The sequence below is a fragment of the Trichoplusia ni genome, chromosome 28 (assembly GCF_003590095.1).
Source record: "Trichoplusia ni isolate ovarian cell line Hi5 chromosome 28, tn1, whole genome shotgun sequence".
In the NCBI taxonomy this organism is placed as follows: domain Eukaryota; kingdom Metazoa; phylum Arthropoda; class Insecta; order Lepidoptera; family Noctuidae; genus Trichoplusia; species Trichoplusia ni.
In genome coordinates, this window is record NC_039505.1 from 907,469 (window position 1) to 979,557 (window position 72,089).

General features: G+C 40.6%; 1 protein-coding gene across 1 annotated transcript; it reads left to right on the forward strand.

The window, feature by feature from the left end:
* The first annotated feature begins 28,321 nt into the window (after positions 1 to 28,321).
* Positions 28,322 to 28,828, forward strand: LOC113506003 (alpha carbonic anhydrase 8-like). Its single transcript, XM_026888867.1, has one exon. The coding sequence runs from the start codon at positions 28,322 to 28,324 to the stop codon at positions 28,826 to 28,828; it is 507 nt and encodes a 168-aa protein (XP_026744668.1).
* Positions 28,829 to 72,089: the final 43,261 nt, after the last annotated feature.

Sequence of the window (72,089 nt, forward strand, 5' to 3'; positions counted from 1 at the left end):
GCAAGACCTGTATATATACCAGATGGACGCAGTTTCTGCATTCCTACAAGGATCTATAGACACAGATATTTACATGGTACAGCCCGAAATGTATAAAAAGGGTGATTAGGTATGTCATTTAAATAAATCAATATATGGTTTGAAACAGGCGAGTAGATTGTGGAATACAAAGTTAAGCACAGTCTTAAAGGAAATGGGCATTCAACAATCTAAAACTGACCCTTGCATTTACATTAACATCAACATTGGAGTTTACATTGCCATCTGGGTTGATGATATTTTATTATTCTGTTCACAAAGAAGTACGATTAATAATATAAAGGAAAAACTACAGCAGAAATTAAATATGAAGGATCTAGGAGAGGTGAGCCAATGTTTGGGTCTCAATATTACCCGATCAAAGGATTCCATAATGCTGGATCAAGAAAAATATATCAAAGAAATATTAATAAAATTTAATATGTCTGAATGCAAATCTATCAAGACACCTGTAGAAGTTGGACAAAAATTTAATGAAAATACTGAAGTTGAAATGGACTGCCCGTACCAACAGGCTATTGGAAGTCTTCTTTACGTTGCTCAAGGAACCAGACCTGACATATCATATGTTGTCAATGCTCTAAGCAGATTCAATAAAGAACCGAGGTCTGAGCACTGGAGTGCAATAAAAAGAGTCATGAGGTACCTGCAAGGGACTAAAGACTACAAACTTACATATACCAAGAGTGGTAACAGAAAAATCACGAGCTACTGTGACGCAGACTGGGCAAGTGATGCTCGAGACCGGAAATCGTGCACCGGTTATATTTTTCTGTTTCAGGGAAGCGCTATATCGTGGTGTTCCCCCAAACAGCAGACTATCGCCTTGTCCACAGCAGAAGCGGAATACATGGCCATGGGGAGCGCGGCGCAGGAAGCTCTCTGGCTACGGCAGCTGCAGGCTGAAGTTGGTCGCGGCTCCGACACCCTGCTCATATACTGCGACAACCAGAGCGCCATCAAGTTATCGGCGAATGATTGTTACTTACCTCGCTCAAAGCATATAGATATTCGTTACCACTTTATTAAAGATCATGTAATAAATAATAACTTAAAGTTTTGTTATGTTAAGGGTTGTGAAAATGTATCAGATATCTTAACCAAGGGAACTACTGTAGAAAAGCATATGTATTGTGTCACTAATATGGGATTGCGTTCCAGGGAGGATGTAAGAAATATAGGTAGAATTGGAACGCAATCGGAGTAGTTCCAATTATTGCCGCTTCACGGCGCCACTTCTGCTTCTCGTGTGTAATGACTAATGACTGAGATGTTTAGTAATTAACTTCTTGTACAATTATTATTTTTCAATACAGTAACTTAAGTACTAATATCAGTGCCTTTTTCCAAAACCTCCTACAGTTTCAAACCAGGGGATTGAGGTCTGTCTGCAGAAGGTTTATAATTCTGAAATGCTGCTTTAATATTGCTATATTTCACCTTCATCTGTTCGTACTGATCAGTAATGAAATACGCATGAGATCGATCACCAAGTTCATGTGGTTGTTGTGAAAGTCCGTAAAATATTTTTCTAGGCTTTCTAATCGTCGACGTATGTAGTCGGGGGTCTTCCTCTCTGCTTCATCTTTCTTGAAGTTGGAGTAAAGTCTATCTAAGCCTTCAATGATTTGCTGCTGAGTAGCTAAAATGTCTTCCATTGTAGCCATCGTAAAAGAAAGATACCTTAGTTGTAGGGCTTCTTCGGGGTCGAACGGGTTCGCAAGATGAGATGAGTGGCGACTTCCTGGGCACCAGTATTGACTAGGGTTACGAGATGAGGTAGAGTGGCGCCTTCCTAGACACCGAGATTGAGATAAAGTGGCGCCTTCCTAGGCACCGAGATCACGAGATGAGGTATAGTGGCGCCCGCCTAGGCACCGAGATTGATCAGGATCACGAGATAACACCCAATGTATCTTCCAAGGTTTCTGATTGCGTGTAACGAAACCGGCAAACGCGCACACCAGGAACAAAGTACGATATTTGCACACGCGTTTCGGTCCCGCAAACTTGCTCGAAGGACCAATGGTTATTTTTATTTATTTATTTAACAATTCATGTACACGGAAAATTCACATAAATATGGGATATGAAAATACATGTACAAAGGTACTGCTTATTTCTATAAGAAATCTCTTCCAGCAGACCTGCGAAAGGAGAAGAAAATTAGAAATATAGACATAGGTGCACAAATTTGCAAGAGAGAATAATATATACTATGTATGGTTAAAGGAAAAGAAATAGGAGAGCAAAGATAAAAATATAGATAATACATACTAGATAGTGACACGAGAAAAACAATATGAAAAAAAAAAGAAACAAGACAACATAAATTAAGAGGACAGGTAATGTTCCTTCACTCGTCTCTTAAATATTGAAATAGAAGGAGAATTTCATATGTCAGGCGGCAGTGAGTTCCAGAGTCGGACTGCATGCACAGAAAAGGAATAGGAGTAAAAGTCCGTGCTGTGAGGATGGAACTTAAGGAGGGTTTTGAGGTGGGATCGACAGGGAGAGTCAGGAGGCTTAACATAAGAGAAACGCTCTCGCAGATAGGATGGATATTGAGGATTATGTAGGATGTTGAATAGGAGACATAATATCCGAGTGTTCCGGCGAAGTCGGATCGGGAGCCACTTGAGATCCTTGCGGAAGTTGGAGACGTGGTCGTACTTACGTAACCCGAAAACAAAACGTATGCACAAGTTTTGCAAGCGCTCAAGTTTGTTTAATAGCTCCTCGGTAGCATCTAAATAGCAGGCATCGGCATAATCAATTATCGGCTGGATCAAAGCTTGTGCCAGCGAAATTTTAGTTTTTATTGGGAGAAAAAACTGCAAGCTTTTGAGGGAATGAAAAGCATGATGAACTTTGCGACTAATATCATTAATGTGCGTACGCCATGATAAGTTGGAGTCGATTGTTACACCTAGATTTTTGGCTGTATCGGAGTAAGGAATAGGGACACCATCAAGATATAACTTTTGGAGGCTGTTTATATTGAGAGCATTGCGCTGATGTCGGCTGCCGATGATCAACGCCTGCGACTTTACAGGGTTTAATCTTAGACCATGACTTAGCCCATGAACTAATGTTTGCCAAGTCATGGTTCATGGCGGAGATGGCAGCATCAGCATCAGATGGTAGGAAACGTCGATATACTTGCAAGTCGTCTGCGTAAAGATGGAAACTAGAAGTAATTACTCGCGTGATGGAGTTTATGAAGATGCTAAATAATAAAGGAGAGAGGACGCCACCCTGAGGTACGCCCGCAGCGAGGTCACACCATTCAGATAATGTATCTTCATAGCGGACGCACTGCGAACGGCCCCGAAGATAGGAAGAGAACCAGGCTGTAGAAGAAGAAGAGAAGTTAATGGATTTGAGAACCCCTAAAAGTACTTCATAGTCAACTGAATTAAATGCACTGCTGAAGTCCAGAAGAACAAGTACCGTTAGGCACTTGTCCTCCATAGCTAGGCGGATGTCATCAGTGACATTAATCAGGGCAGTGACAGTACTGTGGCCCGGGCGGAACCCAGACTGAAAAAGGGAAAGAAGAGAGTTAATTGTTAAGAAAGTAGAAACTTGGCTATGTACAATATGCTCGAGGACTTTGGAAAGGAAAGGAAGAATAGAAATAGGTCTAAATTGTGAAACTGTAGAAGCGTTGGAAGACTTGGGCAATGGAATTATGAACGCTTGTTAGCATACGGAAGGAAAGGTACAGCAAGAGATGGATAAATTAAAAATGTAGGTGAGGATGGGCAGTATTTGCGGTAGAATAGGTGTAATCATCCTCGAGCAGAGACCGTCAACGCCGATAGCAGAGGAAGATATGGCTAAGACTGATTTTTTCACATCAGATTGAGTGACAGTATTGAGTTCGAAAAGTGGGCAGTTCGGTACCGGTAAAGAAGACAGTTCAAGCAGAGTGCTCGTTTTCTCAAGTGGCCCCAATGTAACCGGAGACAGAGAGAAATGACGATTAAGGTCATTGAGGTCAATGTCTTTGCAAACTTGAGCAGCGGGAGATTTACCGATACCGACTGACTTAAGGAATTTCCAGGAGTCAGAAGGACTAAGTTTATTGAGAGAATCGTGGAAATAGTGCCTCTTTGCATCTTGACACAGACGATTGCAGCGATTTCTTAAAGATTTGTAGACGGCCAGGTTGTGATCGGATGGTCTCCGCTTGTATCTGCCCTCTGCTAGCCATGACCTCCTTAATGCTCGCATTAACCCAGGGAGCAGGATCATGCTTGATTTTAATACGACGCTTAGGAGCGTGTCTGTCGATTAAATGAATGACCTTGGTATTAAAACACGATACAGTGCTGTCAATGCTTTCCGATAAGAATAGTGATGACCAGTCCATCGTCTCAGCATCGCGTCTCAACGCCTGGAGGTCTAAGCTACTATAATTCCGTAGATTTAGATATCGAGGTTTAATTTTTTGACGGCGGATACGGTACAACATAAAAATGAGGTCGTGGTAGGAAAAAGGAGCAGAGAATTGTCCGTGAGCAGAAACATTATTAGGGGAAGAAACTATCATAAGATCAAGAAGAGAAGGGGTGCAGTTAGGAGCAAAGTGTGTAGGAGAAGAAGGTAGAATGTCGAGATTAAAGGAAGAAAGAAGCGATTGCAACTTAAGGCAACGATTGTCACGTTTTAAAAGGCAGGTATTAAAGTCGCCCATTATGACTAAGTGGTCGTAAAGGGAACAGTAATCGTGCAGGAGGGATTCGAGATTGTTAAAGTAATTTATATGAAGATTAGGACAGTAAACTACGCCTAACAGCATTTTGGTGTGGTGGACTATAATCTCAACAAAGAGATACTCGGCTGACTCTGAGTACAAATTAGGAGAAGAAATTATTATTTTATAAGGTATATCAGCACGGAGATACATAGCCACACCGCCACCACCTTTGCCAGTCCGGTCATTGCGGATCAGCACAAAGCCTGGGAGAGCATATTGGGTGGAAAGGAGTGAAGGTTTGAGAAAGGTTTCACTGCTAATAGATGCTAGAAGGTCATTATAATGTCCGGGAACACTCTGGGCATTAATGTGGACTAGGTGCAGGTTATTAGGAGTGCAGGAGAAAGCAGAAACGATTCTGTCACGCAGAGGGACCGGTGGAGAATCACTACCAGCACTGACGTAACTACCTAAAGAAGAGCACGAGACGAAACTATCATCTAGATCCAAGGAGTGTTCAACCATCTAGACTATAATGTTAAACAAATACGTCACTAATAAAAATAACTAAACAAAAAATAAAAAAAATAATGAGATGAAAGAATACTAAACCGGATAACTGGCAGAGATTAGCGTCAAAAACACCAAAGACTGCCAACCACCCTAAGCTCAGGAAATTCTAAATTTATCAATATAATTTTTATATTAAAGAAAAGAAACAAAAAGCCCGAAAAGTTGGAAATACAAACAGAGACAAATAGTAATAGTGCGAGCATTTGCAATCACCAACACTTTATGTATGAACTAAACGCAAAACGTCAAACAAATTTATTATTGACAACTAAACTAATGTCAGGTGACAAGTGAGGTTAGAAATAGAGTAAAAATAAAATGTACCTGCTTGTGAGAAACGAAAAAAAATAACCAAATATTAACAAGCAAAATGTCGGTGATTCGAAAATCTAACTATAACGGGAATAACGGATACATACTTTATGGCGAACAAGATGAAAACACAAGCCGAAATCCGATCAATTACGCCGCAGTGCCTTCCTCAAGCCCTTAGCGGGGGCATCCAGCTTCTTCGGCGATCCTGTCTCCTTCGGGGATCCTGGCTCCTCCGGTGGTACAGCTTCTTCGCCAGCTGTTGACGGGAAATGCGCCAGTAGTTGGCGAAGTTCGTCCATCGTCTCAAACTTATGTCGCGACTTGTCAGGGGTGACTCCAACAATCCTGCCGTCGACTGTCCAGCAACTGTTGATGCCGAAGTGCTTGCGAGCTGCAGTGAACGCTAGATGGCGAGTACAAGTCAGGAACTCCGACACTGTCACACCAGTGCCCTTCAACAACTTTATGTTGTGTCACACAAGTTGCCGCTGCTCCATATTGAAGAACCGCACCAGGATGGGTCTGGGCTTAAGCTGCGATGTTCGGGGTTGGATCGAGATAGAGTTAAAGGAGATAAGAGATTAAAGTCAGTTTAGATAAAATCACTGTATTGTCTGTTTTCACAAATGTAAGATTAAGATTAAATTATACTAGGATGAAAGGTGAACGATATAGGATTATGATGAGTCACGCGCACGGTATGTGTCCGAATTACGTACTAAGTTATTGCCGTGTGAGTGCAATATATAAATGATGGAAACATACAGAGCGGGTGGCGCAATAATGCTGACCCAGGTAAACTTACTGTACGGTGGTTGACCCGTACACTTTTCTACCTAAGCCACGGACTTTGCTTACAATATTGTTAAATTTGTGCTTTATGTTCTCCCCATCATTAAAGCGAAAAGAATTGCAAGTGTGTGCGTGGACAACGAGTTATTGTGAAGTGAACACTACTAAATAGACGGTGTGATACACTCGTTTCTTTTATGCACACCGACATGTATGTTAGTGTGCCCTGTTCAGCAGATAATTTTGCCGTGTGTACATAACAATACTTAGGCACATACTTATCACACTACACAATCATAACACATTATTTAGTTACTTTACACAATCTATATTCACAATATTAACAACACAATCACCAATTACGTCTCAACAATTACTAACTTTAATATTACGCAATAATCAATTAGTAACACGACCGCGACGTCTTAAATCTTATAACCCACTCTTCTAAATTCAAATATACCCGCGCTTCTATTTTACAACCAGCCAGTATTGGTGCGAATAGTAACTAAATAAGTTTTATGATTGAGTTTGCGAACTATTTATCACCAATGGGGTTGTAGGAAGTCCTTTGCCTATGTAGTGTATGCAATATCGAAAACGATAAGAAGGACTATATATGTATGTGATTTCTTATACACTGTCTCGGGTGTTCATGTGATGGACTGGCATGTCAGTATAACGAGAGCCGTGAGCAAGAGTGGACGTGTCAGTGTCTGTGTGACGGGGAGTCATTACAAGTGGCGACGAGGAAAAAGGTTCGTAATTTCAGTGAGTAATTACTACGTATAGAGACGCTAAGCCAAACAAAAAATATGTCGCACCCATAGTCGCACCGTACGCAATTCGGTGAAAAACATGCTTGTGTGTGTGGACATGCGCTCTTTCTCGCCCACAGCACGATCTCCCTCGAACACACGCATACAAAGAAAGCGGCGCCATCGGGATAACTTAAGATTAGAAAATTTTCTCGCGTCTAATACGTCGTAAGCGCCGTGTTTTTCATGGCGGTTACGCGTTTTAATGAAACGCAGTTAAACTGAATCTAAGATTAACACCCCAGAAGTGACTCAGTTCAGGATAGCTTTGTGCCTACTCAAATAGGTAATCTATTGAAATGCAAACTTACTTTTAATAGTTTACTTGGTTAAAAATTGTAATTTATAAAAAATAAATAGTTATGCATTGAAACCGAATATGTAGGTAATGAATTAATGTAAGATTCATTATTTATTTAATTATTGCATGTATGATTAATTAATTCAATATTTTTATAACAAAATGAAATCCTTAGTATTACAATATGCATTAGGTATTTTTTACGTTGAATCAATTTTATTTTGATACTATACCCTATTCATCGGGGCTTCAGCCAAAGTGTAAACAAAGAAATCAATGTTCCCCAAACTTTTATTTTAGTTTTTATTTTCATTTAACTATCTCTATATGATTTTATTTATGTTTCAGTTTATCTTACATAGTTCACATGTTCAAATAAATGCTCAAGTTTTGTTAGGAGGTACTCAACTATGAAGATAATAAAAAATAAGAAAAAAAATCTAAGAAAAAGTACAAACATTGCTTAGCCCAGGTTCAGGTACACTTATGTTATTACACGAAAACGTCAATATAACTAAAACAAAACAATTAACAAATAACTTTAAACGTAACAAAATAATAAACCTAATGAAAACAATAAAAGTAACAACGGAATGACATGAATTTAACGAAAATGTCTGCAGTGGGATTTCTCACATCAACAAGTTGTTCGATCGTAAAGATGGCGGGTATGACCCGACCGATGAAAAAACGTCACATTTTTATGTAAAATGTTCGCAGTATCTGTGGTCTTCATTTAGTCGTATTAAAATGCGTTCCAAGTTTGAGAATAGTTTCTTTTTTAGGTTCTTTTACATGTAAACTATTTAATTCATAATTAATTAAAATTAAGAAAATAATTTAAGGCATTTATGATATTTGATTTCAAATAAGTCTGAACGGATTACCAACGTTTTATAGACTTCGTACTAAAATATAATTTCTTATGTTGTCTGTGTATGCTTCCGTAGTTATTTTTATAAATTAAGTGCAGTACATCAATCGTGACATATAAAGAACCCTTTTTATGGTTTGTTTACCTTTTGGCTCATGGCTCGTTGAATAGGGTATAGGTGTTGTCCGCATCTTCGTCCGCGTGGTTAGAAGTGTTATAGTTATGATTTATAGATGCCTTGTTTTTTCCACATTTTCCGTTGTATCTTTTCGCTCCTATTAGTCGCAGCGTGATGGTTTATAGCCTAAAGCCTTCCTCGATGAATGTTCTATTCAACACAAAAATAATTTTTCAATTTGGACCAGTAGTTCCTGAGATTAGCGCGTTCAAACAAACAAACAAACTCTTCAGCTTTATATTAGTATTAGTATAGATATAGATTTAAATAGTAGGTATGCATCCCTCCTCAATCACATCATGGGACCCAACTGCATCGCTAACAAGTTTGAACATTGTTCTACGTATTGTATCTACATGCAATTTTAGAACGGTAAATTTTTTATAATCTTTGATTTTCATACAAAATGGAGGCCTCTATTTCGTTCATTTAAAAATAACATAAAAAAGTAGTTAAGGTTAATTTTGGTGAATAATTTGATACTTAGCGATGATAGGTCACACCAGAATCTTTTTTCTTCGCAGTTGATTCATTTTTACACGTTTTTAGCACGCATGAAGGCATTTTTGCTTTCTTGTTCGTAACTTAACAAGCAGGCAATCGCTGAGCGCGTAGGCGAGTGACTAAACAAGTTGTTGCCGATTGGCAACAAGTCGTGGCGCAAAGAAAAAAAATGGTTTGCTGCGGCGATTCTATACGCTAGTATTATACTTCAATGCGTTATTTAAAATAATTATAATATATTTATAATAATTGTGGTATTTTTTAAAGGAGGGTGAGGGTGCAAGCTTAAAAGAGGGTGTAAAAAAATAAAAATAAATAAACAGTCCGTTACGATCATTCAATACCTTTAAAGTGAATTAATTAGTTATTGTAGTAGTATAGTTGCCGACCTCCGTGGTCGAGTGTCGTGCGCACCGGTTTCAAGGTGTCGCTAGCTCTGAGGTCCCGGGTTCGATCCCCGGTCGGGTCAATGTAAAAATTCACATTTTCTACATTGTCTCGGGTCTGGGTGTTTGTGGTACCTTCGTTGTATCTGAATTCCCTAACACAAGTTCTTCAACTGCAACTTACTTTGGATTCAGAACAATGTATGTGATGTTGTCCACATTTATTTTAATTTGATAATTTCGAAGTCGTTATTTATGAATGTAAACAATGTTTCAAGCTTCAAGTTAACTGTTCTGTATGATTCAGTGCATTCCAGTTTTTCAGTCAATTCAATTACGTTACCTGCAATCGGAGGAGCGAAAGAAAAACCAAAATGATCCTTAAATTAAATATTAAATATAAAAAAATACTTTTACAATTAACTATATTCTAATTAGCCTAAATGCCTATTCGAAGTATGAATATGGAATGATAGTTTAATAATTTTAATTAATTAAGAAAACATAGATCGTGTCATAAACTGCATAGTAAGCACGGCGGATTTCAGCGTCGCATGATGTTCTGATCTTGCAATCTACAGCATGTAAATTTGAACGACGGACTTATTGAAGGAGGGTGGTCAGTATTCGATTCTCGTCCCAAATATGTAAAAAAGTATGACCTGAACTTTTCATATAATTATCCGATAAAATTCAGTATTTATGGACACAAATACTGAATCGGCGCAAATCGGCGCACAGCGAACTCGGAAATAGTAAAATGCCTACATAATCACGCGCCAAACACGTGTCGCTCCAGTCGCTAAGGAAGCGAGCGCGCAAGCCCCGCCTCTTTCTTTTGTGATGTCGCCGACGAGTGCCGAAGATGCACATCGGCTCGTGCGCACCCTGCCGCGCGCCCCCGCTCTGCTGACCGCCAGTCTATGAGAACGCGCCGCCGCATCCGCATTGCGTAATCATCCCCGTTTACCAAATTCGCGTAAAGTGCATTTCCTAGTGTTAGGTACCTAGTGTGTAGTGTAATAATGTCGTACCAGTATTCAAATGAAGAATATTGGGATATGTTTCGTGTTTACGCGCTATCAGATAATCATGTGCGAGCTGCAATCAATTTGCACAGAGAAATGTACAAATACCATCGTACAGTTTGATGCTAGGTGTCAACCAGCGTCTACGCACATTTGGGCAGTTTACCGTGCCGACGCATGCTCAAGGACGAGGTGCAGCACCATATCCAGTACACCTACAACATGCTATCCTCAAGTACTTCGAAGAAAACAAACAAGAAAGTACTCGAAATGCTGCAAGGCGTTTTGGTGTTACACACATGACTGTGTGGAAGCTGCTGCACGACGAAGGGATGCCCTTACTGTCCCTTACCATTTTAGACCCGTGCAGGAACTTATGGTTGACGACCATGAACATGGAGTGAATTTTTGTAGGTGGATATTGTCTAATTAAGACAAAAACATTTTATTTACCGATGAAGCTACATTCACAAGAATGGGTATTTAATGTGCTTAACGAGCATTGGTAAAGCAACGAAAATCCCTACGTGACGCGACAGGACGTTTATCAACATCGCTTTAGTGTGAATGTGTGGGTATTTTAAATAACAATTTAATAGGCCCTTATTTAATTGATGGACGACTTGACAGTGTATCATATTAACACATTTTAAATAATGTAATGAGTGAGATGCTGAAAGAAGTGCCTTTAAATATCTACCGGGATTTATACTACAGCACGATGGAGCGCCCGCGGACTATCAAGTTCGCGTACGTGAGTACCTAAACATTCATTTTGGTGACAAGTGGATAGGTCGTGGCCCGCACGCTCGCCAGATCTCACTCCGCTAGAATTTTATTTGTGGGGTGAGGTAAAAAGACTTGTTTACTGTACGGAGTATTCCAATCGCAACAAATTGAAGGAACGAATAACAAACGCATTTAACAGTGTGAGGAGTGATCCGTTCGTCCTTAACCGCTTTAAAGACAATATGCGAAAGCGTGCCTAACTATGCTTAACGCGGGGAGGTGCACATTTCGAACAATTTTTAAGATTAGTCTGATTACTTAAGTTTACAATCGTTGTTAATACTGAAATTATTAATCGTTGTAAATAGGTGTGATTCCATTGCTTAAATACGCCAAAAATACGATGGTGCTTCACGTGTTATGAAAATTTGCATTGTAGAATGTTTATTGTTTGATGTACCTAGATATTTTTGACTGTCCTAGGCCAGATTTAAAGTATGAAGGGAAAATGCATTCATACCTACGTCGGCGTCGTCAGTCATTGACTGCGCATATGTTCTGCGATAAGCGCAAGGGTGTTGTAACGTTGCGAACTTTTTACGACTTTTTTGGAACGGTTTTGTTCTTCATGTATCAGGGTTTTTTTAATGTTTATATGTTTATTGGTGAAGTCTATGCATATAATATTGGTGGTTTGAATAAGTCCGTCGTTCAAATATACATACTGTATAGTGTCGTCGATAACTATTGGGTGCTGTGTCGGCTATTCTCCTTAAGCGGCAGCGCGTAACATGCACGATGCCTGAGCGGTTAACAATAAAAATGTAAATACCCTACCAAAATAAAAATAATGCAACATTTACGTTAGCATTCGGAAACTATTTGATTATAAAAGGGATCAAGAATTTACTATAATTATAATTATAATTGCAAAACTGACATACCTACATATTAGCATATTCTATAGCGTTGTATATCTCGAGACTGCAGTTGCAATTCATATCTCGTAGCGTACGGTTGACTTTACCGATCTGCTGCTGTGTTTATTAGTCTCGCGAATAGTTTACTGTACAATCAATACTTAAAAACTAAAATGGAGAGTGGAGAAGACGCAGAGAGAAGTCATATGGACATTTTATTTAATTGAGAAAGGGACCGAGGCAAATCCTTGGAACCTAAAATTAAGCGAGTTGAGATACAAAAAGACAGTGGAAATAAATTACCTGAGAAGAAAAAGGAGAGGGAAGATGATTTTAATGATGATGATGACTTTATTACTGTAAGCAGGAGAAAGCCTAAAAGAGTAATAAGAAGTAATTCGACTGGGGCACAAAATCAATTGAGGGTAGATTTGGAAAAAAAAAGATGATGAAATAAGTAACATGGAAAATAACGAAGTATGTGTTACTTCATTAGAAAGCATACCTAAACAAATGGCATTTGCACGCTTATTGAGAAGTGAAGGTATTAAGAATGTAACAAGAATAATATAAAAATAAATAATATAAAAGCCATAACAAAGTTTTAATTCAATTTCAAGAAGATGCCACAAAATTGATGGAATGACAAAAATTTTAAGATATGGGTTGGAGATGCCAACTAATACATGAGTTGTCCCTATCCTACGGTGTGGTGAAAGGGGTCGATCTAGATTTAAAAGAAAAGGATATTATGAACATTTTGGAATGCACTACATAGATAGTATCCGTTAAAAGACTGAGGCACGTCAATTCGGAAAACAAATGGGTTGATTGTGAATCCATAAGAGTTTGTTTTAAAAGTAGTACCCTTCCATCGCATATTTATGCATATGATTGCCGTTTTGAAATTGTACCGTATGTGTTCCCTATGACTCAATGCTCTGGATGTTGGCAATTCGGACACGTATTAAAATACTGTCCAACAAAGAAGAAAATATGTCCCAATGTAACCTCCACCCGTTTATTCCCACCTAGGTATGTGATTAATAATAAAAAATAAAAAAAAACGGGTGTGTACCTTTGAAAATTTATATTATATAAAAAAAAACACAGCCGGAGGCATACGAAGATTTGTGGGACGTGGATTACAAATTTGTCTGTTACCTCTGCAGGGATAGGTACCCCCCTGTAGTTGTTGCGAGATTCCGCCGCTGGCCGGAGGCTGTACGGTGACTTCACCGGTGATGGAGATGGCGCGGACGTGCGACTGGTGTTGCCGGAAGCGGGCTCCTCAGATGACCTCGGTTCGTAGGCAGGCCCGAACGCGAGGATGCTGCTGGCTCCTTAAAGCAAGATGGAAAAACCTGGAAATCACCGTTCGAGCTAATCAGAATTCGGCCTAATAAATTCCGTGCTGGAGTACCACCGTCGACAACGAGGAAGCAATACCTATCTAAATGTAGTAGTATTGACGTTGCGGTATTAACCAGAACGGAGTTTACACATAAGGCAGTTTAGCAGGAAAAAATACAAACATAAAATTATGGTTATCGCCGTTGAGATATTTAAAATTTGAATAAAAAATATTATTTTACTTGCAGGTAGAAAGAAGAAATAATTTTATTTGAAATTACTGAGGCTTTACATAAATAGTGTTTGCTCATTAGCTTGGTGAATTAAGCAACATAAAGCGAGTAACACAGCACAGTAACAAATGAGTGGCAAAGCAAGACAAAGGTACAGTGGCACACAGAAAATAATAAGCTGCAAATAAAATAAACATATAACAAACAACTACATGATCAAGATGGGTGAATGGTGTGCTATTTAAAATTTACCCTAATTCGGGATCTTCACAAAAATATTAAGTACAAGTACTAAACTTGAACACTCTCTTACACTTTTTTTTTTTAATAAATTTTAGTTAAACGGGCGTGTCTGCTAGTTATGCATTGAAACCGAATATGTAGGTAATGAATTAATGTAAGATTCATTATTTATTTAATTATTGCATGTATGATTAATTAATTCAATATTTTTATAACAAAATGAAATCCTTAGTATTACAATATGCATTAGGTATTTTTTACGTTGAATCAATTTTATTTTGATACTATACCCTATTCATCGGGGCTTCAGCCAAAGTGTAAACAAAGAAATCAATGTTCCCCAAACTTTTATTTTAGTTTTTATTTTCATTTAACTATCTCTATATGATTTTATTTATGTTTCAGTTTATCTTACATAGTTCACATGTTCAAATAAATGCTCAAGTTTTGTTAGGAGGTACTCAACTATGAAGATAATAAAAAATAAGAAAAAAAATCTAAGAAAAAGTACAAACATTGCTTAGCCCAGGTTCAGGTACACTTATGTTATTACACGAAAACGTCAATATAACTAAAACAAAACAATTAACAAATAACTTTAAACGTAACAAAATAATAAACCTAATGAAAACAATAAAAGTAACAACGGAATGACATGAATTTAACGAAAATGTCTGCAGTGGGATTTCTCACATCAACAAGTTGTTCGATCGTAAAGATGGCGGGTATGACCCGACCGATGAAAAAACGTCACATTTTTATGTAAAATGTTCGCAGTATCTGTGGTCTTCATTTAGTCGTATTAAAATGCGTTCCAAGTTTGAGAATAGTTTCTTTTTTAGGTTCTTTTACATGTAAACTATTTAATTCATAATTAATTAAAATTAAGAAAATAATTTAAGGCATTTATGATATTTGATTTCAAATAAGTCTGAACGGATTACCAACGTTTTATAGACTTCGTACTAAAATATAATTTCTTATGTTGTCTGTGTATGCTTCCGTAGTTATTTTTATAAATTAAGTGCAGTACATCAATCGTGACATATAAAGAACCCTTTTTATGGTTTGTTTACCTTTTGGCTCATGGCTCGTTGAATAGGGTATAGGTGTTGTCCGCATCTTCGTCCGCGTGGTTAGAAGTGTTATAGTTATGATTTATAGATGCCTTGTTTTTTCCACATTTTCCGTTGTATCTTTTCGCTCCTATTAGTCGCAGCGTGATGGTTTATAGCCTAAAGCCTTCCTCGATGAATGTTCTATTCAACACAAAAATAATTTTTCAATTTGGACCAGTAGTTCCTGAGATTAGCGCGTTCAAACAAACAAACAAACTCTTCAGCTTTATATTAGTATTAGTATAGATATAGATTTAAATAGTAGGTATGCATCCCTCCTCAATCACATCATGGGACCCAACTGCATCGCTAACAAGTTTGAACATTGTTCTACGTATTGTATCTACATGCAATTTTAGAACGGTAAATTTTTTATAATCTTTGATTTTCATACAAAATGGAGGCCTCTATTTCGTTCATTTAAAAATAACATAAAAAAGTAGTTAAGGTTAATTTTGGTGAATAATTTGATACTTAGCGATGATAGGTCACACCAGAATCTTTTTTCTTCGCAGTTGATTCATTTTTACACGTTTTTAGCACGCATGAAGGCATTTTTGCTTTCTTGTTCGTAACTTAACAAGCAGGCAATCGCTGAGCGCGTAGGCGAGTGACTAAACAAGTTGTTGCCGATTGGCAACAAGTCGTGGCGCAAAGAAAAAAATGGTTTGCTGCGGCGATTCTATACGCTAGTATTATACTTCAATGCGTTATTTAAAATAATTATAATATATTTATAATAATTGTGGTATTTTTTAAAGGAGGGTGAGGGTGCAAGCTTAAAAGAGGGTGTAAAAAAATAAAAATAAATAAACAGTCCGTTACGATCATTCAATACCTTTAAAGTGAATTAATTAGTTATTGTAGTAGTATAGTTGCCGACCTCCGTGGTCGAGTGTCGTGCGCACCGGTTTCAAGGTGTCGCTAGCTCTGAGGTCCCGGGTTCGATCCCCGGTCGGGTCAATGTAAAAATTCACATTTTCTACATTGTCTCGGGTCTGGGTGTTTGTGGTACCTTCGTTGTATCTGAATTCCCTAACACAAGTTCTTCAACTGCAACTTACTTTGGATTCAGAACAATGTATGTGATGTTGTCCACATTTATTTTAATTTGATAATTTCGAAGTCGTTATTTATGAATGTAAACAATGTTTCAAGCTTCAAGTTAACTGTTCTGTATGATTCAGTGCATTCCAGTTTTTCAGTCAATTCAATTACGTTACCTGCAATCGGAGGAGCGAAAGAAAAACCAAAATGATCCTTAAATTAAATATTAAATATAAAAAATACTTTTACAATTAACTATATTCTAATTAGCCTAAATGCCTATTCGAAGTATGAATATGGAATGATAGTTTAATAATTTTAATTAATTAAGAAAACATAGATCGTGTCATAAACTGCATAGTAAGCACGGCGGATTTCAGCGTCGCATGATGTTCTGATCTTGCAATCTACAGCATGTAAATTTGAACGACGGACTTATTGAAGGAGGGTGGTCAGTATTCGATTCTCGTCCCAAATATGTAAAAAAGTATGACCTGAACTTTTCATATAATTATCCGATAAAATTCAGTATTTATGGACACAAATACTGAATCGGCGCAAATCGGCGCACAGCGAACTCGGAAATAGTAAAATGCCTACATAATCACGCGCCAAACACGTGTCGCTCCAGTCGCTAAGGAAGCGAGCGCGCAAGCCCCGCCTCTTTCTTTTGTGATGTCGCCGACGAGTGCCGAAGATGCACATCGGCTCGTGCGCACCCTGCCGCGCGCCCCCGCTCTGCTGACCGCCAGTCTATGAGAACGCGCCGCCGCATCCGCATTGCGTAATCATCCCCGTTTACCAAATTCGCGTAAAGTGCATTTCCTAGTGTTAGGTACCTAGTGTGTAGTGTAATAATGTCGTACCAGTATTCAAATGAAGAATATTGGGATATGTTTCGTGTTTACGCGCTATCAGATAATCATGTGCGAGCTGCAATCAATTTGCACAGAGAAATGTACAAATACCATCGTACAGTTTGATGCTAGGTGTCAACCAGCGTCTACGCACATTTGGGCAGTTTACCGTGCCGACGCATGCTCAAGGACGAGGTGCAGCACCATATCCAGTACACCTACAACATGCTATCCTCAAGTACTTCGAAGAAAACAAACAAGAAAGTACTCGAAATGCTGCAAGGCGTTTTGGTGTTACACACATGACTGTGTGGAAGCTGCTGCACGACGAAGGGATGCCCTTACTGTCCCTTACCATTTTAGACCCGTGCAGGAACTTATGGTTGACGACCATGAACATGGAGTGAATTTTTGTAGGTGGATATTGTCTAATTAAGACAAAAACATTTTATTTACCGATGAAGCTACATTCACAAGAATGGGTATTTAATGTGCTTAACGAGCATTGGTAAAGCAACGAAAATCCCTACGTGACGCGACAGGACGTTTATCAACATCGCTTTAGTGTGAATGTGTGGGTATTTTTAAATAACAATTTAATAGGCCCTTATTTAATTGATGGACGACTTGACAGTGTATCATATTAACACATTTTAAATAATGTAATGAGTGAGATGCTGAAAGAAGTGCCTTTAAATATCTACCGGGATTTATACTACAGCACGATGGAGCGCCCGCGGACTATCAAGTTCGCGTACGTGAGTACCTAAACATTCATTTTGGTGACAAGTGGATAGGTCGTGGCCCGCACGCTCGCCAGATCTCACTCCGCTAGAATTTTATTTGTGGGGTGAGGTAAAAAGACTTGTTTACTGTACGGAGTATTCCAATCGCAACAAATTGAAGGAACGAATAACAAACGCATTTAACAGTGTGAGGAGTGATCCGTTCGTCCTTAACCGCTTTAAAGACAATATGCGAAAGCGTGCCTAACTATGCTTAACGCGGGGAGGTGCACATTTCGAACAATTTTTAAGATTAGTCTGATTACTTAAGTTTACAATCGTTGTTAATACTGAAATTATTAATCGTTGTAAATAGGTGTGATTCCATTGCTTAAATACGCCAAAAATACGATGGTGCTTCACGTGTTATGAAAATTTGCATTGTAGAATGTTTATTGTTTGATGTACCTAGATATTTTTGACTGTCCTAGGCCAGATTTAAAGTATGAAGGGAAAATGCATTCATACCTACGTCGGCGTCGTCAGTCATTGACTGCGCATATGTTCTGCGATAAGCGCAAGGGTGTTGTAACGTTGCGAACTTTTTACGACTTTTTTGGAACGGTTTTGTTCTTCATGTATCAGGGTTTTTTTAATGTTTATATGTTTATTGGTGAAGTCTATGCATATAATATTGGTGGTTTGAATAAGTCCGTCGTTCAAATATACATACTGTATAGTGTCGTCGATAACTATTGGGTGCTGTGTCGGCTATTCTCCTTAAGCGGCAGCGCGTAACATGCACGATGCCTGAGCGGTTAACAATAAAAATGTAAATACCCTACCAAAATAAAAATAATGCAACATTTACGTTAGCATTCGGAAACTATTTGATTATAAAAGGGATCAAGAATTTACTATAATTATAATTATAATTGCAAAACTGACATACCTACATATTAGCATATTCTATAGCGTTGTATATCTCGAGACTGCAGTTGCAATTCATATCTCGTAGCGTACGGTTGACTTTACCGATCTGCTGCTGTGTTTATTAGTCTCGCGAATAGTTTACTGTACAATCAATACTTAAAAACTAAAATGGAGAGTGGAGAAGACGCAGAGAGAAGTCATATGGACATTTTATTTAATTGAGAAAGGGACCGAGGCAAATCCTTGGAACCTAAAATTAAGCGAGTTGAGATACAAAAAGACAGTGGAAATAAATTACCTGAGAAGAAAAAGGAGAGGGAAGATGATTTTAATGATGATGATGACTTTATTACTGTAAGCAGGAGAAAGCCTAAAAGAGTAATAAGAAGTAATTCGACTGGGGCACAAAATCAATTGAGGGTAGATTTGGAAAAAAAAAGATGATGAAATAAGTAACATGGAAAATAACGAAGTATGTGTTACTTCATTAGAAAGCATACCTAAACAAATGGCATTTGCACGCTTATTGAGAAGTGAAGGTATTAAGAATGTAACAAGAATAATATAAAAATAAATAATATAAAAGCCATAACAAAGTTTTAATTCAATTTCAAGAAGATGCCACAAAATTGATGGAATGACAAAAATTTTAAGATATGGGTTGGAGATGCCAACTAATACATGAGTTGTCCCTATCCTACGGTGTGGTGAAAGGGGTCGATCTAGATTTAAAAGAAAAGGATATTATGAACATTTTGGAATGCACTACATAGATAGTATCCGTTAAAAGACTGAGGCACGTCAATTCGGAAAACAAATGGGTTGATTGTGAATCCATAAGAGTTTGTTTTAAAAGTAGTACCCTTCCATCGCATATTTATGCATATGATTGCCGTTTTGAAATTGTACCGTATGTGTTCCCTATGACTCAATGCTCTGGATGTTGGCAATTCGGACACGTATTAAAATACTGTCCAACAAAGAAGAAAATATGTCCCAATGTAACCTCCACCCGTTTATTCCCACCTAGGTATGTGATTAATAATAAAAAATAAAAAAAACGGGTGTGTACCTTTGAAAATTTATATTATATAAAAAAAAACACAGCCGGAGGCATACGAAGATTTGTGGGACGTGGATTACAAATTTGTCTGTTACCTCTGCAGGGATAGGTACCCCCCTGTAGTTGTTGCGAGATTCCGCCGCTGGCCGGAGGCTGTACGGTGACTTCACCGGTGATGGAGATGGCGCGGACGTGCGACTGGTGTTGCCGGAAGCGGGCTCCTCAGATGACCTCGGTTCGTAGGCAGGCCCGAACGCGAGGATGCTGCTGGCTCCTTAAAGCAAGATGGAAAAACCTGGAAATCACCGTTCGAGCTAATCAGAATTCGGCCTAATAAATTCCGTGCTGGAGTACCACCGTCGACAACGAGGAAGCAATACCTATCTAAATGTAGTAGTATTGACGTTGCGGTATTAACCAGAACGGAGTTTACACATAAGGCAGTTTAGCAGGAAAAAATACAAACATAAAATTATGGTTATCGCCGTTGAGATATTTAAAATTTGAATAAAAAATATTATTTTACTTGCAGGTAGAAAGAAGAAATAATTTTATTTGAAATTACTGAGGCTTTACATAAATAGTGTTTGCTCATTAGCTTGGTGAATTAAGCAACATAAAGCGAGTAACACAGCACAGTAACAAATGAGTGGCAAAGCAAGACAAAGGTACAGTGGCACACAGAAAATAATAAGCTGCAAATAAAATAAACATATAACAAACAACTACATGATCAAGATGGGTGAATGGTGTGCTATTTAAAATTTACCCTAATTCGGGATCTTCACAAAAATATTAAGTACAAGTACTAAACTTGAACACTCTCTTACACTTTTTTTTTTAATAAATTTTAGTTAAACGGGCGTGTCTGCTAGTTATGCATTGAAACCGAATATGTAGGTAATGAATTAATGTAAGATTCATTATTTATTTAATTATTGCATGTATGATTAATTAATTCAATATTTTTATAACAAAATGAAATCCTTAGTATTACAATATGCATTAGGTATTTTTTACGTTGAATCAATTTTATTTTGATACTATACCCTATTCATCGGGGCTTCAGCCAAAGTGTAAACAAAGAAATCAATGTTCCCCAAACTTTTATTTTAGTTTTTTATTTTCATTTAACTATCTCTATATGATTTTATTTATGTTTCAGTTTATCTTACATAGTTCACATGTTCAAATAAATGCTCAAGTTTTGTTAGGAGGTACTCAACTATGAAGATAATAAAAATAAGAAAAAAAATCTAAGAAAAAGTACAAACATTGCTTAGCCCAGGTTCAGGTACACTTATGTTATTACACGAAAACGTCAATATAACTAAAACAAAACAATTAACAAATAACTTTAAACGTAACAAAATAATAAACCTAATGAAAACAATAAAAGTAACAACGGAATGACATGAATTTAACGAAAATGTCTGCAGTGGGATTTCTCACATCAACAAGTTGTTCGATCGTAAAGATGGCGGGTATGACCCGACCGATGAAAAAACGTCACATTTTTATGTAAAATGTTCGCAGTATCTGTGGTCTTCATTTAGTCGTATTAAAATGCGTTCCAAGTTTGAGAATAGTTTCTTTTTTAGGTTCTTTTACATGTAAACTATTTAATTCATAATTAATTAAAATTAAGAAAATAATTTAAGGCATTTATGATATTTGATTTCAAATAAGTCTGAACGGATTACCAACGTTTTATAGACTTCGTACTAAAATATAATTTCTTATGTTGTCTGTGTATGCTTCCGTAGTTATTTTTATAAATTAAGTGCAGTACATCAATCGTGACATATAAAGAACCCTTTTTATGGTTTGTTTACCTTTTGGCTCATGGCTCGTTGAATAGGGTATAGGTGTTGTCCGCATCTTCGTCCGCGTGGTTAGAAGTGTTATAGTTATGATTTATAGATGCCTTGTTTTTTCCACATTTTCCGTTGTATCTTTTCGCTCCTATTAGTCGCAGCGTGATGGTTTATAGCCTAAAGCCTTCCTCGATGAATGTTCTATTCAACACAAAAATAATTTTTCAATTTGGACCAGTAGTTCCTGAGATTAGCGCGTTCAAACAAACAAACAAACTCTTCAGCTTTATATTAGTATTAGTATAGATATAGATTTAAATAGTAGGTATGCATCCCTCCTCAATCACATCATGGGACCCAACTGCATCGCTAACAAGTTTGAACATTGTTCTACGTATTGTATCTACATGCAATTTTAGAACGGTAAATTTTTTATAATCTTTGATTTTCATACAAAATGGAGGCCTCTATTTCGTTCATTTAAAAATAACATAAAAAAGTAGTTAAGGTTAATTTTGGTGAATAATTTGATACTTAGCGATGATAGGTCACACCAGAATCTTTTTTCTTCGCAGTTGATTCATTTTTACACGTTTTTAGCACGCATGAAGGCATTTTTGCTTTCTTGTTCGTAACTTAACAAGCAGGCAATCGCTGAGCGCGTAGGCGAGTGACTAAACAAGTTGTTGCCGATTGGCAACAAGTCGTGGCGCAAAGAAAAAAAATGGTTTGCTGCGGCGATTCTATACGCTAGTATTATACTTCAATGCGTTATTTAAAATAATTATAATATATTTATAATAATTGTGGTATTTTTTAAAGGAGGGTGAGGGTGCAAGCTTAAAAGAGGGTGTAAAAAAATAAAAATAAATAAACAGTCCGTTACGATCATTCAATACCTTTAAAGTGAATTAATTAGTTATTGTAGTAGTATAGTTGCCGACCTCCGTGGTCGAGTGTCGTGCGCACCGGTTTCAAGGTGTCGCTAGCTCTGAGGTCCCGGGTTCGATCCCCGGTCGGGTCAATGTAAAATTCACATTTTCTACATTGTCTCGGGTCTGGGTGTTTGTGGTACCTTCGTTGTATCTGAATTCCCTAACACAAGTTCTTCAACTGCAACTTACTTTGGATTCAGAACAATGTATGTGATGTTGTCCACATTTATTTTAATTTGATAATTTCGAAGTCGTTATTTATGAATGTAAACAATGTTTCAAGCTTCAAGTTAACTGTTCTGTATGATTCAGTGCATTCCAGTTTTTTCAGTCAATTCAATTACGTTACCTGCAATCGGAGGAGCGAAAGAAAAACCAAAATGATCCTTAAATTAAATATTAAATATAAAAAAATACTTTTACAATTAACTATATTCTAATTAGCCTAAATGCCTATTCGAAGTATGAATATGGAATGATAGTTTAATAATTTTAATTAATTAAGAAAACATAGATCGTGTCATAAACTGCATAGTAAGCACGGCGGATTTCAGCGTCGCATGATGTTCTGATCTTGCAATCTACAGCATGTAAATTTGAACGACGGACTTATTGAAGGAGGGTGGTCAGTATTCGATTCTCGTCCCAAATATGTAAAAAAGTATGACCTGAACTTTTCATATAATTATCCGATAAAATTCAGTATTTATGGACACAAATACTGAATCGGCGCAAATCGGCGCACAGCGAACTCGGAAATAGTAAAATGCCTACATAATCACGCGCCAAACACGTGTCGCTCCAGTCGCTAAGGAAGCGAGCGCGCAAGCCCCGCCTCTTTCTTTTGTGATGTCGCCGACGAGTGCCGAAGATGCACATCGGCTCGTGCGCACCCTGCCGCGCGCCCCCGCTCTGCTGACCGCCAGTCTATGAGAACGCGCCGCCGCATCCGCATTGGCGTAATCATCCCCGTTTACCAAATTCGCGTAAAGTGCATTTCCTAGTGTTAGGTACCTAGTGTGTAGTGTAATAATGTCGTACCAGTATTCAAATGAAGAATATTGGGATATGTTTCGTGTTTACGCGCTATCAGATAATCATGTGCGAGCTGCAATCAATTTGCACAGAGAAATGTACAAATACCATCGTACAGTTTTGATGCTAGGTGTCAACCAGCGTCTACGCACATTTGGGCAGTTTACCGTGCCGACGCATGCTCAAGGACGAGGTGCAGCACCATATCCAGTACACCTACAACATGCTATCCTCAAGTACTTCGAAGAAAACAAACAAGAAAGTACTCGAAATGCTGCAAGGCGTTTTGGTGTTACACACATGACTGTGTGGAAGCTGCTGCACGACGAAGGGATGCCCTTACTGTCCCTTACCATTTTAGACCCGTGCAGGAACTTATGGTTGACGACCATGAACATGGAGTGAATTTTTGTAGGTGGATATTGTCTAATTAAGACAAAAACATTTTATTTACCGATGAAGCTACATTCACAAGAATGGGTATTTAATGTGCTTAACGAGCATTGGTAAAGCAACGAAAATCCCTACGTGACGCGACAGGACGTTTATCAACATCGCTTTAGTGTGAATGTGTGGGTATTTTAAATAACAATTTAATAGGCCCTTATTTAATTGATGGACGACTTGACAGTGTATCATATTAACACATTTTAAATAATGTAATGAGTGAGATGCTGAAAGAAGTGCCTTTAAATATCTACCGGGATTTATACTACAGCACGATGGAGCGCCCGCGGACTATCAAGTTCGCGTACGTGAGTACCTAAACATTCATTTTGGTGACAAGTGGATAGGTCGTGGCCCGCACGCTCGCCAGATCTCACTCCGCTAGAATTTTATTTGTGGGGTGAGGTAAAAAGACTTGTTTACTGTACGGAGTATTCCAATCGCAACAAATTGAAGGAACGAATAACAAACGCATTTAACAGTGTGAGGAGTGATCCGTTCGTCCTTAACCGCTTTAAAGACAATATGCGAAAGCGTGCCTAACTATGCTTAACGCGGGGAGGTGCACATTTCGAACAATTTTTAAGATTAGTCTGATTACTTAAGTTTACAATCGTTGTTAATACTGAAATTATTAATCGTTGTAAATAGGTGTGATTCCATTGCTTAAATACGCCAAAAATACGATGGTGCTTCACGTGTTATGAAAATTTGCATTGTAGAATGTTTATTGTTTGATGTACCTAGATATTTTTGACTGTCCTAGGCCAGATTTAAAGTATGAAGGGAAAATGCATTCATACCTACGTCGGCGTCGTCAGTCATTGACTGCGCATATGTTCTGCGATAAGCGCAAGGGTGTTGTAACGTTGCGAACTTTTTACGACTTTTTTGGAACGGTTTTGTTCTTCATGTATCAGGGTTTTTTAATGTTTATATGTTTATTGGTGAAGTCTATGCATATAATATTGGTGGTTTGAATAAGTCCGTCGTTCAAATATACATACTGTATAGTGTCGTCGATAACTATTGGGTGCTGTGTCGGCTATTCTCCTTAAGCGGCAGCGCGTAACATGCACGATGCCTGAGCGGTTAACAATAAAAATGTAAATACCCTACCAAAATAAAAATAATGCAACATTTACGTTAGCATTCGGAAACTATTTGATTATAAAAGGGATCAAGAATTTACTATAATTATAATTATAATTGCAAAACTGACATACCTACATATTAGCATATTCTATAGCGTTGTATATCTCGAGACTGCAGTTGCAATTCATATCTCGTAGCGTACGGTTGACTTTACCGATCTGCTGCTGTGTTTATTAGTCTCGCGAATAGTTTACTGTACAATCAATACTTAAAAACTAAAATGGAGAGTGGAGAAGACGCAGAGAGAAGTCATATGGACATTTTATTTAATTGAGAAAGGGACCGAGGCAAATCCTTGGAACCTAAAATTAAGCGAGTTGAGATACAAAAAGACAGTGGAAATAAATTACCTGAGAAGAAAAAGGAGAGGGAAGATGATTTTAATGATGATGATGACTTTATTACTGTAAGCAGGAGAAAGCCTAAAAGAGTAATAAGAAGTAATTCGACTGGGGCACAAAATCAATTGAGGGTAGATTTGGAAAAAAAAAGATGATGAAATAAGTAACATGGAAAATAACGAAGTATGTGTTACTTCATTAGAAAGCATACCTAAACAAATGGCATTTGCACGCTTATTGAGAAGTGAAGGTATTAAGAATGTAACAAGAATAATATAAAAATAAATAATATAAAAGCCATAACAAAGTTTTAATTCAATTTCAAGAAGATGCCACAAAATTGATGGAATGACAAAAATTTTAAGATATGGGTTGGAGATGCCAACTAATACATGAGTTGTCCCTATCCTACGGTGTGGTGAAAGGGGTCGATCTAGATTTAAAAGAAAAGGATATTATGAACATTTTGGAATGCACTACATAGATAGTATCCGTTAAAAGACTGAGGCACGTCAATTCGGAAAACAAATGGGTTGATTGTGAATCCATAAGAGTTTGTTTTAAAAGTAGTACCCTTCCATCGCATATTTATGCATATGATTGCCGTTTTGAAATTGTACCGTATGTGTTCCCTATGACTCAATGCTCTGGATGTTGGCAATTCGGACACGTATTAAAATACTGTCCAACAAAGAAGAAAATATGTCCCAATGTAACCTCCACCCGTTTATTCCCACCTAGGTATGTGATTAATAATAAAAAATAAAAAAAACGGGTGTGTACCTTTGAAAATTTATATTATATAAAAAAAAACACAGCCGGAGGCATACGAAGATTTGTGGGACGTGGATTACAAATTTGTCTGTTACCTCTGCAGGGATAGGTACCCCCCTGTAGTTGTTGCGAGATTCCGCCGCTGGCCGGAGGCTGTACGGTGACTTCACCGGTGATGGAGATGGCGCGGACGTGCGACTGGTGTTGCCGGAAGCGGGCTCCTCAGATGACCTCGGTTCGTAGGCAGGCCCGAACGCGAGGATGCTGCTGGCTCCTTAAAGCAAGATGGAAAAACCTGGAAATCACCGTTCGAGCTAATCAGAATTCGGCCTAATAAATTCCGTGCTGGAGTACCACCGTCGACAACGAGGAAGCAATACCTATCTAAATGTAGTAGTATTGACGTTGCGGTATTAACCAGAACGGAGTTTACACATAAGGCAGTTTAGCAGGAAAAAATACAAACATAAAATTATGGTTATCGCCGTTGAGATATTTAAAATTTGAATAAAAAATATTATTTTACTTGCAGGTAGAAAGAAGAAATAATTTTATTTGAAATTACTGAGGCTTTACATAAATAGTGTTTGCTCATTAGCTTGGTGAATTAAGCAACATAAAGCGAGTAACACAGCACAGTAACAAATGAGTGGCAAAGCAAGACAAAGGTACAGTGGCACACAGAAAATAATAAGCTGCAAATAAAATAAACATATAACAAACAACTACATGATCAAGATGGGTGAATGGTGTGCTATTTAAAATTTACCCTAATTCGGGATCTTCACAAAAATATTAAGTACAAGTACTAAACTTGAACACTCTCTTACACTTTTTTTTTTAATAAATTTTAGTTAAACGGGCGTGTCTGCTAGGACGCTTGACAGGACGGAAAGTGGTCAGAGGTGACACGCTCGCATCAGCCTAGGAGCGACTGGCCAGGGGTGCCAGGCAGAAAACCTCCTCGTATGCCTGGTGGCTGCTGGTCCCTTACGGATACGTCCGGGGGGAAGAGCAGTCGCTGGGCCGGTGCACCCTGGGCACGCACAATAATCGTCTCGCGACTTGGGGCAATTGTTTTGCGTGGCGAATTTCTGCCGCGGGGTCCGGCCAGTGTCAACTGCTGGCCGGACACGCTCGCTCTCACCCTCCTCAAGCGAGGAGCGGCTTGAAGAGCTGGAGCGACGACGACTTCGGCCATTGTTTGTTGGCCGAAGGTCGGAAAGAGGGCGAGTCAAGTGAGTGTCAACTGCTTGCTGGACTCCGGAGCCCGCCGGCGTCCTGGACTCATTCCGGGTAGCGGCGGCGGGTGGGGGTGTCTTCCCACAGCCTGTGGGATAGACTGGCGGGGGTCGTTTTTGTCCCGGCCTTCGCGTGGTGGGCGTTCGCTGGCGTCTCGGACGTACTCCGAGTAGCGGCAGCGGGCGCGGTGTAGGGCGAGTCCAGTAAGTGTTCACAGCTTGCTGGATGTTGCAGCCCGTCGGCGTCCTGGGCCTTTTCCGGGTAGCGGCGGCGGGCGGGGAGTCGGAGATGGGCGACGGGTCCGGTGTGCACTTGCACTGCCTCCGGACGCGGTCTTGTGAAGACCACCGTCGGCCAGACCGTAAACCTGCAGCTATTGGATAACGCCAGTCACTAGCGTTAACCCCCGACGGGGTACATGTCGCACCTCGGAGGGTTACTCCTAGACCTTCCTCGGCTACAGGGGGCACTGGCCGGGGACGACGCACCTTTCCCGCATACTCGTGGGAATCACATGGAAAATTCAAATTCTAAAAACGACGTTATAGTTATAGGGTGGAAGAGGTCGAAAGACGGAGGTCGACTCGGTCTTCAATAAGACAGAGGGTGGAGCAGGATTTGGTGGCGAGGTCGCTTCGGGTGATGCTTGAGCGCATCGCCTCGCCCCACCAACGGCAGGAGGATATGGAGGTCGCGGAGCAGACTTACTCGTCTTGTCTCTCACGCGATAGCTCCACAGGTTGGTCGGACCGAAAGCGTCAGCGGCTGCTTCATCAAGAAGTTAAAGGACTCGGTGGAGCATATTCAGGGCGGTGTTCGCGCCCTCACAAGTGACGATAGGATGGAGAGGTTGCTTGCTGAGAACGCGCGACTCAGCAAGGCACTGGAGGAGATGCAAAGCAAAATACAGTCTGTGGAAAGGCGGACTCGCCCAGCATCCCTTGACGACGAGGCAATGCAGCGCGTCATGGTCTCCGTGGGCACTATGCTTGATGCGAGACTGGCGGGGGTCATGAGCCGACTCCCGCCAGAGCCGATCATGCGTTCGCCACTTGCGGCGGACAGACGACGCGCGGAGGCGGAGGCTGCAAGCCGTGGGCCCAAGCCTGGGTACAACCAGGTTTTGAAGGCGGCCCCGGCCTCGAAGATAGCACCGAAACCGGCGCCAAGACTGGCGCCGAAGCCGACCCCAAAGCCGGCTCCAAAACCGGCCAAGGGAAGGCGAAAAAGGCGACTGGCACCAGCGCCAGAAGAGGCGCCAACACCGGCACCGGCGCCACAAGAGGCGCCGGTAGCGGGTACGTCGGAGACTGTGGACGATGGTTGGACCACAGTCTCCAACAAGTAGAAGAAGGCGCCTAAAGCAAAGGCGCTGGAGCGCCCGGCGGCGAAGCCGGCAAAAACCCCTCCCACAAAGAAACAGAAGGGGCGAAAGCCGACGACGAAGGGACCCAAGAAAGAGTCGGGGAGGACGCGGCGGAGAAGGGGGCAACGACAGAGGCGTCTTGCCCGCACCTCTGCTGTCGTCCTCACCATAAGCGAGGAGGAGGCACAAAAGGCCCTCACATACGAGACCGTTTTGAGGGAGGCGCGGGAAACCATCGACCTAAAAAAGATGGGGGTCGACATGGAAGTCGACCCAATCCGCATCCGGAGGACACAGACAGGGGCTCGGGTTCTTGAGCTCCCGCAGAACGTCGGTCGGGAGGCGGCTGACGGCATGGCAGAAGAACTGCGTGCCAGGTACGGCGGTGACGTCAGAGTCACTAGGCCTGTCAGGTGCGCGGAGCTCCGGGAGTCGAACCTGGATGACTCCGTCACCCAGCAGGAGATCCTCGACATCGCCACGCGTTAGTCGCACCAGATCAAGGTGGGAGACTTGAGGCCCAGCTACGGCGGCAAATTCAGCGCGGTGCGGAAGTGCCCAATGGAGGCGGCATCAAAGTTAGTAACCACCAAGACGCAAAAGTTCCTGTTGGGATGGAGCTCGGCGCGGGTCGTGCAGCTGGAGGCACGGCCAATGAATTGCTACCGCTGCCTGGCACTAGGTCACACCAGACCAGTGTGCATGTGCCCCGCGGACCACAGTAGTTTATGTTACCGCTATTTGTGAAGCAATCCGCACACACCTTCAACCGTGGGCGGAGAGGCGGTATGGTGTCCTGATCTACCGCCTCACGCAGGTGCTAACTGGGCACAGGGCCTTCGGGAATTACCTGTGCCGCGTCGTCAGGAGGGAGGAGTCGACTGCGTGCCATGAGTGCGGTGACGTCGACGACACCGCACTCCATACTCCGGCCTTTGCCGAGCAACGCTCCGACCTTCTGGCGGCGCTCAATTTGGTTACTCTTTCCGCGCTGCCGGCTGTTGTCGCTTCAGCTATCAGCAGTCGCGCAGCGTGGAACGCACTGGCCTCCTTCTGCGAGACGGTCATGTCCCAGAAGGAGGCGGCGGAGCGCGCACGGGAAGAAGATCCCAGCGCGCCCGCCATACGCCGACGTCGTATGGAGCGGAGACGTGCCGCGCACGAGCGCAACTTGCCGCCCTAGCTAGGGTCTGGGCGATAGGCACGGGGGTGCATATCGCCCGTCAAAACAGACCCGCGACGGGGGGTCGCATTTCAAACAAACGCGAAAGCGAGCCGCCGGCCCTACTCAACGGCCGGCGGATCCCCGCGGCCGTCACAGTGTAGTGATATTATGTAACTCCACCGGCCGGCATCAAACGCGGCTGACGTCACCCGGCGGTTAGGATTAGTCAGTAAGAGTCTGACACTACCCGTCCTCCCCCCCGGGAGGGCGGGTGTCCATGAGGATTCCCCCGCCTAAAAAAAAAAAAGGAGCGACTGGCCAGTATGTCCCCCCGCGGCACCGCGCTCGCGCCGTCGCATCTCCCTCAATCGAAATCATTCTTGGTTCGTTCGGCGCGTTCCAAAACACGCGTAAACAAAGAACAATGCATTCATTTTGATGTTTTTATTTTATTTTTATTAATTAAGTTTTGCTCAGTTATAATTGATTTTATTTATTTTAATATTATTATTATTATATTTTTACTATGTTTCCTTTTATGTATTAGTTAGAATTTAAGTCTGTAAATATACCTACCGCTACTAATTATAATATGAACAATATGTAGGTAGTTCAATTTATAATTTGTAGAAACAAAACATGATTATTCATGTAACGTTCCGTTACACCAAATGTAGTGGGGATCACGAAAACTGCGATATGAGTAACATTTCATGCTTAAATTCTAGAGGAAATCACTTTATACTGGACTAAAAATGTCCCTTATATTTAAAAGAAAAAGATATAAGAAATATCATGAGCACAGAGCTGGTACCCTACAGGAAAGCGCTACAGATGCTCATTGGAAAACAACGAGAAGACACTATTTCTCAAGAGATGCAACAAAATTCGTCTTCTACTACAGATACACTAAAAGAATCTCAAACATATAGTAGTGTGCTTATTCATATCCTAAAAAACGCCGGCCGGAGACATATACGCAAATTGTTCAGGAGAAGGAAATAGATCAACGGAAACAAGACACCACAAAGAAGACATCTCAGGAGAAAGTAATCAAACATATGCAAGGGAAGAAAAACCAAATAATTTCTGAAAAGGGGAATTATGAAAATATTCCATCACAAACTGAAGAGAAAGACTGCCAAGAAAATGAACAATTACTTGAAAAAATTGAATTCGAGAAATTTCTATTTGAAATGAAGAGAATATTCACATCAGAAGATACATTTGAAAAAAAGATATTGTTGGTGTTTAAAAATATATATGAAGAATAAAAGAAGACTGTACTAAGTTGTTTATTAAAAGGAAACTGGCTAGAAAAAGTAATTAACATTATAAATGGATAATAGAAATAAAAATATAGGAATCAACAATATTCTGTGCAACGCACAATCTCTGCGACCCAGATGATTTCATTTACAAAACACTTAAATAAAGAAAAGATCCATATAGCGATCCTAAGTGAAACATGGTTAGATAATGAAGTGGACTTAAATGGCTATAACATTTATCGAAAAGACAGGTATGACTCCTACGGTGGGGTTGCTATTTTCGTTCATAAATCCATCCGGTCACATTTAAATTTTATTCAGGTTTTAAATCCGGGTATAGAAGTAGTAAGTGCAAAATTAATTAATTGAAAAAAAATAGAAAATGTCGTCGTACTTTATTGTCCATCTTCAGAGGTTACACAACCTTCAGATTGGGACCAAATCTTTTCTCATTTTTCGAAGAAAACTTTAATAGCCGGTAACTTCAATGGCCATCACCCTGACTGGTCTATCAAAACCGATGCAAGGGGTACTCAAATAATGGATTCTTCGCTTGAAAATGCCGTATTCTCGCTTAATTATTGTGCGCCAACAAGAATTAAACTAGTTAATAGGACTTTACAAAAAACTTCGCCGGACATTTGCTACATCTGCTATCGCAATCAAATTCGACTGGAAAGTTCGGACTGAAAATCTTGGTAGTGATCACCTAATAATAAAAATGATAATCACAATACCAGATAATTTCACAATAAATGAAAAAAGAAATTACAAAAAGGCCAGTTGGAAAGAATATACGGATTTCCTCTCTAAAAGCTTTGATGTGCAGTGCGGTGACTCAGATGTTCAAGAAATGTATGACTTTTTTATAAAGCAAATAAATCTAGCGGCTAATAAATATATACCTTTCATTAAATTTAGTTCTAAGCCCGCAAATAAATTCAAACCAAAAAAATATTGGACACCTGAGTTATCCCACATTGTTGCGCAGCGATAACTTGTCCAAATTGGAAATAAAATTAAAGAATTTCATGAAGCAAGCCAAAAAGCGAAATTGGGTTGGCAGAGATTTTGTGATTCCATTGACCATGTAGTATCAGATTATGACATGTGGCGACGTATGCGGTGGATAAAGGATTATAAACATTCTACCAGCTATTCTCCTATCGATAAACAAAATGAGTTACTAAAGTCACTGACCCCTGACTATGTAACTAACAAAACACCCTTGTTTTTATCTAAAAATGAAACTTTAGAATGCGATTTTAGTATCCAGGAACTGGATTTTTTTTTTTAAAAGAAGGATTCTGCGCCGGGTGAGGATGGAACTTCATATTCCATGATTTATAATCTTCCCAATTCTGTAAAAGCTTATTTACTATTTATGTACAATAAAATCTTTAGTTCAGGTACTGTGCTTTTCAGTGGCATTATATCCAAATAATACCAATCCCTTAAGCAAATAACACTGCTGTTGATCCTAAATTAAGACACATCACTAATTTCATGTGTATGTAAAGAATTTCATTTAATGATAGCACGACGACTAGACTGAGAGGGGGAAAATATTATCACCACTCAACATTGGATTTCGAAAATCCCTGTCCTGTTTAGATTCATTGAGTCGCCTAGTCACTTATGTCCAGACTGGATTTTCTAGAAATTTACCCACGCTAGCGTGTTTCCTGGATATTAAAAATGCATACAATAATGCATGTGTTGATGGAGTTGTTAAAATTTTGGATGAACTTAAAATTGGATCAAAATTATGTACGTATATATGGTCATTCTTGAATGAGAGACACCTTAAAATTAACACAGGTAAAGTGATATAATAACGAGTCGATGGAGTAGTCAAGGGTTAACTCAAGGTGGCCCTTTATCCCTGCTATTATTTATTTTAATCACTAAATATTATAAAACAGAAGCGCTTTTTCTGTCCCTATTTTCCCTTGACTACTTAAATCTTTGAAACTACTTGACGGATTTTAATGCGGTTTTCTTTATTAGATAAAGTGATTCATGAGAAAGGTTTTTAACCCTTATGTGAGTGACAAATAAAACACCTTTATGAGAGTGACGAGGTACCCGGGTACCTCGTTCATACAGTTTAGACGTAATATAAAGAATGACGGTCTGTTTTAAGGTTACCCACATTTAGAAAATTATTATTTTAGTTAATGTAAACAGTTGACGATCTGAGACGATTAAAGCGGGATTGGAGTGGAGTGCGGTACATGGTTATCGGCGCGCAAGAAACACTTGAATGCATTCAATGCATCGTGCTTGATATTGACACTTGACTGTATGCTGTATTCGTATTGTACGAGTTTACTTCTATTTTGTGAGATTATAATTATTTCATTATGAATATTGGAGCGAGTACTTCTAAACAAAGATCACGTGTTCGAAGATATAATTCAACAGAATTACAAGCGATATTAGCAGAATCTTCCAGTGACGAAGGTGAGTTTGTTCCTTCTGATAATGAACACAATTATATTCCTTTTGTTGAAGAGGGTGGATTGGAAATTTCTGATGTTGAGCCAGAAGCTGAAGTCGAAAGTGAGATCGACTCTTACGATTCCGATGCAAGTTTAGAAGGTGAATCGTTTGAAAACATTTTTATTGCAAAAGATGGAACGCGGTGGCAGTCTGACCCACTTCCCAGAACAAAAACTAGTAGCCGAAACATTATTCGTCAACGGGGCGGAGCTGCATCTTTCAGTAAACTTTATAATGAAATGGAAATATTCGAAAATATATTGTCCAATGAGATGTGTGACATAATCTTGAGGGAAACAAATCGGAAAGGGACTAAGATTACTGAAATGTACAATAATAAACTGACAGAAAATTACCCTGATATTAGAGGACGATCAAAACAAAAAATATTCAAACCATTCACAGAACAAGAATTGGATGTATTTTTTGGCATTCTAATCTTTAGTGGAGTGCATAGATCTAATAAAGAGCATTTGACAGAATTGTGGAAATCCAGTCACTTACCATTATTTCGGGCTGCGATGTCCCATGACAGATTCAAAATGCTGTTACGGTTCATAAGGTTTGATAATGATGTAACACGGCTTGAACGTTTGTTAGCTGATAAAGTTGCCGCTATACGAGATATTTGGACTATGTTCATTTCAAATTTGAATAAAATGTACAAGCCTCGTGAATGTATTACCGTTGACGAACAGCTATATGGATATCGTGGGCGTACTCGCTTTACTCAATACATGCCATCAAAACCTGAAAAGTATGGCATAAAAATATTTTGGGCTTGTGATGCAAATAATTCCTACCCCCTAAATGGTCAAATATATACAGGAAAGTCAAGTGACGGCAATCGTCAAGCAAATGTTGGAGAATGCACTGTATTAGATCTCGTGGCTAAATATAAAAATTCAGGACTGAATGTAACTACGGATAATTTTTTTACGTCTCTTCAACTGGCGCATTCCTTGAATTCGTGGAACATGACTCTAGTTGGAACGGTAAGAAAAAATAAACGGTTTCTTCCTCCAAATATGCAAGCACACAAGGAGAGGGCGATTTATTCTTCTAACTTCGCATTTAGCAAAGAAGCAACTGTGTGCTCCTATGTACCCAAAAAGAATAAAGCAGTAATAATGTTGTCATCTATGCACATGTCACCAGTTATTGGAAGTGATAAGGAGACTGCCAAGCCAGAAATAATTTTATATTATAACAAAACTAAAAGTGGAGTGGACAATATGGATAAGCTGTTAGCTGAATACACTGTAAAACGCAGAACGAATCGGTGGCCTTTAGCACTTTTTTACAATATTATTGACATTACAGCTTTGGCAGCATATATCATTTACATGGAGCATAACCCACAATTAGTGTCGAGTGATAGACGTAGAAAATTTTTGAAATCGTTGAGTACAACTGTGTAGTAAAAATATAGAAGAAAGATAAAAAAATTCAATTGTGATATCAAAATTACATGTGAGATCTGCAATGCAGGACGTGCTTGGCCAAGAACTAAGGCTTTCGATTCCTTCTGGACCTTCAACTTATATAAGTCAGACTAGACGAGATTCTACAGGGCGTGTTGCAGTCGTCGGAAGCTGCTACATATGCAGAGAACTCAAACGCAAGCAAAGAAAAACACGAAAAGCTTGCACTAACTGTAAAAAACCAGTTTGTGATGAACATGCAGTAACTCGTCCAACATGTAACACCTGCTTCGAGAGCTGCACGAATTCTGCATAAACAAAGAATTTGTAATTTTTATAGAAATAAAACATCATAACATGTCATGATTTTTTGAAATATATTTCTATAATTTTATTTCAAACTAGCTTGTGCCCGCGACTTCGTCCGCGTGGAATAGTGACTTCCGGCAGAAAAGTATAGATAGCTGTGTCCGCGACTCCGTCAGCGTGTAACTCCTTGTATATTAAGTTAATGTATTGGTAATATTTATTATTATTATTTATATTGGTAATATTGTTTAGATCACGTTCACATAAGGCTTAACCCTTTATAAGACACAGAACTTAAAAATATTTATAGCTTTTAAACTTTATAATAATGTGTTAAGGTTCAAATTCTGGTGGCAATATAAGTACCACTGCCTTATAAAGGTAAGGTAAAGGTACCTATAAAACGAAAATACTTTAGTGCAAAGCTTCCGGGTAAACTATATTGAAAGTTGACCCGTCCGGCACGTGAACATAAAGACTTTTAGAACTGCTAACACGGGAAAGAGCAACATACAACTGACCATGTGAGAAACAACTGACACTGAGATCTACTCCAGCAACACGAAAAGTCTGCCCTTGAGCCTTGTTAATTGTCATTGCATAACACACCGATACTGGGAATTGCGTCCTTTTAAATTGGAATGGAAAATTATTTGGTATTAAGGGTATTCTGGGAATAAAGACGGTTTCTCCTGCACCGCAACCTGTTAAAATTTGAGCCTCGATTATATTTTATTGCAACTGGGTTACTTTTAGTCGAGTTCCATTGCAAAGTTGTGGTGGTTTTAAATTTCGGAGCATAATAATCGGTATCCCAATTTTTAAACAAATTTCATGAGAGGGAAGTCCGGGCATATTTAAAGAATTTAAAAATTCTATCGGGTAATTAGTGGCTTCTTGTTCATCGACCATTCTATTTATTGATCTATAAACTTTGCTTTCCCCCTGTATATTCGACAGTATTTTGTTATTGATCTCAGATGCCTGGTCATTGCGAGGAGTTAAAATAGATCTTTCGCATAGCCAAGAATTGTCCCTATTTAATATATTTGTTACGTCACCGTAAACCGACGATATAAGATGTGGTTGAGATTGCACCATACAACATAATTCAGGCGTCAGTATAAGTTTTCCTTGGTGTAGTTGTGGATAGGTACCTTCACCAATCTTTAATAATGTGTCAGAAAATTGACTATCATCCGGGTTATCTCCAGTTCTCACTCGCATATTTATAGTCAAATGCACCGATTGTATATCTCGCCATAAATAAGAGCTTTTCAGGCAAGCCCTAACCTCATCAGCTCGGGTTCCCCGTGGTATTACCGGTAAGGTTTGTCGGAAATCACCACAAAATAAAACCGTGATACCGCCCATTGGTCGATCATTTTGTCTTATATCCCTTAAAGTTCTGTCTACCGCTTCTACTCCTTTTCGATGGGCCATCGTACATTCATCCCATATGATTAAACTACACTCGCGTAATACCTTAGCTTTGTCGCTATTTCTTGAAATACTACAGGTTGGATTTTCCGTGCGATCTAAATCAATTGGTATTTTAAACATACTGTGAGCAGTTTTACCTCCTGGTAGCAATGTTGCAGCTATCCCTGATGAAGCTACGGCAAGCGCAATTTTACGCTGATTTCGAACATAAGCCAATATTAATTTAGTCAAAAAGGTTTTTCCAGTTCCTCCAGGTGCATCTAAAAACCATATTGTTCCCAAATTATTTTGAACACTATTGCACACGCGGTCATAAACTGAACGTTGTTCTGCAGTCATCATTGGGACACCGTTTTCTAATGTTGTCAGCAGTTCCGTTAAATTGTAACCAATCTCTGCGGAATATTCCCTATTAGTTACCTCTCCGACTGAGGTTGGTGTTGGCAAACCATATTCACAGAGTGATTTACCGCCTACTGCTGTTAAGTCATCCTGAAGAGCTAATAAGCACTGATTTATGGCAAGATCACGGAAATTATCATTAGTTGTGCCTTCATCATTGTTAGGTATATTTCTAAGAAAGTCTTCTGAAAATTTTTCTTTATATTTTTCCCATAATGTTACAGCATCTGACAAATTACAAAATGTGAGTAATGTTACAAATAAATGGCGTAACCGTCGTGGATTATCACTAACACAGGATTCTGCTAAAGCGTCATCCCAATGCTGATCATTTTTCAAGCAAATGACGCGCTTGGCAAGCTGCTTGATAAGTGGGATAAACAACATCGTCTACTTTTCTCAAATCTATAAATGAGGTTGGTCCTCGCACGGTATGTAATAATAATCGCAAATAGAAACACTCAGCGTTGTTAGGATGAACGGTGTACACTCTACCAAGAACATGTTCTTTAAAAATACCTGACTCGCCATCTACAGGCCTGCCACGGCGTCTTCGATTAAAGACACCCCGTTGCTTATCGTAGGTATAATACGATGGAACTTCCTCATACAAAAGAGATTTTGCAAAATCATCAGTTTGGCAAAGTCGAAAGAATGCTAATAAACTTGTTTGTCTAGGGTTCTCTAACCGTTCTGTGACATTTTCGGCGTCGAAATATATACGTTGGCCGCCTTCAAGATGAACATCCAGATGAGTCACAGGTGGATAATCTTTCGTGAATGTTGAAACTTAAGATCCGCCACACAGCTTCTGAAGAACTTATATATCTGCCTGACTGAAATCTTGTAACTTCATCATGTTCATTTCTCAAAGCAAATGTAGCTTGGTCACTGCCCTTATTAATATACTTACAAATATATTTTATTGACTCTACACTATTACACATTTCAACATTTATGTGAGCTTGAAATGCTCTGGACAACACAGGAGAATACGGAACGACCCACCTATTATCTAAAGTAACTTGTTGTCCAGACACTCGCTTTTCAACAGTAAAACCATCATTATCTCTTGAACGGCGACGATATAATGGGTATCCATCATGTCCTGTTACAGTGCCATCCACTAAGGCTTTTGGATATCTTTTAGTGCAACGACCGTCTTGCATGCAAGGAGAATTCCCGTTAAACGAACCACATGGACCATGTATCATATGAGTTTTAACAATGTCGTATAACACGGGATCTGCAATCGGACTTGGAATTTCAGCACTGATTAAACTGTCTACATCATTAGGTCGAACCTTATCTTTTAACCAAAGCAGGATATGTGCGTGAGGTAAGCCGCGTTTTTGCCATTCAATACTATACATATAACACAATACTTCTCCAAAAATTTTATCTTTGGTAAGTAGATCTATCATTGATTTCAATTTTAAATGAAAAACTCTTGCGATGATATCATGGCGGTCATGCGGTGCTTGACCCTCAAGAAGCTCCCGAGTAATTTCATCCCACTTAGGATTGGTAGTTACAGTAATAAATAAGTCGGGACGTCCATATTTTCTTACGTAACAAAAAGCATCTTGAGTACTTTCGTGCATGTATCGTGGACCACCAGTAAAAGAAGAGGGCAAAATAACTAAACGACCCATATTCACCGTATCGTTATCTTGCTGCATGGCGTCGCGAAGGTGCACGTATTCTTCAACGCGCAGCTGCCTTTGATTAGATCGTATATAAACTAATCTTTCGGTTTCAATTTTTGCGTACATGTCTACAATAAACTGATTGAATAAGCCACGAAAACGTTGAAAGTATACAAACCTATTCCGTCTTACTTGCAAGTGGTAACAGTAAAATTGAAGGCATGAAATCTTTTTATTATAATTAGGTGCGCCTGTACGCGGATCAGTTTGGTATAAAGCAAAATTATAACCATCTTCCCCTCGACAGTATATCAAAGGATATTGCAAACTGTCGTAAGCCCTGTGGGTTTCATAAATACGTTGCAAACGATTATCTCTGGAACGGATAACGATATCACGCCTATCGGCATTTATAACAATTTTATAATTGTTATCATCATCTCGAGGAAGAGCTTCTAATGCCGATTTAAAACTGCATACATACGAATTAACCTGATGCAACATGTTCTGAAGTTGTGATATGAGTTCAGTATTTAAATTCGTGAAATATTGATTTCTTATATTCGACTGTTCGTTGTAGTCGGATACAAAATATATTTGAAGAAACTTAGGTTGGTTTTCAGGCAAAAGGGATCCTATCAAATGGTAAACCTGACCTTGTATCTTAAAAGTAGGCATGAAATGACCTTCTGAGATTTGTTGAGCGCCAAAGGATGTCATTTGAAATGCACTATTATAAGTGCGAATATTATCTAAAAACTGTTTAGATTGTATATGTTCCCCTAAAAGTAGTGATTTCAAAGGTTCCGGTGGGTCTTCGAATGAAGGCAAATTTATTTTACCTGTAGAACAACAGAAACCAGCTGACTCCTTACTCCACTTTGAAGCATTACAAAAACGACATACCACGTTCATATCGCCTATTACAGAAGATGATCCATAATCAATTGTGAGGTTATAAGCAAACCCACTTTTATATTTGTCGGACCAAGCCACCGAATTTCTAGATTGATCTTCTATGTGTACATCTAAGTTATTAAGGCTATGTCGAAATCTGTCTGCAGTAAGACGGGCCTCTCGCTGTTCGTCCGTTTCAAGAGACCGAATATTTTCGATTCTTAATCTTTCATTAGACAAACTTACTGATCGTTCTTGTCTCAAAGAATTATAATATTCGCGTACCGACTCTAGTCGTTGTTCATGCTCATGTGCGTCTTCGAGAGATCGAATAACATTATGGTGCACCCTATCATTTGTCAAACGGTCTTCATATTGAGTTAAAGTTTCAGATTCTCGAGATAAAATATGACGTTCGCGGTCAGCTGTGAGACGCAATTCCCTCTCAGTGTAGGTTTCTGACTCGCGAGACAATATATGACGTTCGCGGTCAGCTGTGAGACGCAATTCCCTCTCAGTGTAGGTTTCTGACTCGCGAGACAATATATGACGTTCGCGGTCAGCTGTGAGACGCAATTCCCTCTCAGTGTAGGTTTCTGACTCGCGAGACAATATATGACGTTCGCGGTCAGCTGTGAGACGCAATTCTCTGTCAGTGAAGGTTTCTGACTCGCGAGACAATATATGACGTTCGCGGTCAGCTGTGAGACGCAATTCCCTCTCAGTGTAGGTTTCTGACTCGCGAGACAATGTATGCCGTTCGCGGTCAGCAGTGAGACGCAATTCTCGTTGTGACGCAGTTTCAGCATCTCGGGATAACACATGTTGTTCTCGGTCAATGGTAAGCCTCAGCTCTCGTTGAGAAGAGCTTTGAGACGCCCGTGATGTAGCTCGTCTCGCTCTGTCAGCTGCTAATCGCATCTCTCTCTCTGGAGAGCTTTCATTGGCTCGAGAGGTTGAGGCACTAACTCTCATAGAGTTTAACCGATGTGCTCTTTCCTCTGCCGATTCTTGAGAACGCGCATTTCTCATCCTTTTAGCATCTCTCGAATTTCGAGATAAAGATGGTCGTTTTTTAGGTGGCATTGTGTATTTTTAATCGACGGTAACTGAAGCTACCTTACACTTACAATTATATATAGTTATTATGTAATAATTACGAAAATAAACTATTAATATAATAAAACACTACCAATTACGAAAATAAACTATTAATACAATTAAACACTACCAAAATAACTAATATAATAATAACGAAAATAAACTATTAATATAATTAAACACTACCAATTACGAAAATAAAATAATCCTTATAGCATGACTCTGTATTCACGCGCGATTTCTTATTATTTCATGTATAACTTTGGTGTTTCTACACCGATTTACATGATTCTTTTTTTATTGAATAGGTAATAATGTTAACTTTTTTAATTGGGGATGAGTCATAGTGTTGTAAACGTTAGAGTAGACAAATACAATCAGAAATCTCCGAATTGCTAAGCTATCGGGAGTTTCACGTGTTATTGTGAGTCAACCATAAAAGTTAGACATATGCTGTCGAGGAATATTTTTTATATAATTTTAGGGAGAATATTTCCGTCATACATGATTTCTATGTAGCTTTAACCTATAAGCCTGCACACGTGACGGAAGCTTAAAAAATGGAGTAACTTACCCCGTTTTCCCAATATTTCCCTTCACTGCTCTGCTCCTATTGGTCGTAGCGTAATGAAAAGTATACTATAACCTGCCCAAGAGTATGAAGAATAATTGTGCCAAATTTCGTTAAAATCCGTCGAGTAGTTTTTGTTTCTATAACGAATATACAGACAGACAGACAGACAGACAGACAGACAGACAGACAGACAAAAATTTTACTGATTGCATTTTTGGCATCAGTAGCGATCCCTAACCACCCCTTGATAGTTATTTTTTAAATATATTTTATGTACAGAATTGACCTCTCTACAGATTTATTATAAGTATAGATAGATATAGAAGATATAGATAGATATAGATAGAAGATAATAATAGGTATTAAAACTTTGATTTTTAAATACTTTTTTTTTTTAATAAAATAACTTTTATGTTTAATCTATTCGGTTATCGATATCCTGCTGCCGCACGCCCGCCATTTTTTTTGGTTGGACAACACTTAGCGTGGCGGGAAGCTAGTACTTGCCGGCGCGGGAAAACTTGGTTAATTTTTAAAAACGAAAAGGAGACGGATGGTTGAACTGAAGAGGAAGTAATATTTTCTGTTATGTTATAAGTAATACATATGTATAAAAGTATTCACTAATATATGAAAAACTAAATTGAAGTGAGTTGCTGTTTTATTTCACTTCAGAAGTGACACGGACCAGATAAAAAGGTATGTTCAATCAAATATTATAATATATCTTCATCAAGAGCTTTTTGTCTGTTGGGATGTTGTTTTTACGCCCACCATGGTAATTATATACCTGTACCTAGTTAGCAGACAAATAATCTCGACTTATAACCTTTTTCTTTCTTTATGTGTTTGGCCGGGGATAGGCTCCGATATCATTTATTTTACAGTCATAAAATACGTTTGACCCCGCAATTCTAGTTGTGTTTTCTTCGTGTAGTTGCTCACATCCACGATAAATAATACGTTACGATCACTGATTATAACACATGAAATATTAGGAACTATATTTTTATGATTTTCTTATAAATAAATTACCAACCTATTTACATAATTATTAACTCGGTTAATAAATTGTCGAGCAGATTTTTAAATTTATAACTGATGATAAATTATCTTTTTAATTTTAAATAATTTATCTTTAATATGTATGTATTTTGAAATATATAACCTTAAGATGATCCACTGACCTAAGTATGTTTATCAGTTGTCTGGTTACCATAACACAGGCTCTGCTTAGCTTGGGATCAGGTGACCCGCGACCGTGTGTGAGTTGTCCCGGAATATTGTTATTATTATTTATACCAGATTTTTAATATTTAAATGCGAATAGAACATAAATAAATATATATATAGAACGAGATGTAATATGGGTGGACTATGTTTGTTCATCGGATTACGTTAGGGGGTGGACTATATTTGTTCATCGGATTATGTTAGGGGGTGAACTATGTTTGTTCATCGGATTATGTTAGGGGGTGAACTATGTTTGTTCATAGGATTATGTTAAGGGGTGAACTATGTTTGTTCATCGGATTATGTTAGGGGGTGGACTATGCTTTGTTCACCGCTGTATGCGTAAGATTCTACTAGCTAGTATGCTTCTCGCTGGTTATGCTATACGCTGGGTATGAGTATCATTGTCGTTTAATACTGAGCTATGTATGCTTTTTGAATTCTTTACTTGTATTTATGCCTTTAAATGTGGAAAATTACAGTTCAGATAACTCTTAAATCCGGTAGATAATAAGTAAATATATTATCATTAAAAAAAATAATGTTATTTCTTTTTTTTAAAGTAGTACGAACTACAATGTTTTCCTGATTACTTATTGTTCTGTTTTAGTGTTAATAAATTAATTTAACTTACACTGTCAGCCTATTGGTATGTAAGTATGGTACATATATGATAAATTGCTTACGTCTCAGATGATGTCAAAACGTTTCAGAATTTATTGGCAATGCCGTCTGATCATGAAGCGGATACGCCGCCTGATACGCCTCTAAAGCGACGGCGGTCAAAGAAGGCGGAAAAACGAAGAAGGCGAAGGAGCTCATCTTCCACGTCTTCATCTACTGATGAACCAGCGCCGCGAAAGACGCGTAAGGTTTCAAGCAGGTTATCCACCAGAGATGTGCTGAAACTTCTGTCGAAATTGAAGGGAGAGTCAAGTAAGAATTATTTTGGTGGAAACAATAATTTTAACAATGTTATTCCTGAATTCGACCCGTCTAACAGGACTCAAACTATCGATTGCTGGTTGCGAAAAGTGAACGAATGTGCCACTATATACGGTTGGGAGGATAAACAAACAATTCACTACTCTTTACAAAAATTAATTGGTCTGGCAAGTGGTTTGAGTCTTTGCAGACAGTCAAATACACTTGGGACGAGTGGCAAAGGAAATTACGTAAGGCATTTCCCAGTGAGGAAAATTACGGACGTCTTTTAGAAGAAATGTTAACTCGCACATCACGTAACGATGAGAGCCTACGAGAATATTTCTATGACAAGTTGGGATTGTTAAGTAGGTGTGAAATTCATGGTAAAAAGGCTGTTGATTGTATTGTGTACGGGATTAGCGACCGATCTGTTAGGAATGGGGCACAGGCTCTCAATAGTATGGAACCAGAAGATTTGCTCAATTACCTTTCTTCCCAGAAACCACAACCGGTTATGAGTAACAACAATAAAGCACGTGAACGCACATTTCAAAAACCTAACAACTCTGGCAACCCCACCACGGGTGGCAATAATTCAAACTCAAGTTCTGTAATTTGTTACAATTGTCGCGCTAAAGGCCACCCCTATTTTAAATGCCCTAATCCGATAATAAAATGCAAACAATGTAACCGGATAGGACATAACAGCGACCGATGCAAGTTAGACCCGTTAACATCCACAAATCTTAATTCAAACAATAACGTAGAGGGTGCCGAGAAGAAAACTCTAAAAATTGATGCGACTAATGACACTAATAGTAAATTTTTCAAAACCGTCGCAATCAATGACCATTTTCTAGAAGCGTATATAGACTTCGGGAGTGAATGTACTCTATTACGTAAAACAGATGCAAATCTATGGAAACTCGCGCAAAACTATGACAATGTTCCAATCGTAAGAGGATTTGGTCAGTCTTCTGTAGTACCTTTGTATAAAGCATTCGCTTCTGTGAGGGTTGATGACATCGAGTCGACTGTCGAAGTATTAGTGGTTGATGACGCGCACATGCAGACGTCTATGATTATTGGACAAAACTTCACAGAGCAGTCATTCGTTTCAGTTTTAAAAGATAGTGACAGTCTGACGTTCTACCGAAGTCCTAATAAGAATCCTTTTGATAACAACGGGGGTGCACTTAAACTTTACGTTACCGAGACCACTAACATTTCGACAACCGACATTGTCCCTGTACACGTCGATCATGATTTTACCGGAGATATTTTTATTCAGGGCTATAGCGCAGTAGAACCACGGAGAGAATACCGATTGTTTCAGGGCGCTTACCATATTTCTAGCGGCAAAGGCGAGGTCGTTATATCAAATTTGTCCGATAGCTCTATAACCTTTGAAAAGAACGCCTTGATAGCTAGAGCGATTCCTTTTGTTGAACGAGACATTTACCGGATCAATAAGATTGCAGAGGATTCCTCTACGTTAGAACCCCTCGACAAAGCTGACATTAAGATTGGACCAGGGCTTGACAATAGTCAAGCAAATGCGCTTTATTCGTTGCTTCAGAAATACCGGGACTGCTTCGCTACCAACTTGGGTGAGATAGGTTGTGCGGTTGACGTGGAAATGAAAATTGATCTCGTGGATAACAAACCGATTGTCTACCGACCCTACCGCCTATCGCATTCCGAACGTGAAAAGGTCAGAGAAACCGTTGATGAATTATTGCAAAACAATATCATCCGAGAGTCAACATCTGATTATGCTAGTCCAATTTTAATGGTAAAAAAGAAAACCGGTGAGCAGAGATTATGTGTAGATTTTAGAGCCTTAAATAATAAAACAATCAAGGACCGGTTTCCTCTTCCCCTCATAGATGATCAATTATCTAATCTTAGCGGCAATAATTTCTTTACTACCCTTGATCTCGCATCTGGCTATTATCAGATCCCAATGGCTCCGAGTAGTCGACATCTTACCGCCTTTGTTACGCCTGATGGGCATTATGAGTTTTTAAGAATGCCCTTCGGACTCGCTAACGCGCCAGCCGTCTTCCAGAGGATGATCAACAAAATTCTCGGAAACAGGCGATTCGAATATGCGTTAGCTTATTTGGATGACGTGCTGATACCATCAAAGGATGTGGCAGAGATGTTTCGGCGGCTAGAGGAGGTGCTTAAAATTTTTAGAGAATACGGATTAACTTTGAAGCTTTCTAAGTGCCGTTTTTTCGATGCCACAGTCAGTTACTTGGGATATGAAATTTCCTCACATGGCATGCAACCCGGCGAGGCTAAGGTAACAGCGGTCAAGGGATTTCCCACACCTCGAAATATTCACGAAGTTCGCCAATTTCTCGGGTTATTTTCGAAAGTTTATAAAGAGTTATGGGGAAATCGCTCGACCGTTGACTTCTCTACTAAAAAAAGAGGCGAAATGGCAGTGGTCTAAAATCGAGAACCAGGCATTTTCCCTTTTGAAGGAAAGTCTTGTTAGCCGCCCCGTTTTGGCCCTTTACGACCCAAAATTAGAGACCGAATTGCATACCGACGCCAGTTCCTTGGGCGTGGGTGGCATATTGATGCAATGGCAAAAAGAGTCGCGTGTTTTAAAAACCAGTAGCGTATTTTAGTCGCCAAACAACACCAGAGGAGAAACATCTGCACTCTTACGAGCTAGAGACACTGGCCGTCGTATGTTCTCTAAAAAAATTCAGGGTTTACCTTTTAGGCATACCTTTTAGGATTTTTACTGATTGTGCTGCACTTAGAACAACCTTAACAAAGAGAGATTTAATTCCGCGGATAGCAAGGTGGTGGCTGCAAATAAGCGAATTTGATTTCAGTATCGAGTATCGGCCAGGGGTACAAATGAAGCATGTGGATGCTCTCAGTCGAAATACCACTCTACCCGCGAACTCGGATGACCATTTATCCGTTAACATTTATTCTATAGAGCAGGACAATTGGCTTCTAAGTTTACAAAAAGCCGACCCCGATATCTCGCGTATTTGGCAAATTCTAAAACCAGAAGATGACCTAGAGTGCCGGGACATTCGCAAAAATTACGTTGCTAAAAACCACGTTGTTTATAGAAAAATAGACGACCAATTACGCCTTGTTGTGCCACGTAGTGCGAGGTGGCAAGTATGTCGCGCTAATCATGATGAGATAGGGCATCACGGCTATTCTAAAACGCTAGAAAGGATACAAAGTAAATTTTGGTTCCCGAAATTGAGAAAATTTGTAAAAAAATATGTAACGGCTTATTTAGAGTGCGCATACAATAAAGATACTGCAGCAAAACAAAAGTCTGGACATTTGTACCCAATTGAAAAGGTAAATATACCTTTTCATACTGTCCACATGGATCATCTCGGGCCATTTGTTCGCAGTTAATACGCACATTTTGACCATAGTCGACGCTTTCACAAAATATGTGTTCGTGAGACCAGTAAAAGATCTTAAAACAAAAACCACTACCAAAGTCCTCGAGAAAATATTTTATGATTTCGGTATTCCGGCTAGGATAATAACTGACCGCGGTACATCTTTCACGTCGACAGCCTTTAAGACCTTTTGTGAGGGACATGGAATTAAACATGTATTGAATGCAGTCGCTTGTCCCAGAGCCAATGGTCAAGCCGAAAGATTTAACCAGACCATTCTTAATTCATTGGCGGCACAAAATTCTTTTGGCCACGAGCGCGACTGGGACAAGTGTCTGGGGAAAATTCAATGGGGCATTAACAACACTGTAAATGCCTCAACACAAAAAACGGCAACTGAAGCTTTGTTTGGGCTAAAAATGCGGGATGATTTAGCGAATAAACTCGATATTGTAGATCAACCCTTGGCTTCTAATTTACAAGAACTTAGACAAGACATAAGCCATAACATACAGAGGGGGCAAGAAAAGAAGAAACTAAGACATGATAAAAATAGAATTCCTGCTGCTAAATATGAAGTCGGTAACCTGGTAAAGATTTCGCGAAACAATTTTGCCAATGATGGGAAGAGCACAAAGCTTTTGTCAAAATTCATAGGTCCTTATAAAATTGTGGAGGTTCTAGGGAATGATAGGTATAGGATAGCCGATGTCCCAGGCTTCAATAGGACGGGCAAGCCCTATAAGACTGTGATAGCAGCAGACAGGATGAGACCCTGGATACATATAAAGGCTTTAGAGGTACATAATTCAGAAAATAGCAGCTCTAGTGAGCATAGTGATGATCATAATAGCGACTGAACATGCACAGGGTCTTATAACAAATCCATGTAATTATTAACTGTACACTTTTACTACTGTACATTGATTTATTTGGAATGTACTAACTACACTTTTATCCTAACTATTAATTTTCACTGTGTTTAAAAATGTTTTGTTACTGTTTACACATTTTATTTGGCGAATGTCATGATTTGTTTTAAGAAGGTAGAAGAAACAGCAGCAGTTGAGATTCAACTTGTATAAATTGTTGTTATACTTTTAAATTCCTGCGTATTATTGTATTGTGCCGCAGGAAGTTTTTGTTAGGGGAAAAACTAAGTGTGATGAAGATTTAATATAACAAGCAATAATCCTAACATAATAGCAAATGATGCACTTGTATAAAATTTATAATCGTTAGTAAGTCGTGCGCCAGGAGTCGGCACGATGTCTGATGGCCGAATGTCATGATTTTTTAAAATATATTTCTATAATTTTATTTCAAATAATAATAGGTATTAAAACTTTGATTTTTAAATACGTTTTTTTTTTAATAAAATAACTTTTATGTTTAATCTATTCGGTTATCGATATCCTGCTGCCGCACGCCCGCCATTTTTTTTGGTTGGACAACACTTAGCGTGGCGGGAAGCTAGTACTTGCCGGCGCGGGAAAACTTGGTTAATTTTTAAAAACGAAAAGGAGACGGATGGTTGAACTGAAGAGGAAGTAATATTTTCTGTTATGTTATAAGTAATACATATGTATAAAAGTATTCACTAATATATGAAAAACTAAATTGAAGTGAGTTGCTGTTTTATTTCAAACAAATGATTATTATTTCATTTTTGTACCAAATTATAAATACTTTTTTTCATTGTTATACAAGACACAAAGAGGCACCCGGGTACCTTGTCACTCTATTGTGAGTTTAAAATATGTTTTGGTTTCCACAAAACATTGTAAATAGTTGACTGGGTTAAAAGACTAAAAAATATATAGTTTATAAATAGTTAAGAGCTCTCAGGAAATCACAGCAACCTAAAGAGCGTAAAACATACTTTTCGTTAAATTTGAAAATGCTAAAGGTACCCGGGTACCTCGTCACTCACATAAGGGTTAAGTATAATCTATGCATATTTTCGTACAGGAACATAGTCAATTTTAGCGATTTCATATGTACTTACTATTTTTTTTACGTTTTCATTGCAAACGCTGGCTTAACCAAAAAAAGGTACTTCAAAATAATGTTCTATAGTATTGTACACCATAAAAACATCCACAAATAGTCCGCAAGGGCATATTTCTATCTCTTAAGGTGCGCTCACAATAACCACTTTTTTGTAATTATTTTATTTTATACTTTCATTGCAAACGCTGACTTAATCCCACGAGCTACATCAAAATAATGTTCTTCAATATTGTACACCATAAAAAGATCTACAAAAAAGTCTCAAACAGCATATGTCTATCTTTTAAGGTTGACTCACCATAACCATTTTTTTGCCTAATAATTTTATTCCAAAACAAAACTTCTTTGCGAAGCTGTTTTAGTTGAGATGGTAATCCTTTTCAAAATAAATACGACAAGTATTCAGTTTTTCAAATTTCAAACGTTTATTTTGGGGCCGTTAAGCCGGGGCGGGTCGCTAGTTTGTAATAAAATTGAAGACGTACAACATCTGCTGATGGAGTGTGCCCGGAACGTGAGTTATTCGTAAAGGAATTTAAAATAAATAAATTTGATGTAGGCATAATCCAATCCATTTTATCTGTACCATCTTCGGAAATCATTAAAAAGTTGTGCCAATTAATTATTGTCCTCCATGAATAGCTCTAATTCACTAACTATTAGGGTATATTATAAAAATTATTTCCATAAGACTATTAATGTAAAAGGGTACGATGTGGCTGACATATCTTTGATAAAAGCCCCTAAATAAAGACAATATAAAAAGAAAAAAAATCTCGAGACTGTAACGTTTCTTCTCTACTTGCATATATAAAATTCAAGGTGAATTTTAAGTTAAAAAGGGTGTATACGAATATGAGTGGGATGAAGTCGTTAAGGGGTATAAAATCTTCGAAAACGAATTATGTTTTTATGAAAACATACTCTTTAGAGGCAGTAAAATAGTTATCCCTCAAAATCTTCGAAAAAGCGTTTTAGACGCAGCTCATAAAGGCCACCCTGGCATTGTGGCAATGAAAGCTAGGTTGCGTTCAAAGGTATGGTGGCCACGGATTGACAAAGTTGTTGAAAACCTCGTCAAATCCTGTAGGAGCTGCACTCTAGTGGGCTTACCTAATCCCCCCCTGCCAATGAAAAGAAGGGAACTGCCAGTAGCCCCTTGGATAGATATAGTAATGGACCTACTAGGACCATTACCAACTGATGAATATCTACTTGTGGCGGTGGATTACTACAGTAGACATAAAGAGGTAAACATCACAAAGCCTATTACAAGTTTACAAATAATTACACTATTAAAAGACATTTTTAGCCGATTAGGGTACCCAGTATCAATGACTGTAGACAATGGAAAGCAGTTCGTAAGTGAAGAGTTCAAACCCTTCTGCAAAAGTTGCAATATCACTGTGTTTAGCAGTATTCCCTATTGGCCTCAACAAAATGGCGAAGTGGAGAGGCAGAACAGAGACATATTAAAACGCTTGAAGATATGACACATTGAAAAGAGGAATCTAAAGGAATGCCTCTGGGAGTATCTGATGATGTACAATAGTACGCCTCATAGCGCAACAGGGACCTCACCATCAGAACTATTTTTCAAACGCCAAAATAGGGACAAAATACTATCGTTCGACAAGTTTAATAATAATGAACCAGATTCTGAAGTCAGAGACCACGATAAGGAACACAAAGAAAAAGGGAAAGAGTACAGTGACAGGAGAAGAAGAGCTGCTGATTCTAATCTGAATGAAGGAGATAAAGGGTGTACGGTGCAACCGCACATTGTCATTTCAGCACCATCAGCAATATTGAATTGTATTAATTTCCACACAATAATGTAAAGTCAGTTCACGCTCACCTCGGTTTCGGTACAGACGTCATATCATAACTTATTAGTCTATCAATCATTAATCCTAAGTGAAGTGGTCTTAATACACGTTATCAGTTAAACTCCAATTCTAGTTTGATTTAAATATCACTATCATCTATCAATCAGCAAAAGACGTACGGTGAGAACCGTACATCCTTTTTTGGTCCTTCGATTTAAAACCAGTGACTTCAAAAGTGATTATATAGTGCACAAAACATTCAAAATCTCTATCAGTTTCTATCAAAACCTCTATCAATTTCTATCAAAACTTCAATCGGTTCTATCAAAACTTTAAACGGTGTGTATCGAGACTTCTATCAATTCTATCAAAAACTATCAGTGCTATCAAAGACTATCAGTTGCATCAAAACTATAAATTCTATCAAAATCATTCAATTGTGTGAAAACATTTGTCGGCGCATCACACATGCGTGTAGGCGACACCGGTGCAGGCGCGGGGAGCGGGGCCGAACGACGGCCGCTCGCGCGTCGCGGCGCTTCCTACCACTCACTCCGTTCACGGACGCGCTGACCAACGGGCATTTCATTGTTACATCTCCATATTGTTAACTACAGTAATAAACCTTTATACAGTCCACTGCCTTTGTTGTATCGACCCGACTGAGCCCAATCATTGGTCCTTCGATCGTGCAAATATAATTACACCAGTTTTGCTGTAATTAACATCGTCGTCAACGTGTACATTCGTCGTGCGGGCCGTCGGACTTTGACCGCTCGCGAGTACAACGTGGCCGAGAAGATTAAAAATATTAAATTCCTCTCCCCCCCGGATCTCTAACGAGTTTAGACGTGTCCACTCGCTCGTAATTTTATTTTAATTATAATTTTTGCGAAAAATAAATAAGCTGAATATTTAAAGAAGTACTAGGCGCGCAGAGCACAGTGAGAGTTAGCACCAACGCAGGCGAGGCAGTGCGACCGGCGGCGCGAACGCGTAAGCAGGACAGCAACAGTGGAGACAAAACTAGTATCCTGAGCTCCTTTGTGCAAGCGCCGTTCATCGCGCGCAGCGACAGCGACTCATCAAGTCATCACTCCACGTGCACTATCGCTTGTCACAACTTATAATTCACAAGCGACCAGCGGTAAAATAGCTTTTTTCCGATCTCTAACATTATAATTTATAATAATATAATATATCACTAAGGAAGGAATTTGAAATAATGTCACTTCAACGTACACTCCCAAAAGGCAGTTCTAAACTAATATCCCCAACACAGTTTGGATCTGATCCAGCGCTTTATACACCCGAAAGCCAGCAGCACATAGATTTAAATGTAACAAAAAGAAGTAAGCGCCGGTTTGATGATGATCCTTCAACGGTGGATATTACGTTATCTGACTTACTTGCAAAGATAGACGAATTGAAGAATCAGCAAGATCATAAATTTACTTCCTTGGAGACGGCGATGAAGGACTTAACTAACCAAAATTCCGATATAAAAGAATCAATGATGTTGCTTTCCGAAAAATATGATGATGTTCTCAGTAATTTAAAATCTATACAACAAGAAAATAGTGCTCTTAAGAGCCATATCAAAACACTCGAGACAAAACTAGATCAATTTGAAAAAAAATCAAGATCTACCATGATTGAGATAAGAAATGTTCCGGTCACTGAAATTGAAAACAAAGATAACCTGGTCGAAGTCGCAAAAAAAATTGGCACTATTATTAATGTACCGATTCTGGATTCTGACATTCGAGATGTTTATCGCGTAAAGAGTAAAGATAAACCATCAGGTCCTATTGTTGTGGATTTCACATCAACAATAAAAAGAAAAAAGTTTATTAGTGCTACTGGAACCTACAACAAATCGAATCGTGAAAAACGTCTGAACAGCACCAATCTGAACTTAGCTGGACCCGAAAAACCAATATATGTGGCGGAATCGCTCACTGCTTCTGTTAGACGGCTGCATTACCAGGCGAGACTATTTGCAAAAAAACACAACTTTGAACACTGCTGGACATCTTTTGGAAAAGTGTATCTGAAACGCAAGGACAACCAACCACGACTCCGCATAAACTGCGAGGAAGACCTCACAATTTTGGAGAAAAGCATCTGACTAGCTATAATATACGAAATACATACCTATAGTCTTACTGCATGCACAAATACGTATAATTTCTGTTTCAGTTTATTTATAAATTTTAATATTTTTTTCTTTGCAAACTTACTTGTTAAGCTTAAGCATGTACACGTTATACACAAAACAAACACAAACAATCATTCACTGACAATAAACAAAACAATCAACACATACACTCTACATTCACTACCCCAAAATAACATTGAACCTCATATACATAATGTAGTTAGTATCTATCATATTCGTTAGCACTCTCTTTACTAAAAATATTGCACAAATTCGTTTAACAGATAAATTAACTTTCAAAAATATACCGGCTAATAATCTTTCTCGTGAAATTCAATGAATTAATCAACTTACAAAGTGAAATCGACGATTTACATGTAGCTGAAAGCACAATGTGTGATGCGGAGGATTGCGCGTCTTATTTGCCTGAGTCCAGATACTGTCTCAAACTTCTCCAACAAAATATTCGGAGCCTAAAATGCAACCTACCAGGACTTCTACCAATTCTAGTTAGCACAGGTGTGGACTGGGATTGCATAGTCTTGACTGAGTGTTGGCTCCCTTCAACCCCAAATTTACCCAAAATTGATGGATACGATAGCTTTGCTTCCACTAACAACCACACACAGAATGAAGGTGTAGTCGTATATGTCAAAAGCAATTTATTTATATCAGTTGAAGAGCCAATCATAGCGGAAGCAAACTGTCTTGTGATCACACTTAACAAAGATACGGTGGCTTTAGCCATCTATAGACCACCCGGATACAAAGACATCAACAATTTCCTACAGTCCATAAACCAAGTATTAACAACTTATTCATCTAAGCGTAATATTATTTTGTTAGGTGACATTAATATTAATATAGCCGACCAAAGTTCTGACGGTAACCTTTCCGCGTATCTCGACATGATGGCTTTTCATGGGATAACGCCTGCATATACTCTTCCTACACATAATAAAACATGCTTAGATCACACATTTCTTAAGACAAAATTAACAGCTCGTTGTCTCATTCTCCAAACAACTCTCACCGATCACTACAGTGTTACCTTATTCTTAGCAACTCCTCCTAAAACTAAACCTATCAAAACAGCCAAACATATAGATTACAACCTTCTACACGTAGAACTAACTAATGTGGACTTTGGCGCACTATACTTAATATCCGATGCTAACGAAGCTGCTAATTTCTTGCACAATATCCTTTACAAAGCCATTCAAAATAACACCAAGGAAGTTAAACCATCAAATAGGAAAAAAATTCTTAAGCCCTGGATTTCCCCAGGCATCTTGAGATGCATTAAAAATCGCGACAAATTACACAAAAAACTTAAAAAAAATCCAGAGAATGAAGTCCTAAAAGCTACATATAAACGGTATCGCTATTTTTGTTCAAACCTACTAAAAAAAGTAAAGAGAGATTATGAGAAACTACATTTTCAGAATGCCGGCAAGAATAGTAAAAAAATATGGAAAATCGTAAAAGACATTACCTCTTCTCAAAAACCAAAGGATAGTCCATCAGAACTAATAAATACTAGAGACCCAAAAAAAACAATTAACGACATAAACCATTTTTTTGCAAATGTAGGCAGAATGTTAGCGGAAAACATCAGCAAAAATAACCCTCCAACGGAAAACACCATCCCCAATTCATGCTGCCATTCTTTCACTCTTCTTCCCACTGAAGAGGACGAGGTAAAAATGCTAATAAAAGGCCTAAAAAGTGAGTGCTCAGTTGGGCTTGACGGAGTGTCTAGTGACGTTTTAAAGACAAATGTAGATATTTTAACATCACCAATAACCTACATATGTAATCTTTCACTCTCAACTGGAGTGTTTCCTAGAATTTATAAAAAAGCACGTGTTCATCCGATACACAAGAGTGGTGACAGAGACTGTGTCAATAATTATAGACCTATTTCCATACTTCCTGTTATCTCCAAAATCCTGGAACGAATTATTAACAATAGGCTGGTTAAATATCTGGAAAATAAAAATCTTTTATCAAAAGCACAATTTGGTTTCCGAGCTAAAAAGTCAACTGCAGACGCAGTACTCGACCTTACCAATTACATAGTTAATAATTTAGATGCTAAAAAGAAAACTTTAGGTATATTTTTGGATTTAGCAAAAGCTTTTGACACAGTCTCTGTCCCTATTCTGATAAACAAACTTGAAGGTATCGGTATCAGGAATCTTCAACTGAAACTCTTTCATGATTACCTAACAGACAGAACGCAATGTGTGAAAGTCGGAAATGTAACCAGTGATGAGTTGCCCGTCACTTTTGGCGTTCCTCAGGGGAGTATACTGGGACCAACCTTGTTCCTAGTATACATCAATGATCTCTGTCAGATGGACCTGCCAAACACTAAGATAGTTACTTTTGCAGACGATACTGCATTGCTCTTCTGTGGCGATTCATGGGACGAAGTTTTTTCAAATGCCCAGACGGGAATGAATATAGTTTCAAGATGGTTAAATAAAAACATGCTTACGTTAAATGTCTCAAAGACAAATTTTATAGCATTCTCAATCAAAACCAATGATAAACCCGATCCCTCACTTCGTATAACCTCACATAAGTGTCCTAACGACAACGACACAACATGCCAATGTCCTAATCTCAAATATACAACGTCACTTAAATATCTTGGAGTTATCATTGACAGCAACTTGAAATTTAATGAGCACATTAATTCACTAGCAGTGAGGATGCGTAAATTAATAGCCTTATTTAAAGTATTAAGACATTCTGCTCATAAAGCTATTATAAAATCTGTATACTATGCCCTCTGTCAATCACAACTGACGTATTGTATCACCACTTGGGGAGGCGCATGTAAAACTAGTTTTTTAAAAATAGAAAGAGCTCAAAGAGCTCTTTTGAAAGTTAGCCTATTTTTACCTTTTTACTACCCGACTACTGAGCTTTATGAAAAATGGGGAGTTTTGACAGTGCGACAACTGTTTATTTTAAATAGTGTTCTCAAACAACATAGCCTAACCATATATCAACCTGAAACATACAGACAAAAACGTCGTAAAGACAAAGTTTGCACTGTACCCTCGTTTAAAACTAGTCTGGCACACCGATTTTTCAGCTTTCAGGGTCCTAAACTATATAATAAATTAAATAAGATCCTTACCATATATCCACTATCAAAATCGAAATGTAAGTCATTAACTATAGATTGGTTACAAAAGCTAACTTATAATTTAACAGAAAAAATACTACATCCAAATTAATTTAAACAATATACTACATTGACATATTACTCAAATTCTTTACATACATGCAAACACACACACCCCCACACACAGACACATACAGATACATAAACACCCACACACTACTACAGACATGCAATTTAATAAACTACACACCAACTAATTACACTATAAGTATTATTGTAATATACTACACAAATTCTTTACATACATGCAAACACACCCCCACACACAGACATATACACACACACAAACACCCACACACTACTACAGACATGCAATTTAATTAACTACACACCAACTAATTACACTATAAGTAATATTCTAATACATAATTAAAATAATAAAATGCACCTCTGTCACAACAGTAAAACGCTCCGCTTATGAAGCTTGGACCGCGGTCTAAGTAGAACGGGTTCCAATGTTTGGTTTGAGCGAGCGTCACCGCGTCGTGCGCCGGCGTGTAGTTCACTTTCACTCACAGAGTCACAGTGGTATGCATGCTATCGGTTGGGCAGGACGCGCGCGCTGCGCGCACGCAAGTGCGCTGTATAAATTGTCTAAATTATACGAATCGCTGGTCGAAAATGTAACAGTATGTCCGAGGGGTGGGGACCTGGTGATTTGTAACACAGGCATTCCATGCCTATCACAGACACCAGCTCCTCACATATGTTGTATTAAAAACTTCTATGTTAAGCGACTAGTTATAAGTATACAATTGTGAGGAGAAATAAAGATTTTATTATTATATTATTATTATTATTAACAACGAAGTCGTTCCTGTATCAGCTTGCATCGTCATCGTGGGAGTCACTATTTGGGAGTATAATACAGTCCTTGAGTGAGTCCGTTCCAATTAGTTATTTTTTCACACTTTTTCTTACCCGAAAATCGTTATTCTATTTTCCAAATCCTTCGGTGTATATTTAATTTTTCCCTCACGCTTTCCTATTAGTGTTTCTTCTTATTTAAAATTGCACTGCATATTTAAATACGAACATCTCGTTGAAAAAACGCTTAGTCATTAGCTAATTGCTTTATAACCCGCGTCAAGTCGTTGACCTTGACTTTGATTATCGACACCTTTTGTTCACGCACAGCTGTTTTGCAGTTGTTATTCATTAATATCATTAGTATTGCTGTGATTTCGCTTTAAAATGGCTGAGTTGAAAACATTGACTAAGAAACGTAGTTCAATTAAATCAAAGGTCACCATCTATAGCAATTATTTAAACTTAGTTAAAAGTAGTTCCGCAGTATCTGAGTTGCAGCGCTTAGACTTAGAAGACCGTTTCAATAAGTTCGAGGCCTTACACGCCGACTTTGATGATTTGCAGACACAAATTGAGGTGCTTGCCGACGACGCCGATTCCGCGTTTAATGAGCGAGAGGACTTCGACCGCCAGTTCTTCAATCTGGTGGCATTCACGCGCAGCTTGCTTGGCGTTTCGTCTAACGTTGCAGGATCGGAAGCGGGCTTCAAAGATGCTGACTCAGGTGCACACAATTCATTTAGAAATGGTTTTGTTCGTTTGCCTAAAATAGATTTGCCTCATTTCGATGGGAACTACCAATCCTGGCTTGAGTTTAGAGATACGTTTGGGTCACTGATTCACGATAACAAAACAATAAGTGATATTAACAAGTTCCACTACCTGCGAGCCTCACTACAAGGAAACGCAGCTTTAATTATTAAGAACTTAGATTTTAAAGCAAGTCATTATAATATTGCGTGGAACCTGTTGTGTGAGCGGTACAATAACAACCGCCTTCTTGTGAATAACCATTTGCAGGCTTTATTTGATGTAGGCTCAATAATAAAGGAGTCAAGTGAGTCCATTAGAAATTTAGTAGATGGGATAAATAAAAATATTAGGGCACTTACCACGTTAAAAAGGCCCACTCAATATTGGGATGACATAATTATTTATTTCATGAGTAAAAAATTAGATTTAATGACTAGTCGTGAATGGGAAGAACATAGGAATAATAATTTAAAAGATGATCCTACGTTAACAGAATTTTGTACCTTTTTAGGCAAGAAAGCGGACTGGTTAGAATCAGTGGAGTCTAACTGTAATCTTTCAGGTTCGAGTACTATTGTAGCCTTAAATAATAGTAATTTAAATAAAACTAGTACTAATAACACATTAATAAAAAAATCTAATAATAATAATAAATGTCCACTCTGCTCCCAAGCACATACATTATATAAATGTGAATCTTTTAGAAGCTTATCTATAGAAGATCGCATTAAAAAGGTAAACGAATACAATGTGTGTTTAAATTGCTTACGCTTTGGCCACACTCCTAAAAAGTGTCCATTTTCACGTTGCAAATATTGCAAAGTAAAGCACAATACGCTTTTGCATTTAGAAAATAATGAACCTAAATCTTTTGCCAATCCATTGCCTTCTGCTTTACTTTCTGCTTCCCCTGCTTCTTCAAATGTTGTGCTTTCAGCCAATACTATGCAGCTTGCTACTTCTTCGCATATTTTACTGTCCACAGCTGTCGTGAAGGATGTCTGCCGTGACCGGTAAGCAGTACACTGCACGTCTTTTGCTGGACAACGGCAGCACGGCAAACTTTATAACGGAGAAGTTATCGGAGAAACTGGGTTTGTTACGACGCGGTACGAGTACCAAGGTAACGGGTATTAATAATCTTGTATCCACCAGTACACAGTCTTGCCACCTATCAATAGAGTCTTTATGCTGTGCCTTCACTGTAGATATTGATTGTCATATTATACCTGAAATTACAAAGGTACTCCCGTCTTCATTCGTACACATCAAGCATGTCCCTATTCCTTCAGGTCCTCAACTGGCAGACCCGAACTTTAATGTTCCGTCGGTCGTCGACATCCTGGTAGGGGCTGAAGTTTTCTGGAATGTCTTAGGCAGCAACAAACAGGGAAAAACTTACCTAAATTATGCGAGACTAAACTCGGATGGCTTGTATCTGGTAGTATTTCGCATCAATCTAGTTCTATTTCCCATGCATCTAATAATCTTTGCCATCATTCCCATGTCACTCCCGACTTAACTCAATTTTGGGAGCTTGACACCATCTCAAGCAAACATTCGCACTCTCTTGAAGAGAGAATGTGTGAGCAACTTTTCGCGCAAACCACCGTCCGTAATGACGATGGTGCGTTTGTTGTTAAAATGCCTTTAAAGGGCGATTCAAGCTCTCTAGGACAATCCTACGTAAATGCTAGGAATCGTTTTTTATCTCTAGAGAAGCGGTTTAAGCGTGATCCATCCTTTCAAAACAAATATTATAACTTTATGCTAGAGTACGAGCGCTTAGGTCACATGACATTAGACGCCGACTGTACTTCCTCTGTCGAATCACAATCCGTGACAAAGTATTTCATTCCACATCATGGCGTCATTCGGAATTCCAGTACCACTACTCAACTACGCGTAGTCTTCGACGCATCAGCTCCTACTAGTACGGGAGTGTCTCTTAACGACATTCAGGTGGTCGGTCCGGTGGTGCAAGACGATCTGTTTTCCATTTTAACACGTTTTCGTTAGCATAGATACGTGGTAACAGGCGACGTAGAGAAAATGTACAGAGCCATTGAGCTTAGTCCAGACCAGCGTTCCCTTCAAAAAATTATCTTCCGCTTTGATCCCTCAGAACCTCTTAGGACTTACACATTAAGTACAGTGACATACGGTACTGCGTCTGCTCCCTATTTGGCCACCAAGTGTTTGGTGAGTCTGGCTGATAACATTGAGGATAGTCGCGCACAGTGCGCCATACGGCGTGACTTTTACGTCGACGACTTTCTCAGTGGAAGCAATACAATACAAGACACTGTAGAAGTCACTAAAATTGTTAAATCGGTTCTTTCTTCAGCAAAATTTAATTTACGCAAATGGCGATCAATTAATTTGGAAATCTTAAAGCAAATAAATTCTAATAAAGTTAATAATGATTCATATAATATTTTACATTTTTCAGAGCAGCACCTTAACTGTTCACAGTCTAAAACCCTAGGACTTGACTGGGTCTGTGACTCTGATTCACTGACATATACAATTAATATTACTTCTACTAGTAAAATCACCAAACGCCATGTCCTTTCTGTTATCAGTCAGATTTTCGACCCACTGGGCTTGGTGGGTCCGTGCGTTGTCGAAGCCAAGATACTTGAAGACTCTATTACACACGAAGTACACGTCTTTACCGATGCTTCTGAAAAGGCGTACGGCGCTTGTGTGTACATTCGGTCATCAAATAGTGTCGGAGCCACTGGCGTACAACTTCTAGTATCTAGAAATCGTGTAGCACCAATTAAATCCACTACAATCCCGAGGCTTGAACTTTGTGGGGCTTTGTTGGGTGCAAGGCTGTGTACTAAGGTTCAGGAATCACTCACCATACCCATTCACAAGTGTAGATTCTGGTGTGACTCAACGATCGTTTTATGTTGGCTCTCTACTCCTTCCAACCAACTAAAACCTTTTGTTAGAAATAGAGTCAACGAGATACAGGAGAGCACATGTGGTCATACCTGGAACTACGTACCGTCGAAGGACAACCCGGCGGATCTTGTTTCCCGTGGTATTCGGGCCGACATTATCAAGGACACACCCCTCTGGTGGTCCGGACCTTCATTTCTGTCACTTAACGAAAATGAATGGCCCACAATGCCAAATACTGAGAAACATGATTTGCCGGAAGTAGTAACTCATTTCATTAGTAGCAGTAGCGATCATCATTCATATCATAATCGTTTAGATGTAAACATTAATTCATCAATCATACATAACTTATTAGAAAGGTATTCTATTTTTATAAAAATACATAATATATTTACATATGTACAACGCTTTATTTACAACTCAAAAATATGAATAAATTGCATGGTAATCTTTCTACACTAGAACTAGAAAGGTCTTTAAATTTAATTATACATTATTCTCAACTTGAAATGTTTCCGGAAGAGTATCACATTTTAAAGTCTGGACAGAGATTACCACGTAAAAGTAGGTTACTTCCTTTGTCCCCATTCATTGACGATCATAACCTCATCCGCGTGGGCGGAAGACTTGATAATTCACCCTACGATTTTAATGTGAAACATCCCATTCTTTTATGCAGTAAGCACATTCTCACCAAGCTTATATTTCAAATGCAATATTTAAAGCTTGCACATGCTGGTCCACAGTTGTTATTGTCACATATACGACAAACTTATTGGCCTCTAGGTGGTAGAAACCTAGCAAGGTTTGTCGTGAATAGGTGCCTTAAATGTTTCAGACACAGGTCACAAAATGTGCATAATGGGTCATCTACCTAATATAAGAACCAATCTTGAGTTCCCTTTTTTAATTCTTATGTAGACTATGCTGGGCCAGTATTGGTGGCTAACCGTAAAGGCCGCGGGTGCAAACTTACAAAATCTTATGTGTGTATCTTTGTTTGCTCGGCAGTGAAAGCTGTACATTTGGAGCTCGTCACTGACCTCACCACCGAAGCTTATATGGCTGCTTTAAATCGATTCGTGGCGCGTCGAGGCAAGCCTCGAAGCATCACGTCCGATAACGGGACTAACTTTGTTGGAGCATCAAATGAGATGTATAGGTTCTTGCAATCATCAAATGTTGCATCTGAGATGGCGCAGGAGGGCATCGAATTTATTTTCACGCCTGCATACAGCCCTCATTTTAATTCTTTAGCTGAAGCTGCTGTTAAATCTTGTTAGCATCACTTAAAGAGATTGCTGCATCTCACCCATTTCACATTTGAGGAGATGGTCACCTGTCTCACTCATATAGAGGCGGTTTTAAATTCACGCCCTCTTACTCCTCTTTCTTCAGACCCTAACGACTTTTCGGCTCTCACTCCCTTTCACTTCCTAATTGGACGGCCATTCTTAACTGTACCACACCCTCAGGTGACTGCAGCGAACATCACGACGCTGGATCGCTGGAAGAGGATCCAGTACATCAGGCAGCACTTCTGGGGCAGATTTCATAATGAGTATACTTCTCTGCTGCAGGCAAAATCGAAATGGTTTCGTTCCAGAGGTGAGGTAAAGGAGGGCACTTTAGTCTTGATTAAGGACAAGGCAACGCCACCCCTACTGTGGTCCCTGGGTCGGGTCACGAAGACCTACCCGGGCGTGGACGGGATCACACGAGTAGCTGAGCTGAAGACGAAGAGGGGCACCATTTGTCGTGCCTTCAACTGCATCTGCCCCCTTCCAGTCGACCACTGAAGAAGATTTGAAGACTTCCCTTCAACCCGGGGAATATGTCGGCGCATCACACATGCGTGTAGGCGACACCGGTGCAGGCGCGGGGAGCGGGGCCGAACGACGGCCGCTCGCGCGTCGCGGCGCTTCCTACCACTCACTCCGTTCACGGACGCGCTGACCAACGGGCATTTCATTGTTACATCTCCATATTGTTAACTACAGTAATAAACCTTTATACAGTCCACTGCCTTTGTTGTATCGACCCGACTGAGCCCAATCACATTCTATCTACGAGTATCTACCAACATAAACTGTGAGTGTCTATCAAACATTACTAGTGAGTGTAAGTGACTTCCGGAAGCCGTACTACCAGCAGGAAAGAAGTACTACCCACAAGTCGAGAGTATAGCAGCAACAAGTAAGATCGTTTCAATTTATTGCCTACACTTCAATTCATCATGGAAGCAATTCATGCAAATCAAAAGGAAATCTATGAGGTGATGGCAAAGCTCATCACCAATATCAAAAACGATAGCCCAAGTCGGAAAGTCGGTGATTATTTTAAACGTCGTTTAGAAATATTAGATAGTTATTGGGCTGAGTTCCAGTTCAATCATGAAAGACTCAGCACTGAAGAAAGCAGGTGGCATCAATATTTTATCAAAAACGAATACGGGCAGGCAGCAGAGTTGTATAGGTCCAGCAGAGCATTCATCATTCAACAGAGAGATGCGGTATCACCAGAGCAATCTGTTACCGAAGATGAAGAGCAACTAGCACAACCAGGACCCTCAGGTACGTCTCGATTAACTCAACGAGAGGAATAAGCACAACTGCGCTCAGCAGGTAAATTCAGCAAGTTTGATGATATACTTAAAAAGCAATCCAGTAACATTAAAGCATTACAGAGAACAGTAGCAAGCATAAATTTGGAGGAAATTTCCGGAAAGTGGGAATTGGAAGATGCATTGAAGACCCTACAATCGAGATGGTCTGCAATTGACACGTTACACTGGGAACTGGATGGAGAGTTAGACAGCACGGATGGAGAATATGAACAGGCATATTCTCAACATGAGAAAATCTATAATGATTTAAAAAAAGCTATGGATAGCAAATGATGGTCGATAGCTCATAGAGTCAAATCGAAACCGAAATTGGATATCCCAATCTTCGCCGGATCATATCAATAGTGGACATCTTTTAAGGATCTATTTACCGAAAGAATCCACAACAATCATTCCCTCTCTAATGCACAGAAAATGCAACACCTCAAAAGTAAATTAAGGGGAGAACCTGAAAAGTTCATTCAGCATCTCCAAATATCATCTCACAATTACAATATCAGCTGGGAAATACCGAATCATCGCTACAATAACCTTAAACTAATTTGTAGCTCTCATTTAGATACATTATTGAGTGTCCCAGCATCACAACATGCTTCCATCAGTCATATCAAACGTTTGCATGACACAACAATGGAAAGTTTAAATGCAATAAAAAACTTAGGGGTGGATGTCAGTTCGTGGGACCTGCTACTCATACATCTATTGTCTCCCAAACTTGATTCTGAGACATATGACGACTACGCGGCATCTCTACAAGAACCTAGGCCCCTGCCTAAACTATCGGAATTCCTATCATTTTTAGAAAGTAAATTCACTGCCATGGAGTCTGCAAATCGAAAAAATGATAATCATTCACAAAAACCAGTTTTCGCATCAAATTTTAAGCAATCGTCGTCAGGAGGAAAACAATTACGCCACAATAATTATATTTCGCAACAAATATCCACATCAAATAACGTTATTTCGCAATGGACAAATAACAAGAATATTAATTCAACATAAACATTTTATAAGTGCCCGATTTGCAAAACCAATGAACATGCAATTTTTTACTGTCAGCAATTCCTCGATATGTCGCCACAAACCAGACGCAAAACTTTGTGGAAATTAGAGATATGCCAAAATTGTCTTTATTCACATAATGGTAAAGACTACATTTCAACTAAATGCCAATTTCGCTGCCGTGAATGTAATGGAAAACACAACACTTTATTGCACGCAGCATTTATTCAACATAACCGGACATTCGTTGCTAACACAGCAAAAGCAACCGAAAATAATATATACTGGTTACTGGTGATGGGCTCCTTTTTCCGCACGTAGGCTCCAAGTCGGCCCATTGTGCGTCAGGTGGCTTTGGGAGGCTGTCAGTCCAGCCATCCCCACTCCCTCCAGAAGCGCAGAAGTCTCCTGGGACGTTCGCAGGCTTCTGTGACGAAGCTCGGTGTACCAAGGATCCCTGCCCGGCATTCCGCGACCCCCGTGCACTCCAGGAGCACGTGTGCCGCTGATTCTTCATGTTGAAGACAACCTCTACATAGTGGACTAGCTGTAACATTGATGGTGAAAAGGTGTTTATTAAGTGGAATGTGCCCGGTCAGCGAGCCCACCACTATTATTAAGTCGACACGCTTTAGCCCAATCAGGCTGCGAAACAGTCTCGGTGAGCGGATAGGGACCGCCACCCTTGACTGTCTGCAACCGTTCACCGTGGCCCAGCGGTCGTTGTGGTTGTTAGTAGTCTGTCGCCTTAACCATGACCTGCACTGGCCAAAGGGGAAAAGCAGATATGGCCGGGGGCCAAAGATCCGCGGGTCCGATCTTCTCCTTGCCAGCTGATCAGTAGCGTCGTTTCCTAGAGATCCGCTGTGGCCTTTTATCCATTGCAGGGTCACCACATTGCCCACAGCAATGCGCTCGAGAGCTTGGTGGCACTCTTGTATCAGCGACGACGTGATAATGTAGTTGTCCAGTGCCTTAAGCACCACCATGCTATCGAAGAGAATCCTGATGGCTTGGTCCTGGACCCCTCTCCTTTCTATAGCTCTGGCCGCCTGGGTGATGGCTACACACTCGCATTGGAAGATCGAGTTGTCTGCACCCAGAGGTATTGATATGTTGATGTTCAGGTCCATTGAGAATACTCCTGCGCCTGTGCTTGAGTCCGTCTTTGAGCCATCTGTGTAGACGCGTACCTCGTGTATTCCCGAGGAATCTTGTTCGTTTTCTGTCGTTTGTATTGTGTATGCTTTGTTGAAGACATACATCGTAGGTATTCGGTCACATGGTGCATTCAGCATTGGTATGGACTCAAGGCTTTTGTGTCACCATGGCCTCTAGATTGTGCGCGCCACAGACCCGAGTGTTTTAGTCTTGTAGCAGCTACCGCTGCCTCTTGTTCTATGAAGAGGTCTAGCGGCGGCAGTCCAAGCAGCACCTCCAGAGCCGCTGTTGGTGTTGTTCTCATGCATCCCGTGACAGCACAGCATGCTAGTCTCTGGAAGCTTTGTAGTTTATCAATGGCGGTACTTAGTTTGGTTCTGGGCCGCCATACTACCGCTCCATATGTGATGATTGGCCTGATTACGGCTGTGTACAACCATAGGATACTTGGGTGAGAGCCCCCATTTTTTCCCCATTAGTCTTTTACATTGCCAGAAGGTAATACAGGCTTTGTTGAGTTTTTGTTCTACATGTTTGTTCCATAACAGTTTGTTGTCCAGGGTCACTCCCAGATATTTGACGTCACTGGTTAAACAAATTTCGGTGTTAAATAGTTTTGGTAGTTTTAGTCTTGGTAGTTTGCGTTTGTTGGTGAATAGTATGAGTTCCGTCTTAGTCGGATTCACGGAAAACTCGTGGTCTACGCACCATGTTTCGACCGTCCTTAGAGCAGAGCTCATAAGATTACACAAAGTGCTCTCACAGGGTCCGCTGATTAGAATAGTGATGTCATCTGCATTTCCCACCGTAAAATGTCGTTGTGTGTTGAGCCTTGTGATGAGCTCATCAACCACCAGGTTCCACAGAAGCGGCGAAAGGACCCCCCCTTGAGGGCAGCCCCTCGCCACCATGGCTCTGGTTGTGCCATTTACGGTGAGTTGTATGGCCCTGTTCCTGAGCATGTCATCTATCTATCCGGCTACCGTTGGATCAACGCCATGTCGTACCAGAGCCATTGCAATGCTGGTGAAGTCAGTTTTGTCAAAGGCTCCCTCTATGTCTATGAAGACTCCTAGGGTCGACTGCTTTGCTGATAAGTCCCTTTCGATTGTGCTGACCACACTGTGTAGTGCAGATTCTGTTGATTTGCCCGCGCTGTAGGCGTGTTGATTTGGGTGAAGCGCATGTTGTAGCAGCGCATTCGACCTAATGTCCCTATCGCAGAGCCTTTCCATCGTCTTCAAAAGGAAGGACGTCAGGCTTATTGGTCTGTAGGACTTCGGTTGCGTGTAGTCACTCTTGCCGGGATTCGGTATGAATACTACTTTCACTTCTCTTCACTTTTGCGGGGTGTACCGGAAGGCCGGATAGGCTCTGTAGATACCTACTAGATGCTCTATCAGCCCCTCGTCGCACCATTTAAGCAGACCCGGGAATATCCCATCTAGGCCCGCTGTTTTAAAGGGGAGGAAGGTGTTGATGGCCCATCTGACTTTGTCCTCGTCGACGATTCTCCAGGCGGTGCTCCAATCCGACGCCTGCGGCACGTGTATCTCCGTTCCCAGCCATCCTTTTTCCGTGGTGATTCTACATCCCGGGAAGTGGGTTTGGAGTAACAGTTCGCATGTTTCATCGTCGGTTCTGGTGTATTCCCCGTCAGGTTTTTTAAGGGACCCTATATTACGCTCAGGTTCGCATGATAGGATCTTTTTGACCTTGACTGCTTGGTTGTTTCTTGATATATCTTCGCAGAAACGTCTCCAGGCTTCTGCCTTCCTGAGTCGGATACGCTTCTTTAGAAGTCGCTGGGCTTCCTTGTAGAGCTCCCAGTCCTCTTGGTATTTGGTGTTCATTGTTCTGTTGAACAGTTGTCTTGTCTTGTGACGGAGTTTGTCTAGCTCAGGTCCCTACCATTGATTCGTACCCCTCGGTTTGACCTGGGGTAGTGTTGAAGGACAGGCTTTCTCAAAGCAGTTATTCAAGAGATGCGTTACTTGTTCCACATGTTTCTCGATATCTGCAGTGGTGCCGTGGTGGATTTTGGCATCTGCCTCCCTCAGACCTTCCGCCGTTATGCTTCTGAACTTGTTGCGGTCTGTCTTCCGGGGGTTTCGTCTTGGTTTTGCAGGAGCGATGGCCATTTCTAGCTGGTATCGAATCCACCTGTGGTCCGAACAGGTTAACTCATCAGACACATGCCAGTTTGACACGTGCTGAGATATCCGTTCGGTGGCTAGGGTGATGTCGATTATAGTTTGTGCTCTTGAGGTTACAAAGGTCCCCTTTGAGCCCCTGTTGAGGATATTAAGGTTAGTGGAAAAAAGGTAGTTCATGAGTTCCTCACCGCTCGTGTTCGACTTATCCATGCCCCAGATGACGTGGTGCGCGTTGCAGTCCGCTGAGATGATGAGTTCCAGACCTTCCTCTTCGCATCGGGTGATTAGTAATAATAATAATAATAATAATAAATCATTTTATTATCAGGCTACTAAGGCCCATAGACATATACCTTACAGACTAACATAGATATTTATACAATAGTTGTTAGTATATATAGCTTAAAATTAAGTTAGTAAGCTTCCTTATACTACGTCTTAGTGCGTTCTGATGGAACTTGTCCGCGGAAGCGACGGAACACCACGTTCTGAGGCCAGAAGTCTTCATTTAAGACGAGATGCAGGAAGCAATTCGGTACTCGCACCACAAACGCCTTAAAGTTGACGTTGCGGTTCGACTCCAGCTCCTGCACCCTCAGCGTGTATTTCAACTTCTGGCGCACATACTCGACGATACTCTCTCGCTTCACAGAGTAATGTAGGCGGGAGATGTATACCGGCGTGTTCGGCTGCGCGGCACGCACTAGTTGTTCGGGCTTTGTTGGAGCCTTGCCGCAGCGGTTCTTTGTAGGTTTGGGACGACGCTTCTTCCTCTGCACCAGCTCAAAACCGTCTTCATCCCGTCTCGGCAGCAGCACACTCGGTGCGGCGGGCAGCGGAGCGGGGCACGGAGCAGGCGCAACTCGTGCAGGAACACGCGCGGGCGCCGGCGCGGGCGCGCGGGGTAAGGTCACGCAGCTCGGTGTTCGAGCAGCGGCGTCAACATAAACGCGCCGAGGCGTCGACGCGGATACTTCTTTCGCAATCGGGGCATTGCACTCTCCTACAACTGCAGACGCATCGAAATCAGCCGATGCAAAACTGCAGACGGAAAGGTTTTGCGCCCCGCGACGTGTGTTCACCTTAGAGGCCTCGTCAGGTGACCTACTTACAGACATAGTGTTACGCAATAACACTACTTCCGCGCGCAGCTCCCGAATGGTCTTTTCCGAGACCTCTAGTTTGGACTGCACTTCTGACAGGCTCGTCTTCAGGAAGATGATGTCTTTTAGGAGCCTCGTGACGTCAACGTGGTCGAACGTGACGGGGGGCAGCTTGTGCAGATCCTTCGCCACGAAAGTCGGAACGTCGTCCGGATCGGTCACCTTCAGCAAGGTGATTATGTCTTGGACGCTCTTCTCCGTACCGTCCCTCCGTCTAGACGGCATCTGGTCGAGCTTGTCCAGGCTCATGTACAGCAGTCTCTTCCCACTGCTTATTTCTTCTTCCTTGAAGTTAGTCTTGCATATTTGCAAGATGCTAACTTCATCCATGGTGTCGATGGCGTGCTGTATAAACGCCAACAATTCGTTGGCTATGAGTGTTGAGCTCATAGCGACAGAGACGGGCAGCGGCATAGAGCCGCGCTGTTCGCGAATTTAAATGTCTGCACGTTGCACTTTATAAGGCACGTCCGTATTCGATGCGCGCGAATGATCGAATAAATATGAGGCTGTGTTGTTTGTATTAGATTGTATTAGTGCAACCAGCGAAGCCGTCGGTGTGTCCTCGTCGCCCGGCAGGTAGGCAGATGCTATTACGACACTCGGTAGGCTATTGGAAGGGTCTACTAGGAGCCTCACAGCCGTGAGATCCCTGGACCAGAACTCAGTCATGATTATTGCATTGTAATGTTTTGGTACAAGGAGGCACGTACGTGGGTTACTTACGGTGCTGTTGACGATCAGTTTGTGTCCTGTGTTAGTGAGACCACAAATCCTGCCCTTCCTAATCCACGGCTCTTGGATTAGGGCTATGGTCTCCGTAGAGCCCTCCAGCTGCCTGCACAACATGGCCGATGCAGTCCGGCTGTGCTGGAGGTTGGCCTGGATGGCTTTCACGGGGGTTGGTCGGGAAGCTGTCGGGTCCATCACTACCCAGCAGCATCTCCTCCCTCGCCTCGGTTTCTACGCGTCTCCACCAGTCGACGGCTTCCGGGGTGAATTCCCGGGGCCGGGCTGGCGGGTCTGCGGACACCTCCCGGTCCCCGGATGGGCCCGGGTGTCGCAGGATGCTGGTGGCCATCTCTTCTGAAGCTCCTGTGACCTCGCTAAAGGCGAGGTTAAGAGGCTCGTCGCTCGTTGCGTTGGTGACGGGCGCCTTCTCCCCCTTGGTGTCGTCGGTGTCCCGGTCGTCTACAAACTTTACGTAGACCGACCCTAGCTTATAACGCAGGCGCCGCTCCTTTTGCTTCAGGATTTCGGCCTCCTGCGTGGGTATCCCCAGCAGTAGCCTGATCCCGTCGCATCCGGGCGTACGCTGCACGTTATATAGACACCAGCTGTTGATGTCGTAGGTGTCGGCGTTCGTCTTATGCAGACGGATGCGGAGGCGGTCCACGTCGCCGTCCGTGAAGTCGGGGACGTAGATCGCCCCCGATGCGTTGGGGGATATCTTTCTGCCGGCATACGACCAGTTTGGTGCCGGGCAGCGGCGAAGATATCCTGCTTGTGGTGCGGCACAACCAGTCCAGGGCGAACTCATCCTCGCACCACATCTTAATGACACCGTCGCTGAGGAAGGTCCTTCCTCTGAACGCTGGTGTCCGCACCGTGGGGTCGCTAGAGAAGACAGTCGCATCATACTCCTCCATGATTTTGTCCTGGATGAGCTGGTACTGCTCCTCTGTGATGGCGTGATGGGGGTCATACCGCACGGCCACGCAAAGGTCGTTAGACCTCAGCGCGTCGGCGTAGTTGACCGCCCCTGGTCCTATGGACGATCGGTTGAATTTGGCGCGCTTATCTTTCTCTCGCGGCGCGACCCCCGTTCGCCGGTCGAGATTCCAGCGCGGCCTCTTCCCGTCCCCCGCGTTTTCCACGCAGGGCTGTTCTTGCTGCAGCTACTCCTTTGCTGGTGGCGCCGCCAGGCTCTCCGGGGCAACCGCAAGAAGCCCCTTCGCCTTTCGCGTCACCTGCAGCAGGATTAATTCCCGCGCTGGCAGCGGAACTGGGTCCCACGCCTTGTTTCGGCTCAGACGTCGGGGCGGCTTTGGCCATTGCTGACCTCGCCGGGGCCATTGGTCGGGGGACCTCTGGCTGTGCCCTCCTCGCGACCGCCTCCTCAAGCCAGCGCAGCCGCTCAGCGCGCGCTCGTCGTCTACGCTGGCCTCTCGAGAGTTTCTCGAGATCTTCCCTTCTAGAGGTACTCGGCGCCTGTGTGGTCTGCCTGGCCAGCGTCTCCTTCTTGGATCTGCCCTTCCTCTCCACCACCTGCCACAGTGCTTCCGTAGGACAGTTGCAGGGCGGCATGGCAACTTTGAGGTTGGACAGATCCAATCGGTCGTTGTTCGTCTGCGCGCACAGGAGCGCAGCAGGTTGTCGGTTTTGGTAGCGGTTGTTGGAGGGATGTTCACTGGTTAGCGTCAAATCCCTCACCGGCGCGTGGGTCGCTGCCGGCATGTTTTTAGAGTTGTCCCTTTTGTTGCCCGCAAAAGGGGGCGCTGAGCACCGAACGTACCCAGACGCCAGGATTACCACAAGGATATAAGTCCCCTCCCATGCAGCAGACGGCGCAGTCCGCCGTCGAGATCGCGGCCGCGATTACCTTCGGGTGGAGGGTAAGAACCACCCAAAGTCGCTTACCTACCATCGCGACTAACCGCTCGCCTCCACATTGTTCAGGAACCTCGCCTGGCAGCCCTCTGACGGGTTGCCGCAGCCGATTGACCTGGGGTGGCTAGACCCAGGCCTCCCGTTTTAGCAGAAGTCCAGACCGAAGAGGTGTGTTGCTTCCAGACGACGTCTGACCCGGCCATCCTTCAGCTCAACCTCCAGGCTTCCTTCGTCCTGCCTTACGGGTCTCCACGCGCGGCACAAACACGCGGGAGGATGTTTACCTTACCCGACATCACGGAATGTTGTGATGAGCAGGCCCGCGCCAACATATCCTCGTGTCAGTCAGCCATCATAAGTAATGACCGACTGCCCCAAAGGGACGCGGGCCCTCCTCTTTTATCCGGGCTTGAGACCGGCACCCCAGCCCCCTGTGCGCAAACACAGAGGTGAGCTTTTAAGACAGTCCCCAGTGTGCAAGCACAAAGGGGCTGCGGAGGCAGAGTTCAACCGAAAATATAACACGAGCCACAATTTCCG

Coding starts and splice junctions, on each gene's coding strand:
- LOC113506003 (XM_026888867.1), top strand. CDS start 28,322: ATGGAGAGGTTGCTTGCTGAGAACGCGCGACTCAGCAAGGCACTGGAG.